The sequence below is a fragment of the Cupressus sempervirens genome, chromosome 3 (genome assembly GCF_028749045.1).
Source record: "Cupressus sempervirens isolate cs-2001-9-10 chromosome 3, ASM2874904v1, whole genome shotgun sequence".
NCBI classification, from domain to species: Eukaryota; Viridiplantae; Streptophyta; class Pinopsida; order Cupressales; family Cupressaceae; genus Cupressus; species Cupressus sempervirens.
The window spans coordinates 616,574,405-616,645,230 of record NC_143120.1 but is presented as its reverse complement, the minus strand read 5'-3'; the positions used below and the strand labels follow the sequence as shown (position 1 = coordinate 616,645,230).

The 70,826-nt window shown below is 35.1% G+C and overlaps 1 protein-coding gene across 1 annotated transcript; it reads left to right on the top strand.

Moving 5' to 3' along the window:
- Positions 1-22,161: 22,161 nt before the first annotated feature.
- LOC149568175 (uncharacterized) lies at positions 22,162-67,526 on the top strand. Its single transcript, XM_089817529.1, has 3 exons — positions 22,162-22,400; positions 66,958-67,065; positions 67,146-67,526. Exons 1-3 carry the CDS (start codon positions 22,296-22,298, stop codon positions 67,323-67,325), a joined length of 393 nt encoding a protein of 130 aa, XP_089673655.1. The 5' UTR covers positions 22,162-22,295; the 3' UTR covers positions 67,326-67,526.
- Positions 67,527-70,826: the final 3,300 nt, after the last annotated feature.

The following is a 70,826-nucleotide window of genomic DNA, read 5'->3' as shown; positions in this document are numbered from 1 at the left end:
GTTGTCCATGCTATGCAGCCTCAGTTGCCTATTCTATGTGGCCTCAGTAGCCAGTGCTACACAACCATAATCGGTTTTGTGCAGCCTCAGGTGCTCGTGCTACACAACCTTAGTCGCCCATACTATGTGGCCACAACCTAAGCTACACAACCTCAGTTGCCTATGCTGTATGGCCTCAATTGTCTGTGTTGTGCAGCCATAGTTGCCCATATTGTGTGGTAGTCAAGGGGAAGTCATACAATAGATGTAGGACAAGTCATACATGGAATGAAGGCAGAGTCATTTGTATGACAAGAAGGAAGAAATCGACCAATGGTGTATAGATAGAGGGAAGAATGCCCAATCATGCAACCATAAACTTATAGATCTAAAAAATTTAGATAAAGCCAAACAAGAATGGAGATTGAACATGAATAATCCTTCAATTAATGTTTGCCAAAAGATGGTGCTCCAATTTTTCAGATCTGAGCAATGTATCATATACAACAGAATAGGGTGAGGGTTGAATCCCACCAAAACCGAACAAGCCAAGTAGGGAAGATCTTTCACTTCCAAAATGGCAAACAATAGAGAATCCCAACTAGAATTCACAATGTAAAAGAAATAATCCAAATCGCATACCTACGACTACCTACAAGCTGTGCTTAAATACCCGTCGGGAAAACATTTCCAAGGGTGTACAAAGATAGCTGACGACAACACTTACTAATGGACACTAATATAAAAATGGGTCTGAGATATACTAAATCAATCAGAACCACACATACAAATATTATCTTGGGCCATCTATTAATTAAGTAAAGTAACTATATAAAGGTCCTTATATTATTTGAATTTTAGGACCAATTAATTAATTAATCTAATTTTAAAAATTACATTGAAATTTTGAGACATGAAAAATCCTCGCTGCCCAAAGATTTCTTTCCCTCAAGCAATCCATCATCTAACAAAACACCAACAACTCCAGGGTCCCAAATCAAGCGTGTAGGAAAGATGAGTGAAATAACATCAATCCTCCATAGCACCACATTGCTATCAAACTTTCACTATGCCACTTTGATATAAATATTATCGTATCTCGAGTCACCAAGATCCCAAACCAAAGACGCAGGCAAAATGAGTGAATTTTCATCAAACCCCATTTGCACCCCACTATCATCAAGAATCTGCTATGCCACTTTGATATAAACATTGTCATAGCCTTCACCAGGATCCTAAAAACACAAATTGATGAAATCTTTCATGTCATTATGTTCAAAAATCTCTTTGAGTATGGTCATGCACACAAACAGACATGGCTGTAGTGATGATAATTGACACAACAAAGATTACATACATGACGACAATGATGGTGTCAGACATGGCAATGGACAGGGTGGTAGTGATGACAACAAACACAATGACAATAAAAAATATGATGATGGTGACAATAATGAACACAACGATGATGACAAATATGAACTTGACAAAGGACATAGACTCAGTGTTGGTGATGGACACGATGATGATAGATACACACTTGACAAGGTATACAAACTTAGCATTGGTGATGGACACAATAGTAACAAACACAAACTTGATGATAGACATGAACTCGATGTCAGTGACAAACACGATAGTGATAGACATGACAACGGTGACTGACATGAACTTGATGATGGACTTCACATCGGTGACAGACATAAACTTGAAGACAGACATGAACTTGACATTGGTAATGGACATTATGGTGATGGACGTGATGGTGATAGACACAGACTTGGCATCGGTGATGGACACGATAGTGATAAACATGAACTCAATGATGAACATGAACTCGACATCGGTAATAGACACGATGGTGACAAATACAACGATGATGATGAACACAAACTTGATGACGAACATGGAGTTGACGTCGGTGACAATGATGCAGGAGCATCCTGAGTTTCTTTGCAATCCTAAACTTTTGTTCTTTCTGCCTGTTGGTGTCGAGTGATCCTTTGGGTGTTGAGTCCCTGTTGGTGTCAAGTAATCCTTTGGGTGTCGAGTGATCCTTTGGGTATCGAGTTCCTGTTGGTGCCAAGTGATCCTTTTGGTGCCGAGTAATTTCCTTTTGGTGTTGAGTTCCTGTTAGTACCTAGTGATCCTTCGGGTGTCGAGTGATCCTTTGGGTGCCAAGTTCCTATTGGTGCCAAGTGATTTTCTTTAGGTGTTGAGTTTGTAGTTACTACCAAATGAATCCTTTGGATGTCAAACTCATGTGGGTGTCAAGTGCTAGTTTTTATTTGTAGAACTTGTCTGTGTCTGGTTCCAGTTTGGGCCAACTCTGCTTGCATTTAATTTTTGTTAGGTAGTTAATATTTGTAAAGAGCCGACTTGTGGCCTTTTCTATGTTCTAAAATATTTTGTAAGCCATTTTGGCAAGTATAAATAAGGTGTTTAGGCTTAGAGTTAGGGTAGATTATTGGGATTTGAGAAAGGGAAGGTAGAAGTGTCTAGAAATGTGAATTTAAAGCTAGATCATGGATCTAGAAGTTATATTTTGTATCTGGCCATAACCCAAAAGGCCTTACAGCTGGGTACGTATGTTGATTATTAGATGAATAAATAAAAGTGTTTTTCTCTTCTTCCTCCTTTGGTGGTTGTTCCTTGTGTTTTCTTTCATTGTGTTAACTCCTATAGGTGGTTTGGATAGCTGGGTGAGCCATTGGCCCTAGTTATTCATCCTTTGCCCGCCTCAATTGGTATCAGAGCACGTTGTTCCTGAGTGTGCAAGCAGATCATCGAAGTGTGAGGTAGCTTGTACCAGGACCTTAGTTGTGAAAAAATTATCAGAGCTTGAGGTTCATCATTGTGGAGATTAAGTCATGTAGAACCCTAATTTGGATTTAGTTGTAGGGTTGCATATTTGCAAATTTGACCTATAACTTGCAGAGGGTTATGATCTTGCAGGAACCTAATTTGTAAAGATGCTTCATGGTAGAAGAAATGTCGATGATGCTATGTTGGATTAGTTGAGAGAAATTGCAACCAAATTAGATGTTGTGGAGATATCCCAGAGGAGAGGAGCACATCTTGATGATGTAAGTGATGATGAAGTAGCAGCACCAAACCATAACCCAAAACCTGAAGAAGATCAAGATGAGGAAAGATTGTTGTGAGTGTTGTCTAGGGAAAATTCAAAGCTTGTTGTATAAGTTGTTCCTTATGATGGAAAATTGGATACCAATATTGGGTTGGATTGGATCTTTGATATGGAGAAGTTCTTTGAGTATGAAAACACTCCTGATAATAGAAAAGTGAAGATTGTAGTCACTAGGTTGAAAGGTTATGCATCACTATGGTGAGAGCACTAGAAAACTGATAGACAAAGGAGAGGAAAGGAGAAGATTAGAACTTGGCCAAAGCTGGTGAACAAGGTAAAGAACAAATTCCTCCCTACTAATTACCAAGTTAGCTTGTTGAGAAAGATGCAAAATTTGAAACAAATAGACATGATTGTGAAAGAATATATCGAGGAATTCTATAGATTAGACATCAAATCTAGATATGTGGATGATGATGTTGAGAAAATTGCAAGGTACATTAATGGATTGAGATCTGGAATACAAGATAAAATAAGTTTTGTGAAGTTGGAAAGTGTAGAAGAAGCATATCAATATGCCTTGAAAGCTGAGGAGATCTTGACAAAGAAGCATGAAAAAAGACAAAGAGGTAGAGGTGGTGGATTCCAAAGATGCAGAGGTAGATCTTATGGAGAAAGTGACAGATCTGATAGTTCTATGTAGGATAGAGACAAATTTGAATGGAAGAATGATGAAAAAGGAAAGACTGAATGGAAAAGTGGTGATTCTTATCGAGGAGGCACCAATTCTTATTGAGGGAGAGGTAATTCTTATTCTAGAGGTGGATTTCATGGTAATTGTTTTGGATGTGGTAAAGAGGGACATAGATCTTTTGAGTGTAGATCCTCTAAAAGTAGGCAAGATAATAGAAATGTTGTGATTCAAGAAGATGATGAGGGTTCACCAAGTGGACCTAAGGCTGGAGAAAATTTGATGGTGAGAAGAACCTTATGTAATGAGGGAAGTGATGAGGAACCTATTTTAAGGAGAAGTCTTTTCAAGACAAGATGTAAGATGACTGGAAAATGCTACAAACTGATCATTGACAGTGGAAGTTCTAAAAATTTGGCATCAGAAGAACTAGTTACCAAATTGCAATTGCAAAGGTTGAAACATCCCAAACCTTATCATGTTTCATGGATCAAAGATGAGCATAAGATATTGGTAAGTGAAAAATGCTTTGTGAAGTTCAAAATTGGACATTACTTTGATGAAATTTTGTGTAATATTATGCCCATGGATTGCTGTCATATTTTGTTGGGTAGAACTTGGCAATATGATAGATATGCTATACATGATGGAAGATTGAATCAATATACTCTTTGGGTAAATGCGAACAAACAAACATTTTTGCCTTTGATTGAAAATCCAGATGAGGTTAATTGTACTGCTATAAAAATTTGCATGGTTAATGGGAAACAATTTGAAAAGGAAATGAAAATGAATCAAGTCTATTTTGCCATAGTTCCTAGAGGACCGAGTGTTGGTAGTAATGACTAAGCAACAAAAGCTAGTAATGATCGAGTGACAATAGATAGTGACAACCGAGTACCAGTAGAAATTATAGAATTGTTGAATGAGTATAAAGAAATTATTGCTGATGATATTCCTAATGGTTTGCCTCTAGTAAGAAGCATAAGTCATTGTATGGATCTGATTCCTAGAGCTAGTTTGCCAAACAGAGCACCATATAGATTGACACCTACAGAGAATGAAGAACTTAACAGACAAGTGCATGAGTTGTTGTAGAAAGGTTTGATCAAAGAAAGCTTGAGTCCATGCCCTGTACCTGCTATATTAACACCTAAAAAGAATGGAGAATGGAGAATGTGTACTGATTCCAAAGCCATTAACAAGATAATAGTGAAATATAGGTTTCTTATGCCAAGGATGTGTTGGCATTATATTGTATTTGTCATTAGTGACAACACTTAATCGACTCTAAATAATTACCGAGTTCATCACTCAATCTATAGTGTATACTGAGCATTCAATGGTTACCTTGTAGGTTCATTACTTAAGTAGTTCATACCGAGCATTCATGAAGCTACCAAGTGGGTGTGTAGCCCAACAGTATTTATCGAGCATATAGTGTTCATCGAGCTTCATAGTGTTTACCGAGTGATGGAAGTCCAGTGTTTACCGAATAATGAAATTGTAGTGTTTACTGAGTGAAAGCAAGGTAAATGAAGGATTCAATTTTTACCGAGTGATACTATATCTACTAAGTCTCCAATGGTTACCGAGTTCCAAGATACATTGTGTGATTAGTATGGACCGAGCCTTCACTTTTACCGAGTGCATGATGATGCTGAGTAATGCAGTGGATGTCGAGTATCAGAAGGTTACCAAGTCAGCTTGAAGAACTCGAGTTTTCTACTGTTTGGCTGACTCAGTAATATTTTGTTCAGTTGTGTTTTGGCTGACCTTGCAATTGTAATTATTGGAATGGTATATATGTAATATATTATATCATTTACAATGTATGTATGATGTATCAAGATAGACATGTTATGCTTTGAGAAGAAGGAAAGCGAATCAATAGAAAAGCAAAGTATTCAGCAGGATCTACAAGGAGCAGTAAAGATTCATCAGTCACAAGAGGTGATCTGTACTTCAAGGATCTAATTAGAAATCAAGTTGTAAGTAGATCCACTATTTCATCCTAATAGGTGAATCAGTTTTGTAAATCCTTTAACATGGTAGACTTAATAGTCTTTGTATAAATCTCCTAACATAGTGCATACTTCATTGTATGTTTGTAAATCCTCTAACAAGGTGGACCTAACAGTCCTTTGTGCTCCTAACAAGGCAGATCACCAGAAGTGGTCAATGTAAGCCTTAACAGGCCAACTTCATACTGCAGTAATGAAGTTTTGTGGATATCATCCCCACCCCAATTTTACTTTCTATTTGGAAGGTTTTTGGGTTACCAAATCATTGTGTACATGTCTTATGAATGTTTGATCTCTCATACATGCAGTAGATTAGATGAATGAATGGTGAATAGTATATATGATTAAAGTGCTTAATTGTTTAAAGTTTTTGAAGTTATCAATTCACCCCTCCCCTCTTAGTAACCTATCATATCTTGAATATTTCCAACAATTGGTATCAGAGCTTTTGTGGTTCTCAGGATAAAGTTTGATAGCTTGAGCAAAGATCAAGGACAATGGAGATATTTAGACTTGATAAAGCTATTGAAAATGAAAAACTAGATCTAGAAATGGCCATGGCTCAACTCAAAGAAGCAAAGGAGCATCTTTCTCAATCCTTGAAGAGAAGGAAGGAACTTGCAAGACAAATGAATGACCATTAGTATGTTGAAGAAAAGATTGAAGACCCTTCCATCAAGTAGTTTAGATGAAGCTAATGAGGCAATCAAGGAACTCCTAGCAAAGAATGGTTCTCTACAGGAAGAAGTAAGAAAGCTTAAAACAGAACAAGAAATCTAATCAATCAGGCTATGTGAAGTTTTGGAACAGAGAAACAAGGCAACTGAAGACTTAGAGACAAGAAATAATCAATCCAATTAGCATCAACATCTTGTGGATCAACTATCTAATGCAAATGAAGAAAATATGAATCTGAGATCTGAAAATGGAAGCCTGAGGAATGATTTAATCACTGAAAGACAAATCAATGAAAGCTTTCAAAGTTACTTAAGATCTAAAAGATAAATCAATGAAAGTTTGGAAAATGACCTAAATGCTGAAAACAAAATCAATGAGAGAATGATGAAATCTCAAGCAAACATGACTCAATTAAATCAACAAAGTGAGCAAAATCTTCATAGACAAAAAGGTAAATCTAGTCTTGGTTATAAGGAAGAAGGTGAAACCTCCAAACAAGGTGCCCAAAGGAATCAAAGACCTACTTGCAATCACTGTGGTAAGTTAGGTCACACATCAAACAAGTGTTGGAGCAATGGAAAAGCTAAATTTAATGGTAAATGCTATAATTGCAGTCAGCATGGTCATAAAGCTAATGAATGCAAGGAGAAACCAAAATTTGAAGGAAATTGTCACAAATGCAAGAAGCATGGTCACAAGGCATTCCAATGCAAATCCAAATCATTCGATTTAGTTGAACAACTTGTTAAAGCAATATTTGGATGAGACTGCAATACCTAGTGCAGATGTCATTATTGTGAAGAATATGGACATATTGGTATAAACTGTGCAAGACATCACCTAAGAAAGAAGGACACTACTGTACGGTACTATACATGTACAAAACTTGGTCATATAGCTAAAAACTACATAAACATAGGAAGAGTTGAAGATGAAAAGAAAGCTAAAGCTGAAAACATTCGAAAGTAGATGAGGCAATAGTGGATTCCTAAATCTACCAAGCAGAACAGTTCAAATGATGGCAATGTCACTCAAAAAGTGGGTGACTCCACCATTTCCAATTAGATTCATAAAGGAGGATATGGAACTGCATCTTCAAGTGATATCTCAAGCAGTTCCAAAATGAAAGAAAGTAAAAAATCCAATCAGTATCTTAGATACAAATGGTCACAAGAAATTAGGTCATACCAAGCAAGGTTAGTCACAGACTCAACTGAGCTAGGTCGGGAGCAATAAAAGTTTTATTCGATCACTGAGTTGTAAGCTTCTACCGAGCAAGTGAATGATAGTCTGTCAAGCACTATGTCATCTCAACTACCTTCATACCAAGAATTTATGGCAAAAAATTTTGTCAAAAGGGTAGAATTTGATTTCATTCTTCACCGCGATTATAGAGCTAAGAAATTTCAAGCAAATTCCAAGCAATTTCAAGCAATTTTCAAGCGAAGAATTTATTCAAAATTTTCTTACACCTACTGAGTAGCGATGGCATCTGGGAGTAGAAGTAGCACCAAGGTAAAAAGAGGTTCAAAAATGGTAGTTAAAGGTGTGGAGTGGAAGGTGTCGAATTTCGAGCTAGTTCCAGCAATTACAAAATCACTCGACCCCAATGGAGCTCAATCGTAAACTCCACCAAAGGTACTTCTCATAAATGACATTCGTACACATTTCAAATGTTCTGTTCAAGAGATTGGAAACCTAGAGATGGATAATGCACTAGGAGAAATGAGTGTTGATGGCTCTTTGAAACCCGAGCATAGGCATCTAGAGACCAAAGGGTTAACCCATATCTCGCATATGCCAAGAAGTTTCCAAATTAAGTGGATCAGGTACATACTTAGTCGTGTTCACAATGAGCAACTATGGTTAGAGCAGCCAGTGTTAATCACCAAGAAGATGATTCATAAGATTACCGGTCTCCCCATGCTAAGTAAAGCGAAAACTACCAAAACCCTAGGTCGGGAGGAGTTACAAAAGAAAACCCTAGCTGAATGGGATGGTAGAGGTTTGAAGGTCAACACTGTATCTGATGTTGAATTAAGGTTTGGCATTCACGTCATTGCCCACAAAATTTATAGTTCTAGTCGTTTAAACAGTGTGCCATGTGAGGCTGTTGATTTGACAATCAAAATTGTGAAGAAAAATCTTGAATTTGACCTATCAAAATTGTTGTTGAAACAATTGAACAAGAACATGGACAACATAAGGACTTCAAAGAATAATCCCTGCAAATTTGGTTCCCTGTTAATTTGTTTATTTTTCTATATTCAAAAATTCTTTCCATCAAAGGGCTTAGTTGTATGGAGAAAATAAATTCCAATTTAATATCAGATTAATGAGTTTATTGCTGACATGGGTGAAAACTTTGAAAAAGTTATGGATAATTATTTTGAAGATTTCAAGGAAAGAATGAACAATAGGTTCTGAATTCCACCCAAACTGGTTGAAGATTACAAAGATGATGTATGCTTCATGGTTGACTATGATAAGGTATACATTCAGGCAGTCAAACCTCGAGTTGCATGGGTGAAACCTCTTCCTTATGAGGTTAATATTGATGAAGCCAGGGACATTATTGAAGCATTGGTAAATGAACCTGTAGATCCTAAGCTTCCTGCCTTTTGCACTTATGATGATGCAAAGACTAGAATTGAACTTGAAATAAAGCTACCCTAGGCTATAAGCAAAGGCAAGAGAAAGATAGCAAAGTTGCAAACTGCAACCGGCCCTTTTATGCTTACTGAAAGAAAAGGTGAGGATGAAGAAGAAGAAGAAGAAGAAGGCAAAGAACTTGAATTTGAAAAAGAAGAGGAACTACCAAAGAAGAGAGGGAAGGTGATTATCACCAAACCTAAGAAGAAGCCTACTGTAGTATTCTCTAGAAGAACCAGACAAGGCAAGCATGAAACTGTACTTGTCAAGCCTCCACTCACATTTGAGGAAAGGATAAAACAATTTGAAGAGGGAGCTAGCATCACAAATTTCAAAGCATTGAGATTTGAAACAAGGACTAATGCAGAGAAAATGCAGATTGAGGAACTAGTACTCAATAAGATGGGAAAATGGAAATACTCCCCAGACTAGCTTGCCCCTCAAATCTCCAAAGAGTTATTGGAGAGATTGCAACCAAGATTGGAGTCAACCATCCAAATGGTCAAGGACATATATGAGCAATCCCTGAAGAATCTTCTACTGAGTCTTACTAAAGTAGAAATAAAGGCAGCAATAAAGAACAATGAAGGTAAAATGATGATTAGATTTCACACATGTTTGATTTTAATTAAGGACATTAAACATGTTGTAAGAGATGCAACAAACATGTGGAAGAACATCTATCATCTGCAAAAGCCCAGTGATGATCCTGTTGAAATCAAGGAGGATGATAACAGTGACAACGATGATTTTGATAACACTCCATCCATCACAGTTACTCCAGGAGAGCTGCATGCACTAATGGAAGAAAAAGAGGAAGAATACAAGGAGGAAGAAGCACTTGAGGAAGAAAAAGATGAAGAAGATCCAATAAAAATTGCAGTAGAAGTTATTGCATCCCTTCCTCACTCTCTACCAAAGACTGTTACATCTACTTTGGAGGTAGCTTCTGCAAGTGAGATTGCGAGCACAATAGTCGCATCAATTGCTCAATCCTGACCAGCCACCTCCCAGCTCTGGGTATCTGAAACAGATGTGCCAAGCACTTCATCTACCGAGCTGTCTGTCACCTCTTCAGCCATCGAGTTAGCCTCCTTAGCTCCTTCATCAACAATGAGTGTACCAGTAAGTTCTACAATTTTGTTTTCATCAATTCCAGTAAGTTCTATAGTTTTGTTCTCATCAGCATTATCTATATCCACTTCAACTCCAATCAGTTTAGATATTGCTATGGGTACTCTACCAAGTGTGATACCATTTTTGGGAAGTGTTTCAGTTTTTGATCTGGTTAGCACTTCTATTGGCATTCAATCCTCGAGTCCTATCCCAATTTTCACTGCTAGCCCTTCTATCTCCACTATTGTGTCTATTCCTAAGGTCAAACTAGTAATCACAGAAGTCAAACAAAAGCATCTATTAAAACTTTTGATCACTGGAAAGGAAATTGGAGAAGACATTGACTTAGACACAAAAATAGTGATTCCAAAGATTGACTATGACAATGCTACCATTGAAGAGATGAGGTTAGCCAGTTAACTCATAGAGATGAAAGCTACACAGAAACAGTTAAGATCATAAAGGGATAAGGAATACAGAATAATTGAGAATGCCAAGGATATAATTACAGATGCTATAGGTGTTGAAGTAGATTCTACTCAACACATTTTGATTCAGTTAGAAGGGGCAATACAGAAATTTAATGAAGATTCTTCCGGACAAGAGAAACTAATTGAAAAAGCTGAAAGGAAATTTGATAATAAGATGCTATAGCATATTGCTCAAAAGATAGCAATCAAGCAAGTTGAATTGTCAACATTTTGGGTAATTTTGAATTTTTTTTTAATAATGCAGCATCACTTTTTGCCAAATTGTGTGATGTTTCTGATTTTACTAAAGAAATAAAGGATAAGTTAAATAAGATTGACATTGATATGCAATCAAGTGCATCCAAGTTAAAGGTGGACTGCTCCTCCACAACCTCCCATTACACCAAAATCAAATATTTGGCAGATGTACAAGCAGAACTATTAAGAGAGGAAGCAAGGATCCGATCTACACTCATAGACATCCAGAACATGATCCTTCCTATCATTGACACAATGCAGAAACATATTGCTCATTGCAAAATATTGGTCCAAGATCAGAACTTCTCAGTGGCTGATCACATGATCCAATTATCAACAGAAGTTCAAATTGCTCTCTCCACCTGTCAAATTTTGCAACAGACTTGGGATAATACTTTTGCCACCATCCTTAAGGTACATCAAGAATTTATATCTCACTTTGGTGTAATCATATAAACTATATATATGTAGTCCTTTGGCATTATTGTCAAAAAGGGGGAGAGATTCAGAATAATAAATGAGGAGAGTTATCACTATAAGTGAAAGGGAGAGTTCACACTCATTAGAGTTAGCATGTGTACATAAGTATCTTTGTATATACATTATAAGTCATCAAGAAGGTACATAGAAATGTATATGCAACAGTTCTACAAAGATCAATTTTGAAAAACCAAATTCATTGAGTCAGGTTATGTACATATGTTTTGGCTTATAAGTGTTTTGTCACTAATGCCAAAGGGGGAGATTGTTGGCATTATATTGTATTTGTCATTAGTAACAACACTTACTTGACTCTGAATAATTACCGAGTTCATCACTTAGTCTACAGTGTATACTGAGCATTCAGTGGTTACCTTGTAGGTTCATCACTTAAGCAGTTCATATCGAGCATTCATGAAGCTACCGAGTGGGTGTGTAGCCCAGCAGTATCTACCGAGCATACAGTGTTCACCAAGCTTCATAGTGTTTACCAAGTGATGGAAGTCCAGTGTTTACTGAGTAATGAAAGTGTAGTGTTTACCGAGTGAAAGTAAGGTAAACGAAGGATTCAATTTTTACCGAGTGATACTATATCTACTGAGTCTCCAATGGTTATTAAGTTCCAAGCTATGTTGTGTGATTAGTATGGACTGAGCCTTCACTTCTACTGAGTGCATGACGATGCCAAGTAATGTTGTGGACGTCGAGTATCAGAAGGTTACCAAGTCAGCTTGAAGAACCTGAGTTTTCTACTATTTGGCCAACTCAGTAATATTTTGTTCACTTGTGTTTCGCCCGACCTTGCAATTGTAATTATTGGAATGGTATATATGTAATATATTATATCATTTACAATGTATGTATGATGTATCAAGATAGACATGTAATTCTTTAAGAAGAGGAAAGCGAATCAGCAGAAAAGCAGAGTATTCAACAAGGTCTACAAGGAGCAGTAAAGATTCATCAGTCACAAGAGGTGATATGTACTTCAAGGATCTAATTAGCAATCAAGTTGTAAGTAGATCCACTATTTCATCCTAACAGGTGAATCAATTTTGTAAATCCTTTAACAGGGTAGACTTAACGATCTTCGTATAAATCTCCTAACATAGTGCATACTTCATTGTATGTTTGTAAATCCTCTAACAAGGTGGACCTAGCAGTCCTTTGTGCTCCTAATAGGGAAGATCACTAGAAGTGGTCAATGTAAGCCTTTAATAGGCCAACTTCATATTGCAGTAATGAAGTTTTGTGGGTATCATCCCCACCCCAGTTTTACTTTCTATTTGGAAGGTTTCTGGGTTACCAAATCACTGTGTACATGTGTTATGAATGTTTGATCTCTCATACATGTAGTAGATTAGATGAATGAATGGTGAATAGTATATATGATTAGAGTGCTGAATTGTTTAAAGTTTTTGAAGTTACTGATTCACCCCTCCCCTCTCAGTAACCTATCATATCTTGAATATTTCCAACAAGATGGATGACATAATGGATTGTTTGAGTGGAGCAAAGTATTTTACCAAGATTTATTTGAAGACTGACTATCATCAGATCATAATCAGAGAAGGTGATGAATGGAAGACTACTTTCAAGACAAAAGATGGTTTGTATGAATGGTTGGTTATGCCTTTTGGTTTGACTAATGCACCTAGTACTTTCATGAGGTTGATGAATGAAGTTTTAAAAAGATTTTTGGGTAAGTTTGTGATTGTTTGTTTGGATAATATTTTGATGTTCAGTAAGACTAAGGAAGAACATTTTGAGCATATTAGACAAGTATTGCAGAGGTTGAAAGAGGAAAAGTTGACGATTAATCTAAAAAAGTGTTATTTTATGCGAGAGGAGATAATGTATTTGGGATTTGCGATTTCAGCTAATGGATTGAAGATGGATCCTGAGAAGGTTAAAGCAATTTTGGAATGGCCTACACCTGAGAATGTGGGTGAGGTAAGATCATTTCATGGTTTGGCTAGTTTTTAAAGAAAGTTTATAAAGAATTTTAGTGTTGTTTGTAATGCTATGACTGAGACAATGAGGGGAGATAAAAAGGAATTCAAGTGGACACACAAAGCTTATAAGAGTTTTGAGACTTTGAAACAAAAGGTTGTTGAATTACCTATATTAGCTTTACCTGATTTTAACAAAGTATTTCAAGTTGAATGTGATGTAAGTGGTAATGCAATAGGAGCTATATTAAGTCAAGAAGGTAAGCCTATTGCTTTCTTTAGTAAAAAGTTGAATGATGCTAAAAGGAAGTATTCTGTGTATGATCAAGAATTTTATGCCATTGTTCAAGCATTGAAGAAGTGGAGTCATTATTTGATTCCTAAGGAGTTTGTGTTGTATACTGATCATAAAGTTTTACAATACTGGGAAAGTCAACATAAATTGAATCAGAGACATATGAAGTGGGTTGAGTATTTGCAAAGTTTTCCATTTGTCATTAAGCATAAGAGTGGAGTTACTAACAGAGTGGTTGATGCATTGAGTAGGAGATGTTCCTTGCTAATAGAAATGAAGGTTGAAGTTATTGGTTTTGATGAAATGAAAGAGTTGTATGATGTTGATCCTAATTTTTTTGAGGCATGGAGGGAGTGCAAAGCACCAAATCTAATAGATCACATAAGTAAGTATGATGAGTATTCCATTCAAGAAGGTATACTATTCAAAGGTATTCAATTGTGTATTCCTAGAAGTTCTATGAGGTTGAATCTGATTAAGGAAAAACATAGTGGTGGATTGGCTGGACATTTTGGAATTGATAAGACATTGAGTTTGCTAAAAGAGAAGTATTATTGGCCACAAATGTATAAAGATGTTCAGAAATTTGTAAAGAGTTGTGTAGTTTGTTAAGTTGCAAAGGGAGTGAGTCAAAATATTGGTTTATATACACCTATTTCTATTCCTGAGAAACCTTGGATTGACATTAGTATGGATTTTGTTCTTGGATCGCCTAAAACAGTGAAAGGGTATGATTCCATATTTGTTGTAGTGGACAGATTTTCTAAAATGGCTCATTTCATACCATGTAAGAAGACATCAGATGCTGAGCATGTTGTTGAACTTTTCTTTAAAGAGATTATGAGATTGCATGGATTACCAAGAAGTGTTATTTTTGATAGAGACAGTAAATTTGTTGGCTACTTTTGGAAGACTTTGTGGAAGAAGATGGGTATTGAATTGAAATTTAGTTCTACATTCCATTCACAGACAAATGGACAGACATAGGTTGTGAATAGAAGCTTGGGCAATTTGCTGAGATGTTTAGTTGGGAACAAGCCAAGTAATTGGGAGTTAGTATTGGCACAAGCTGAATTTTCATATAATAATTCTGTGAATAGAAGTACAGGGAAGAAACCTTTTAAGATTGTTACAAGAATGCATCCTAAAGGTATATCAGATTTGAGAGATGTTGCTGGAGAAGAAAATAGAAGCACTACAGGAGAAGAATTTGCTAATTTTATGGAGTCTTTGCATAAGGAAGTGAAGTTGAGGTTGGAACAAAGTAATCAAAAGTATAAAGAGAATGCTGATAAATTTAGAAGACATCACATTTTTGAAGTTGGTGATGAGGTGATGGTTCATTTGAAGAAAGGAAGATTCCCAGTTGGAGCATACAGTAAGCTGAAATGAAGAAATTTGGACCTTGTAAGATCTTGAAGAAGTTTGACAATGGTAATGCTTATAAAGTTGAGTTACTTGATGACATGGATATATCTCCTATATTTAATATTATTGATCTGTATAAGTATCATGAGTTAGATGATGAAGTTGTTGTACTTGATGACTATCCTAAGAACCAAATTGAAGAAGTTGAACAGATTTTGGATCAAAGAATTGGTAAGAGTACAAGAGGGAAATATTACTATGAGTATTTGGGAAAATGGAAGAATAGACCAATTGAAGATGCTACATGGATTTCACAATCTAAGTTGGATTCAACTCAGGTTGTGACACTTGCATGATTCAGGAGAATCATTTTCTCCAACCCCGGTTGTTTGATGTAGGAGCATCCTAGGTTTCTTTGCAATCTTGCACTTTTGTTCTTTCTTCCTGTTGGTGCCGAGTGATCCTTTGGGTGCTGAGTCCCTATTGGTGCCGAGTGATCCTTTGGGTGTTGAGTTCCTGTTGGTGCCGAGTTCCTATCGATGCCAAGTAATTTCCTTTAGGTGTCGAGTGATCCTTTGGGTGTTGAGTTCCTATTGGTGTCGAGTGATCCTTTGGGTGCCAAGTTCCTATTGTGGCAAGTGTTTTTCTTTAGGTGTCAAGTTCGTAGTTGCTGCTAAATGAATCCTTTGGATGTCAAGCTCATGTGGGTGTTGAGTGCCAATTTTTATTTGCAGAAGTTGTCTATGTCTGGTTCTAGTTTGGGCCAACTCTACTTGCATTTAATTTCTATTAGGTAGTTAATATTTGTAAAGAGACGACTTGTGGCCTTTTCTATGTTGTAGAGTCTTCTATAGGTCATTTTGGCAAGTATAAATAGGGTGTTTAGGCCTAGAATTAGGGCATATTATTGAGAGTTAAGAAAGAGAAGGCAAAAGTGTCTGGAAATGTGAATTTAAAGCTGGATCGTGGATCTAGAAGTTATATTTTGTATCTAGCCGTAACCTAGAAGGCCTTACAATTGGGCATGTATGTTGATTATTAGATGAATCAATAAAAGTGTTTTGCTCTTCTTCCTCCTTTGGTGGTTGTTCCTTGTGTTTGCTTCCATTGTGTTAACTCTTGTAGGTGGTTTGGATAGCTGGGTGAGCCATTGGCCCTAGTTATTCATCCTTTGCCTGTGTCAAACAGACATGATAGTGACAGACACGAACTTGACAACATATACAAACTCGATGTTGATGACATACATGATGGTGATAAATACAACGACGATGACGAACACAAACTCAATAATAGACACAAACTTAGCATTGGTGATGGACATGATGATGATAGACACAGTGACAGACAAGACCATGATGATGGACATAGCTTTGGTGACAGCCACAGAGCCTCGATAATAAATATAGCTTCTATGATGGACACAACTTCGGCAATTGATGAAACTTCCTCAATGGATAGTGCCTTGGTGATAGGTACAACCTTCGGCACAACTTGATCCGTCCATGTCTTCAAAGATCTATGCAAGCAACCTCTTTATTTTTTTATTCTCCCCATGTTGGTGTAGTAGGAAGATTTAGCAAATCCTCTTGGAGCAGCCCTATAATCATGCCTTCATTCTCCTCACGTATAGTATCACCCTTATCATTGTCAGTCATTCTCTCCCACTTGTGCAAATGAGATATTAGTTTTGCTTCACAATGCTTGAAAACATTACTAACCAATCTATATGTTGCTATAGAGGGAATACATTCTAGATTATGAACAACCCTAACATAGATGTAATGGGTTGAGATATTTCATCCATCTCTTCAATGCATGAAATCATAAGACTCTCCATAGCAACTGAAATCTTAGTATCATGGTCTTCCTTGATGGTGACCAAGAAGTGATGAAACATATCATGGACCAAATTTTGCAATTCAAGATCTAAGAGAAGGTTACTTACTTTGACATTTGCACAGTTCTCTAATATTATAGATCTCCTACCAAAGGGACTCTCAAAGCTATCAACTATCAATTGCAATATCTTTATCATGGTTTTATCATCATATGATGCTTTAGGAGCCAGAATTCTCAAGACCTCACTGAGACATGTTGCAACTACTAATCTTTTATCCTTGCCATGGTGTCTCAAAACCCTGGGTTGACTTAAGGCCTCCTTAATCGATGAGAGGATTATCTATATAAATCTTGAAGGTAATTGGTCCACCTGACACAAACATACTTCCAATATATCTAATGAAAGATCAACACCCTCACTGAGCTATTCGTCAATCCTTTATAGTGCCTTCAACCACCACTCTCCATCGCTATTCGGGGCCGTAGTGTGATCCGAGTACCAAAATCTTTCAATCATCCCAGCAGGCTGGCAAGATCACCAACTTTGATACCACTGTAATGTTCCCGAACAATTTTGATAATGTTCTTGAAAGTTTTGGAGATGTTCTCAAATGGTTTCTTCTCTTATACCACTGTAATGTTCCGTTCCTAGCAGTATTGGGTTGTTTGTGCTACATGGCCTTAGCTACCCATGCTACATGACCTTAGTTGCCCATGCTGCACAACCTTAGTTACCTGTATTGTATGGCCTCAGTTGCCCGTGTTGTGTGGCCTTAGTTGCCCGTGCTACGTGAACATAGCTTGTGTTGCATGACCTCGATTGCCCATGGTGTGCAACCATAGCCCATGTTGTGTGACCTCTTCCCATTTTGCGCAACCTCAGTTGCCCATGTTGCATGGCCTCAGTTGTCCATGCTACACTGCCTCATTTGCCCATGTTGCGCAGCCATAGCTCGTGTTGCAAGACCTCAGTTACCCATGCTGTGTGACCTTAGTTACCCATGTTGCCCGACCTCTGCCCATGTTGTGCAGCCTCAGTTGCCCATGCTGTGTGGCCTCAGTTACCTATGTTGCATGACCATAGTTGCTTGTATTATGTAGTAGTCAAGGGGAGGTCATATGATAGTCCAAAGGAGGTTGTACAGTAGAGGTAGGACAAGCTGTACGCAAAATGAAGGCAAAGTCATTTGTATAATAAGAGGGAGGAAACTGACCGATGGTGTACAGATAGAGGAAAGAATGCCCAATCATGCAACCATAAACTTATAGATATGAATTCGTTAGATAAAGCCAAATAAGAATGGAGATTGAACATGAATTATCCTTCAATTAATATCTGCCAAAAGATGGTGCTCCGATTTCTTAAATTCAAGCAAGGTATTATATACAACAGAATAGAGTGAGGGTTGAATCCCACCGAAACCAGACAAGCCAAGTAAGGAAGATCTTTCACTTCTGAAATGGCAAATAGAGAATCTCAACTGGAATTCACAGTACAAAAGAAATAATCCAAATCACACACTTACGACTACCTATAAGCCATGCTTAAATACCCGTCAAGAAAAATGTTTCCGAGGGTGTACAAAGATAACCGATGGTAACACTTACCAACAGACACTAATATAAAAATACATCTGAGATAAACTAAATCAATTGAAACCACACATACAAATATTATCTTGGGCCACATATTAATTAATTAAAGTAACTAATTAAAGGTCCTTATATTATTTAAATTTTGGGACTAGTTAATTAATTAATTAAAATAACTAATTAAAGGTCCTTATATTATTTAAATTTTGGGACTTTTTAATTAATTAATTAAAATTTAAAAATTACATTAAAATTTTGGGACATGACAATACACACACACACACACACACACACACATACATACATAAAGTAGAAAATATGTTTACAAAAATAATTTTGAAAAATAAAATAAAATTAGAGGTTTCCAAGCTACAACAACAAACAATAGTCAAAACTGAGTTATAGACCTAGACATGTTGATAGGGGGAGTTTTGATTTGTATTTTGAGTATTCAGATTTTTTTGGTATGATAAGTGTTTTTGTCACTAATGCCAAAGGGGGAGATTATTGACCTTCTGATCAAATCATTTGTCAATTAGTAACTTAACACTTAGTCAGTTGTTCATAGTTGCTACCGAGCATCACAGGCATTGTACAGTGTAGAACGAGTGTAGTAGAGTCTACCGAACTCTAGTAGGAGATATCAGTTGCTACCGAGTTCGGTAGACTCTGCTATGCTTGGTCTACACTATACAATGCCTGTGATGATCAATAGCAACTATGAATGACTGATTAAGTGTTAAGTCACTAATTGATAAATGATTTGACCATAAGGTCAATAGGATCCTAACAAAGCTCACTTCAAAAGAGTGAAAAAGTGGTGACATGTTGCTGGTGGTTTTTCCCAAATTGGATTTCCATGTACAATCCTAGTGTCAAACTTGTGTTGAATGTTTTATGATGTTTTACATTTAACAAGTTTGTTATAATAGGACAATAATTCACTAGTAATTTTGTTTGTTAATATATAGTAGAGACTGAACTACAACAAGATAATCAAAACGATGAATGCTGAATGTTTTATTGTTCAAATGATACTTATGGACCTTGAGTAACTGATTTACCCACCCCCCTCTCAGTTATTTTAAACATTTCTGACAAAAGGAAGTAGAACAAAAACATAATGGAGGAAAAACACGTAAGAGGTATGAAGAAGAGTCTTTTTGGGCCAACAGCATGGAGATTTTAATGAATCAGTATTATTATGTCACAAGCATCCAAGAAGATGACACAAAGACACACACAAAACCAATTACATATATACAACACAACATGCAATGACATATAAAATAAGAGACATATAAATAGAGGAATGCACAAAAAATGTTTGAATACTTTATCACCTTACACCAATAGAGAATTACTAAACATTTAAAGTAATCTAAACAAAATCTATAGCAAGAAACACATTGTAAGGGAAACACAATAAGAAACACATAAAGACTACCATGTTAGAGAAGTCATTGAATCATGTCTACTACCTACCTATCCTGGTCTATATCATTAGAGAAAGATAGGAAACTTGCTAGAGGAACAACATCCAACACAATAGGAACAACAACTAGATCCAAACAAGGACTTTGTTGGGACTCATTGCATTACTTACTAGGAGTAATTATTGGCTTTTTTGAAAGCATCTTAGGAAATCATGATCAACATCAATAGTCTCATATTTATCATCACTAACATATGTATCATTATTAGCTTTAATAACCTCATCATCATGAGTATCTTCTTGATCAAGGTTAATCATAGTAAAGTATAATATATAAACAAAATCATCATGTTTATCCATTTGCATGCTATTATTATGTTTTCCTTCCTCCAAAGACTCAAGCAATGTTTGGTCAAAGGAAGGTAGAAGTTACAAAGATGACACAATTTGAGAAGTGTGAGCATGTGCCTTAGCTCTTGCTTGACAATTCTTATGATATTTATGAGCATGTTAATTGTGAATGATTTTATGTGATAAAGTAGAAGGAACAAGATCAATAGACATAGGTTCTAAAGGAGAAATAATTATAGGTTGAAAGATATTATAGGTAAAGGAGGAATATGTGGAGTAGGTAAAATAGATTTATATGGATCAATCGTAGGTTGCCAAATGTAATGCCTCATTCGGGAACCCAAGAGAAATAAACATAACATGTTATAATGTTTACTAAACTATTTTTTGTCTAAAGTTTGTACAACAGAAGATAACAATGCGGAAGCAATACACACATACACATCAATTACACATATGCAAATACAATTTTGATTACATTCCTCAAGGGTTCCTTCACATTGCGTTACATTTAAGAAGTTTTATTAATAGTTTAAGTACAATATCCCTTTGTAAAAGATACATAATCTTATAAGCAAGTGCATAAGTACAACTAATATGATAAAGAACATCTAGATAACAACATCCACTACACATGTTGTAGGTATGTAACAATAAGTACAATTACATCAAATACAATACATCAACCCATAGGATCTCAAAGTACAGGATACACAATATGTATAGATACGGCATATGAATAGAGGTCTCCAAGATAAGAACAAGAATGATAAAGAGTACAATTGCATCAAGAAGCATCCAACATTTACCCTAGACTGGTCTCTTATTAGACCCCAAAACCCTTAAGTGTTGAGTTATCCTAGACAAAGTCACTCTGGACCTCAAACTCTCAACATGGCACATGCAGAACCAAAATACCTTCTCATGAAGATGAGGAAAACTAGTCATACCTCTCACTAGGTATCATCTCATTCCCATCTTTAGCCTATACAAGCACTCAAGACATGTGTGAGGCAATATCTCTAACTTATCTTTTTAATGTGTGTCTAAATATTATAAATTACCATGTTATCATTTAATACACAATTTACAATGACTTACCCTAGTAGCCACTTTGGGCCCCGACCCCCATTGCAAGCCACTCCCATAGAAATGCACCTAGAGAACCTTCCCAAAGCTCACAAACCATAATTGTGTCCCATACCACAAAAAAAATATAGTGATCAAATTTGGTTTCACAATAGGCAAACCGGAAATAATATAAGTTTGTTCTCAAAACCCAAGTCATAATAAATGATCATCAAACAAGTCTCATAAACATATGTTTCAATTTTTAATCAAGTATAACATGACATCCAGTCAAATAATCATAAAAGAAATCTCAAAAGCTTTTGGTACACATCCTAGTTTAGCCAACTATACAAGTCATATAAAATCATCACAAAAATAAACATCACAAGATCATAAATAAAAAATTGTTTGACAGATCAAGATTTTAATATTATTATTAATATAATAAAAAATATTACTACAACTTACAAAATTCTATTTTTTAATATAAAATATTTTATTAGAAGAATCAATAACCTCTTTGACTATGAGCCAACAACTGGCTCCACCAAAACCCACCCTCATGCTCAACTAGATTTGATTTAAGGTGAGTTTATTTAGAACCAATCAACTTCACCATTACACCAAAAACTTTTTAAAATTATCAAAATTCTCCAGTTAAAAAAAATCACAATTCTACAATTAACAATAATCTAACTTTTAAAATATCAAAATATTTTCATTCTTATAAATATGTTTTTTTCATTAATACAATAATACAATAGGTCCACATAGGTAACATGTTAAATCTGTTTTAATAAAAAGCACAATGCACAACATCTAAATTTTAAGATTTTAACAAGATTCATAAATCTTGTGTTTAAGCATTTATGGACGACGTTGAAGTACAGGGCAACTTTCAGAGATCACTTAATAATAGACGCAATGGATTACGCTTCGCTCCTAAGGAATCATGGCATTTCAGGGAGCGCCCAAAATACATTCCTCTAAAAGACCGGCCTCTTCTCTTTGTGGGGGCAGATATCATCGCTTCTTCGATCAGCACCGTCACAACCAGGTTCAGCTTTAATATTTTTTCATTTGTTCCCGTTACAACGATATATGAACAACATATAAAGCTTCTAGCAGGCAAAATGTACTCTGGTTTTTAGAATTTTGAATGCAATGGTTAAGCGCGGGGCAATTTGTACCGCAATTGCAAATGGTAAATTTTGTATAGTGGATTAAAATGCGCAAAGCCATATTAGACCCCAATATAATGTTCGATCGTACCAAACAGTTCAGAGGAATTAGTCTTCACAGGCGGAATATCCTTCGATTCTTATATTTAAATCTGGCTTTGTTACATTGCACTTGCAAGGTTAGATACTTTTGCACTTTCAAGGGGTCTTTGTTTGTAGTTAACGGTTCTCCAATGAAGCGCAGTACTTCGGAGTCTTTGACAGTAAAATAACCTTCAAATTGAGCAAAGAAAGCTACCTTTTTTTCCTACTACCTGTAAATTGAATTGAACAAACATTGCTTTTGTCCTTACTAGGAAATCTGGATTGGGGATAAATTCTGATCTAATCTATCTTGAAACCTTAATTAATCCTGGTGACAAATCCTAATTAAAGTGTGTTCTTCATGTTTTAGAATATTTTCTATTCTGGCTGTGCATATTAAAATTTGTTTGGGACGACCCAATTTCTTCTCTTTAGACTATGGTGATCGTAATGAAAATTTTCATTAAGAAAGTTCTACATGCTTCGAAATAATTGAGTTTGATGCTTTCTCTCTCTTCTATTTTCATAAGTTTTTTTAAGCTAAACAAATTCAGCAATTATTTTGAACCTTCTCATCTCGTTCTTTTACGAAAATGTATATTAGAGTCAAATACCATGGAGTACACATTCTGTACAATCTAAAAGGCAAAGCAATTTAGAAATCCCTTTTGCTTAATTTATTAAGTAAGTTAAATTCAAAATCCCCCTATTTCCAGAAGCGGGGATTTGTAATCTAAATTGGCATGCTAGCTAGGCCATGCCATCAAAAGTCACCTTCACTTTTATTTTAACTTAATAAATATTCCATAGAGTTGTTCGACATTTGGTATTTTCAGCATGATTTTGATTTTGAGTTGATGAAACTGACTTTAATAGTATTATGCTCCATTAGCCTGGTAATTAGACAAAAGCACTGGGAGTTGATTAAACAGTTCATGCCCTATAGGGTCATTTCCTTTTGCCTTGTCTTTATTTGCGTTGGTTTATTTGTTTGTGTAGGAATGCATTGTAGAAGTAGGTAGTTTTGACCTTATTTCTGTGGCTTAGTTTGAATATGTCTTCTAAGTTTAAGTTGTGGTTCTAGCGGTCCCTCTTCCAGCCTTTAAGTTTAGTGTCTAGACTGTATGAGTTAGTTATACCATGCCGATTGTCACATTGGTTTCCCTTTTAGTTTTCTTGTTCGGTAAGACTTTACAGTGAAGATAGTCTTTTATTTTAAAACACAACTTTGTTGATTACATTCTACTGTTGCGTTTTCTTTTAGTGCAGACAAGCATCTGCTTGTACAAATTTAACTTCGAAAGATACCCTGTTCCTGCAAGAATAGATTCAAGACTTTGAACAACATCAAAACAGCACAAGCTAGTGAGGAAGAGTCATGTTTCACTTTTGTCATAAGAAGATGCAGCAATGTTTTAAATCATGATTAGACAGATGAATCGAACAAATGAGATATCTAGAAGATTTAAAACAGTAGAAAATAAATATATGGTTCAATTAGGCTGCAGTCCTAAGGAGGGGGCCTTCCTAAAATATCTCAGCAGCTGCTGCTGAAACTGTGATCCCTCAAATTTTGTAGTGGTATAGGTAATTTTAAAACTTTAAGGTTTAAGTTTAAAACTATAGCCAAGTCTAAATAACTTGACATAGATATTTTAAGAATCTGGCAGTTCCATGATAAACATTCAACGATTAATCTCAGCTTATAAATATATTTATTTAAAAAAAACAATTACATTATACATCATATCTTTTACAGTGACGTGATTATGGAGAAGTTTATCATAAAGGATGAGAGAAATCAGGGATGAAATGAATTATTTATAAAGTATTGTATTTGATTAAGGAACAATCAGGTTTTGAAGGGACATGAAACCCATTTTGCAAAATGCTGCTTACAAGGAAAAGCATCATAAAACCAGCAGCCCTGAGACAACAAATAGCTAGCAAAAAACCAGTAACAGGACAACAGATACAATACTTAGATAAGATTGTTGAGATCCTCCACTGTCTCTACATCCAACTGAGTCATAGTGAGAGCTATCTTTTTCAGTGCCTGAATATCTTGATTGTTAGCTTTCTTCTTCAACTTGGCTCTAGTCCTTCTAGAAGAACTGGTGTTCTCATCCTGCATCTTCTCAAACATTTCAACAACAACCATTGCACCGTCCTACTTAAGGCCTTCAGGTTTGCCTACCATAGTATTGGGATTATCCATGAAATTCTTAACTACTCTATGGCTGTGAGTGATAAGGGAAATGAGATTGTCATTAATTTTTTGAAACTTGTCTTCCAAGTGTTAGGTCTCCATCATAATCTTTTTTTGATTTTATCTTCCAGATTCAGAACCCTGTTGTCAAATTTCTTCTTGAGATCATTTATAGTGTTAACACTTAGCAGTCTTTTGCATAGAGCCAACAATAGATTTCCTTTCTTCAAAACTCCACTGCTTAGCATTGTAGTTATCCTGTTCGGTATTGACCACACAAAGCTTAAGATTGATATCTTTAATTTTATTATGTTGGTAAAGAGATGTGTCATTCGGAATTCACCTTTAAAGTGACCTTGTTTGCCACAAGAGCAGCGACAACTGTGCCAACAGTTGCAGAGACTGCAATCAGATCACAGATTACAATCTTTCTCTACATTTGAGTGGGGCAACTCCCTCATATGATTGCGATATTTGCATTTTTGTGTACTTTTCACCTGAAAGTACAAAAAGGATACAAGACAAAACTAAAGGTACTGGATAAAAAACCCTACAGTAGACATATGAATAGCATTTGAGATTTCTAACTGATAATGATTACAAATGGGTTTTAGCACAAAACATGTTTCGATATGCAAAAATGAAACAAGAATCCAGGATAACAAATCTTAAGATATATGAGAAAACAAGTTATCACATTCAAACTGAGGTACTAGGGTATGACCATGTTTCAAGATTACATATATTATTTGGGTCAAGAACAAATGGATTTCATAAATACAGAGTAATACATCTAGACATAGGAACTAAATGCATTCTCTGTTGTCCTTCTATAAATATACAAGTACAAAAGCTTTGGGTACAAGGTTTCAAGCCAAAAGTTCTCATATGATCTCTCTAAATGTTCTCTATAATTTCTCCTAAGCAAAAAGACATTACAAATGACCATGTATTTATAGGCATCTCTTTGACAACGGATTTCTTTTGTGGGTTAATAACCAACTCTTTTTCACACAAATTGAATGAAGTTATTAACCTTAAATTTTTTTTGCAGAAGGAGTCAACTGATTAAGTATACCAAAAGTGACAAAAGTCACTATTTACAAACAAAGCAAGGGAAAAATGATTTTCCCATCTACTTCCAACTAAGGAAAAATATGCAATGAAAACATCTGAATCATGTTGCAATGTTTCCCTTTGCATTTCTTGAAGAAACATCTAGACCTTCAACTCTGTTAGATTAAAATTTTTATCTTGGAAACTATGTATGATTTGAAAATTTCTATCAGAGATTCATAATCGAGAATACCTACATCATCCATTTTTAGCTTTAAGGTGACTTGATTATCCTGCACCTGCTTCTATTCCTAATATCAGGATGGTATGTCACAAGCATCGAAAGTCACTAAAATGACACTTAGCCTCTTTTTCATCTCCCCAAGTTATGTCCATCACTCTTCCTGCAAGATTCATTTATCATGAAAAGTTACACACCAAGCCTTTTGAGGTCACAACATAATTTTTTCCATTTGAAAGCACAGGAAAACTTGAAGATTCCCCATAAAGATGAAAAGGATCAAGGACTGCAAGATGCCCATACGTGGGTATTCAATCATTATCATTAGGGACACCCATTCAATATCAGAGTTCCATTCAAGGATTTTTTCTATGACTGCGTATGCTAGGCATTCTTCTTGGAGGATATTCCTTCACCTAATTCAAATACTTTTGTGAATTGGTGTTTTCCATCCTTGGAAGTTGTAGGTCATGATGTCAATGATTCATTCGTGTGTTTAGAACATTGGACTGAAGTATCATGCTTGGAACAGGCTTGATATCTTTTGTAATATGGAAAGTAGTGTTCCCTTGACTAATACCCCTTCAAAGCATTCCACTTTGTTATTGTACTATGTAAATTGATTCTTTCAACATCTCCAATGGTTGTTGTTCAAATTTTATTTTTCACTTAGTGTGAAATATAACTCTTCCATCAGCATCTTCATTTATAAATATCCATGATAACAACATATGCTTTGAGTATGCAACAAAGAATTTTCTCACATCCTTATGTGAGATATCAGCTTTTGGATCTTGATTTTGTTCTTTTGAGACCTTACTTATATTGCATGATAATGCAATATCTATCTTTTCTCCTACCATTTGCACTCTTTCGAAAGTTTTTGAAGGTCTTCCAATGAATTCCTTTCATACATTTGCTGCAATCATTACATTTCATGTGATGACTTCCAATTGAGGACTTATGACAAACAACACACGTGCTTTGTTTATGATTGTACATTTTGCATTGATGTTAGCTAGAGCAATTATTGCTATAGCATTTGACAAGATTTCTTTATCCTTTGTGCTTATATGGAATATACTCTATTTTAAAGCTTTCTCATTGGTGCGAGTAGGAGTTGGTTGGAAAAAGTTGTGGAATTTGGTTTCACATTTGTCAGTTGAATTTGTTTAAAAGTTTCTAAGATTTTCAACAAATCCATTTTGTGCACGCCATGCAATTCGTTGGGAAATTTTGTGAAACATTTCATGTGCCAAGTTTGTGCTTTCACATTTTGCATGAGTAATTATTGTTGAGTAACATGGATCGTTTTTTGCAAATGTACTAACATGGCCATTGTAATTGGTGTGTTCCAAATGCAGATTTGGATCTCATATAAATATGAGAGGGGGAGACATGTCTCGTGAAGAGACATGTCTCTAAGGTTTAATCATCATTTAATTAATATATTAAAAATAATAATTTGTATAATATAGATATATATGTGTATATATGTGTGTGTGTGTGTGTGTGTGTGTATGAATATATCTATATGTATAATATAATATATATACTATAATAAGATATATTTATATAACATGAATAAGTATATATAGAAAATGATGATTTACCAATAACAACAATGTATCTCTAATCGAATTAATCCGACTAGAAGCTACAACTCTAACACTCCCTCTTAGGTAGGGAGGATTTATAGAACACATTATGCTCTCAAGCATATGGAGAGATATCATCTCAATAAGATATTTTTGGAGTGGCATATCAACATATATCCATCAACTTAGATGTTATCTTTCAGTATAATCTGAAGTATGATTCAACAAGAAATGTCAATCATATGATGTTTGTCATACTTATATTCTTTTGGGATGTGCACTAGCACCAAATCCATGATGCCTATCAAAAGAATATGTAATACCCTAGTAGGATATGAGTTAACTGATTTTCGGCACTCCGGGACAACAACTTAAGGAAGTCAATCAGATAACTAGAAACCACAATGTCGTGAACTCTATCATGACATGTATCACGATATCCAGCATTTCGAGACAAAAACTTAATGAAGTCTGATAATGATATGTTCGTTATCATGACTTCCAACACTTTGGGGCAACAACTTAATGAAGTTTGATCATGATACGTTCATTATTATGACTTCCAACACTCCGAGACAACAACTGAATGAAGTTTGTCATGATAACAAGTTTACCATTTATAAGATTGTCACCTTACAATGGTTACCTTCTGTTTATATATGTCAATAAGAGAATGCCAACTTTCATTGCATATCATATGTGAAATAGTAACTACCATGAACCAAGTTAGAGGGTGGTACAAGGGCTTTCACCTCAATTCTCTCTCACAGAGAAGAATATATTATAATGAACTTCACTTAGAATTTCTCCCTCATGGAGAAGATATCATTCACAAAGGATTGCACCTCAAAAATTCTCCCATTAAACAATGATTCTGGGAAGTTAGGTCCTGTAGTTACTCCCTTTTAGACTCTCTTCACCCAAGGATGCCTGTCGGACTCCCTTTGAATCTGATATTAATCATTCAACCTTTAGGTGATTATTTATTACTTCCTCATGATGTACACATGAGTAGGCCCATCACAGTCATGTAGTCATACACATGTATGTTAGACTTCGTCTAAGTACCAATCTTTTGAGCTCCATGTATAAGGTTGTCTCTGATGAAGTATTGAACTCCCCTTCGATATAAAAGGATACTCATAATCTCAATCATCAAAGATATTTGCTTCAAGAGCCTTACTTTATCCAACCTGAATATTAGATGACTAATGAATTCTAGATCACAATTTCTTTGGAGCTACTGTCAAAAGATTGAGTCTGCATAATATTTGGTAGCATGTGTGAAGTACCAACCTTCTTTTCTTGCAAGAACATCCTTAGACATAAAGGAAAAGATCAAGGCGAATAACTCCTATAGTATGTACAATTAAGAGAAAGAATAGAGTGAGAAGATAAATGTAATACTCAAAGCTAATGAATACTTATCTGTGCATCCTGATACAAGTTTCTTTAATGAAGGTCCATATCAATCAAGTCATAAAATGCCTCCATATAAGCATTTGTTAAATAATGGGAATGGAACATTGGTTATTATTCCTCCCCACAATGTAAAATTCCCATTCTTATATCGTTGAATAGTTTTGCATCACATCAAGTATGGAAAAACTTCTTTCTGTATGTCAATTCCTCCTCTTCTGAAGAAACTAATCACAATCTGTATAAATTCTTTGTCTTTGACAAGTGTCTCAACTTAGTTCTCAAAGACAACATAGGTAGGTCCCTCTCTCTTCAGTTTGAAGACAACCATCCTTATATCAAGTTTGTGTACTTTCGGAGCAAGCTTGATGTGCTGGAGAATGAGTCCTTGGCATTACAGATTTCTTCAAGAAATTAAATTAATTGCATGTGGTAATAATCTTTTCTCTTGCTTCTTCTACAACATAATTCAAAGCTGTCATTCTGTTGTTGGCACCACTTAGCAAGAGTTTTAGTGAACTATCTATCAGGCTCATGCTTGTCTTATTTGTGTTTGAGCCGTAGGGTCTACCATTTGGTTAATGGACTTTCTCATGTTTGAGAGTTGTTGTTTTGAGCTGTGTCTTTATGGTGTTCCAGCTGTTTCATAATGAGTTCGAGTTGTAGCAACAGATTGTAATCTGTCATGCTCTGAAGATATAGTGAACAGAAATGTTAATATCTTTCTATTCCGATCTTAGACAAAAGTCCATATTAAACTCCCTACACACTATAACCTCCATATTTTATAAGCTCATTCCTCAAGATGGTCATATAATTTCATCCACATATATGAAGTGAGATCTTCCTTGTTTGATGAGTATCAAATTTTATTATATAAACTACTCTTTTCCATGATATATATTCTATTCCTCATTTCTGTGTAGAGACCATATTGTTTTTACCCATCCTATGGATAATGCCAAATGATGATAGTATGACACCGTTTAATTATTAATAATAGCCGCAGCATTATTTTGTTGACTGAGAAACTATATATATATATATATATATATATATGCGTCCACTGATTAATAATTTTGGAGATTTGGTTTCCACAAACAAGGTATTAATTATTCATTTTTGACATTGTTAATAAATATTATTCTGGGAGTTTAGATCCTCTTTGGTGGCAGTGGGAGGTGATGGACACACGAATCTTTTCGAGAGCTATCTAATATGTAATTCTCTATGCGGGAGGGCCATGATTATCTAGTCACGATAATTCCTTCCATTTAGGTTCTCTTCCTTAACTCGTATATACTCAATGATTTTCCGTAGTCCTTGCCTTGGTCATGTAATTGATGTCTCAATTTTGATTTGCCTATGAATTGCCCCATCAATTTCTCCTCCTCTTTATAATTTGATGATTGTATTCTATGCTGACTAGTCTCCCTCTACAAACACCGAATATGAGTATCACTACCCTAACTCATGGCTGCCAAATACCAAGATAATCATGTCTTTTCAATTACACCATCATCGCTTCCTTATCCATATGAAAAATGCTTCCTTATGCAGATTACAAGAATACCAAGGATGACTGTGCTGCTCATGCTGCAACTTGTTCAGATAGAAGCTTAACACGCTACATATGAATACACGATCCACATTCTTGCAAAACCACACAAGTTAACATGACAGTGTTGGAGTCCCTCTGCAATAGTTTTGACAACATCGAATATTTCAATTAAACATTCATGAAAGCTCCAAGAGGATGAATATAACTATGCAAATATCATTCATGGAAATGATTAACAGACTCCTCAAATATTTTTGATAATGAGGTGATGCCAATAATGTTTGTATCTGGACCTACCGAAAAATTTAAAAAATTCACTATAGAGAAGAACTGCTAAGGCTTTGGTATTCATGATAACACATATTTGATTAAATAAAAACATTTGCCCATAATTTCTTCAAGGCTACAATATTTCTTTGATCAGTACCCATTAATATCTCAGTGTATTTCACAGATTTCATACAAGAACTATGTGAGGACATCTTTGCAAACAGGAAGCTTAATACGCACAAATGATCTGTCAGTAGTTGAAGAAAGCAAATTCTGCATCCTAGGGGTCTAGAAATTTTTGTCAAGAGTAATTTTTGAAGATGCCCTTGCAAAATGTCTTGGATTGTGAGGAAGTGGAATCCAAAGATACAGTTTAACCGCCATGAAGCTCCTCTCTACCTAGAAGAAGTCGATGATGAATTCCTAGTCAACAATGGGTGTTAGCATCGAAATACCTCTGATCTAGATGTATATAATTGATTCCTTAACAGTCTCATCTATGGCAGTATGTTACCCATTGAATCCAAAACAAAAGAAATATCAATTTAAATTTCCTTCAAACTGCAATAATCTTTCACACTATTGTCGATGGACTTTTATTCCAATGCATTGTGTCATGTTCTTTCTCATGGGATCATGATCTTCAAAGACAATCTCCTGTCCAAGCACTCAATCGTGATTGTGCTTTATGCCAACTGATCATGAAAGCTTCAAGAACCTTTTTTTCATTATGAACCGTCATGGGCAGGATTGAAACCCGCTTCAACATTTTTTGCATCCCCCATTATTAATGTTGTAACAACTTTGGTATTGGCTGCAGTTGTCATGTGGAGATAGATTCACGCTTTCGGCATTGAAGTATAGTCAGACTTTAAGCGATGTGGATTAAAACATAAAACTGTTATTTATCTTTCATTGTTTCTTCAAATAATTATATAAATATTAGCATGTTTCCCTGCTTTTGTATGCAGGGATCCCGTGCCTTCCTAAAGTATCCATGAGTGTCATCTGTGATGTATGAGATGATGGGTGTATAACTTTTGAGCTTGGCTGGAACTTCATTTCCTACATCTACTCTGTAATATTATTTTATGTATATCTTCATAATCTGATCTATTTTCTTTTCTTCCTTGTATTAATTCTTACATTTGCAGTTTGGCTCAGATACCATGTTGAGTAACATGGATCGTTTTCTGCAGATGTGTGAACATGGCCATTGTAATTGGTGTGTTCCAAATGCAGATTTGGATCTCATATAGATATGAGAGGAGGAGACATGTCTCATGAGGAGATGTGTCTCTAAGGTTTAATCACCAGTTAATTAATATATTAAAAATAATAATAATAATAATAATAATAATATATATATATATATATATATATATATGTAATATACTATAATATATATAATAATATATTTTCAAATTTTATATAACATGAATAAGTATATATAGAAAATGATGATTTACCAATAACAAGAATGTATCTCAGATCGAATTAATCCAACCGAAGCTACAATTTTAACAATTACCAGCTATAATATCTGACAAAGAATCCTTCAGCTTCATGCATTGATGGATGTTCATAAGATGTGCCTAAGCTTCCTTGATATGTGCAAGCGATGTGCTTTGAGGCATGCCTATAACTCATTAATTGCATGTGTTCGATAGTTTCTAAAGTTCTTGCAGCAAATCACACAGTCATAGCATTCCATAAGAGAATATTTTGTTGAGACCTGCTGTCTAGTTGTTAGCATGATTAGAATGCGGGCTTCCATATTTTAAATGCGTATCAATCAGAGCATACCATCAACACATTTTACAAAATCTGCCCTTTATTATGTTTTGGTGAATGACTATACCAGTCTCAAATCTCTCATTTTAACGTGAACACCATAGATATTGGAAAGGGCTTAGGAGCCTGTCTTCCGCACTTGCAAAATGCCTTTGTTTGAAAGTTTATAAAGCTGATTGACAAATCTGTTTGGTTTACATCCTGGCGACAATTGTGCCCTGCAAAATGATGCGTCTTCATAAAATTCTATCAAATAGTTTGCTTGTCTTGACCAATGCAGTTACAGCATCTGACTGAATTTGTCATCAATCTCATGCTGTTTGAACATCACTGTGTGTGTACGATCCATTTTGTGCAGATGCTGGAATCATTGCATATAATTTCTTGGAATGACATATCTTAGAGGCATTGTAATGTCCCCTGATTGGGTTTAGTTTTAGTTATTACCAAATTAGCACAGATTTAATACTTACATCCCAAGCTAAGAGATATAATCATATAAGACATTTGAAGTTAAAATAACTATTAATTTATTTAATTAAATTATCTTTATATTCATTACCACTCATATCTAACCTTATTTCTATTTCATCTCCATGAAGGAAAGAGTAGACATTATCCAAGGTTCCTAGAGACCAACTACAGTGGGCTCACTCTAAGTGTACAGGTCCAAGCTTGTATCCTATCTTGGGACTTGCTCTCAAGGTTTGTGGGATGCTGACCCCTACCCTATCTTGGGACAGGTAGCCATTGCTTGGATTTACACAAGCTGTATATATAAGAATAATTTCAGAATTATATATCAGTTATATTACATACACACACACACATATATATAGATATACTCAAGACGTATTACTATGTTAATCTGAGAAGGGAGGACAGAAGTTTCCAAGGAGGGGCTTGTGTAAATCCAAGCAATGGCTACCTGTCCCAAGATATATGTATGTATGACCCTCTAAGGATTCCTGACCATTACTAGGTTTCAGATATATCTTTCTGTAAATCAATAATAAATTCGTAGATGTGTTACAGTATTCTTTGCTGTCACACACAATGCTTACTAGCATTTGGAAATATTTTCTTTCTTTCCTTATCTCTTCCTTATGAGGAGTAACGAATATATTTTATCAGTTTCCAAATCGATAGTCTGAAATTTGAATATATCAGATCATCTTCCTTTTATATTCCTTTCTTACTGCTAATATGTTTCCTATTCCATATTCCCTTTCTATTCCGATGATGTCCAATGAAGTGAGATTAAGTGCCTCTTTATATTCTTCAAATGGATGATAAGATATATTCAAAAGACATGTCTAATACCTTTTCATTTATGTCTTTCTTCCTTAATTGCATCATTCTTTGACAATTGGTGATTGCTGACTTAGCTAATATTAACGCTGCACATATATTACTTGCTGCCTTTGGTGACCGCCGCTTTTCATAACCATCTCTAATCAGTTTATTAATGATTGTCATTGCACCTTTCCAGAACACATATAATCTCCTATTCTTATGTTCATTTCCTGTTCAATGTTACATTGTTATGCTATAGAAACAATGGTACACAGATATACTTACAGCAGTAGACACCACATCAAGAATAACTTGCTTTCTTTATTCATAGGTGAATGGAAAGTACATAATACTGGCTGCAATGTAGCAAAGGATGCTAAGCTTTTTCTTTTCTTTTGTAATCCATACCAAATTCTTGTTACCTATTGTATCATATGTCTGTGTTACTTATTTCCCTGTCAATGGCGACTTTTCTATTTTCCAAATCATATTCTTAAGTTATTAGAGCCGCGGGTTGCGACCTTCCTTTCTGCCGACACTTCATGTGGTCTTTAGTTAGTATTATTAAAGTCAACTATTTGACTAATTGTTTATGGATGCACTATACTAAAGGAAGTTGATCTATTTGTTCTTGTAACTGCCTATGCAGGGTCATGTCTCATGTGACCTTACTCTCTACCATCATTCATGGTCGACGAGAGTTTAATTCATCTTGAAGCCAATTTGTTATATCGACTCACTATTTTAGAATGCTTGACCCATTATTGTAGTTGATTCAATATGTATTTGTTCATTAGATTATTATTGTCATTATAGATTAATATTATTGGTTATTATTGTCAAATTTGATTGATATTCTTTTTGTTCATTAAATAGGGAGTTTAAAAATAATTAATTAAGAATATATATTTAAATCAATTATATATGCATTTTATATATTTATATTGATTGCATATCGGGTCATTACAGGCATCCTCTCAAACAGTTTTGGTGCATTGGCTTTGATTCCTTAATTGTGTGAGCCGTTTAGTCAAACTGTGCATTAGCTTGTTTGTCACTCCACATTTTATATACTGGTAGACTTTTTCAACAAATGAATCCTCTACAAATCTCAAAATTATTTTGCTCCTACCCACTACAAAATCTCTCTATCATTATGCTTTGAGGGCTGTCCATGATCTGTTCCAAGACTTCTGTTTGGGCAGCCAGCAAGGATGTTGGCAAAGGGGATGAATTGACTATGCCTCTGCCATTGAATTTTTTCAGGAATTTCTGAAGGTGGTTACACAATGAGGAGGGTGATAAATCTTTGAAAAATGTGCAAAATATAACGAAGGCTTAACCAGAAAAGGTTAATTAACCTTTTTTTTGTGTGCGCTTTAGAGGGGTTAATGATTTTACAAATTTTTCACAAAAATGAAAGGGTGATTTGTAACATCCACTTTTCCTTGGTCTAAATTAACAATTAACATACTCAAAGGAATACAACTATTACTTCAATTTCATAGGAAGACAATTATATTAGTCATTTTCATGTGATTGAGATTTACCGTTAAAATTAGTTAGACAAAATTTTCTTAACTAGAACTTAAAACACCATCAAGGAATTTACTATAGAAATTTAAATCCACATACTAGGGAATTTGAACCGATAAATCATTGTAAGAAGGCTTTGTGCAATCACCCAGATTAATCCACAAATACCATTATAACAAAATCATATAACGACTACCATCCAATGCCGCTATATCAAAATCAAATGAGGATTACTATTAAAAACCACTATATAAAATTAGGGCATCACAAACCACTGTATCAATTAGGGCATCGATTACCATTGGATCATTTAGGGCTTCTGATACCATTGTATCACTCAGGGCTTCTGATACCACTGATTCAATTAGGGCTTCCGATACCACTGTATCATTTAGGGTTCTAGTTACCACTGAAACAATTAGGGCTTTAGATTCCTTTCCTTCCGATTACTTAACTGTGGCAATAACTCAAGATTAGAAAATATGCTCATATTCGATACTCATATAAGTGAAAAACAATCCATAAATCTATCTCTCTCAATTAGGTGTAAAGTAACTGTAATAATGATAAATCTCAATTAATCTTACTTTAATCTTGCATATACATCATAAAAGTGATAATACCTGTTTTCCGACAACAAATGAATGTATAGCTTATCCTTGTCTATTGTACGTCCGACAACTTGAGGATAGGTGAAACATTGTTAGGGGCTTTACCAGCCAACCTCGGACCTTAACTTATTCCCCACACAATCTCTAACAAGAGGCCCTTTCTACCCGGAATTGGACTTGGAACATCTGTCACCTACTGAGCAATCCTGGTATCTACATCACTTGTCTTGACAGTAGGAGATTACAATAACATGACCTTGCATGAGCTATTAAATGATATTATTCTAGACTAAATGTATCATATCTGATTTTCATTTTCTAAGTCATTATAGACTCCATCTCACCTCTTCACTCTTTTCCATGGCTATATAGCCGGCGAATCCTAGGTGTTCGGAGCTTAGAGCATTCGGCTTTGTCTATTGATCCTCAACAAATTCATGAATAACATATATATTTTAACTTATCACAATCGGTGATTACATGATTATGTTCTTTAAAGATTTCAGAATTGATTGTTGATTCTAATATCCATTGGCACAATACATTTATGGTTCCATACTATGGTCATTTGCCATGAATGAAGCTAATTTAAAAGAAGTTCAATCTAAGATATCAAACAAGGTATCATTGTGACAAATGCTAAATTTGCTGTTTTGAAATTCAATGTTATTATACCTTTTATACAAGAAAAATCAAATTGGAAATATTGTTTTCAGGTATTTCACAAAACTTGGACAAATTGATGATATTGTCATGTTGAACCCTTGGCTACTTCGTTGCACCTTACTTGCAAGGATCAAGTCTCAACTCCTACCAAAATATCACTCTCGATTCTTGGTTGCATATCAGGTGTAATCACATTTTACATTTGAGACCAACATCTCCAGCAAGAACATTATATAGCCGACTTGCAACAAGGAGGATACTGTCAAAAATTTGTAGAGATTTTGAATGAAGTTGTAAGGATTTGACTAGTGAATGAAATTGGAAAAGTAAGAGCAAAAGGAATAAGGACGAATTTAATGGAGGAATCCGATTTGATAAAGGAAGCTGACTGAGAAGGTAATCGGTGCTTTTGAAAAGGATCCTTGCCTCGTTCTCACAGCTTCAACAATGATAACAATGTACGACAGACTTGAAGCAGAGTATTGATTGAACTGGAGCTTCCATTAACAAGGAAAGATATCGATTTAAAAAGAAACGGGAATGAAAATATATACCCTCTCCGACTCCACTCGTGGCTCCCATCGGTTTTCAAGATTATAAGCCATTCGATTTCCACATGTTTTAATTCGATTAAAACAAGAAAGAGGGAAAAGAAAATTTAAATGGTTGGAAGATAAAGTTGGAAAGATTATAAGACAATTCAAATTTGCCAAATATTAAATTGATTTTCATGCCTAGTGTTAATCGGTTAAAAGCAAGAATATTAAAATGGAAAGAATAGAGTTGGAAGATTATAATTCAAATATTATAATTCAAATGTTGTTATGATTTTGAATATTATTACAATCTTATATTTACATATGTACATGTAAACATCACTTTATTAAAATTATTAAAATATGATGGTGCCAAATCATTTTTATATTTATATGCACGTATATAAATATATCTATAATAAGGTGAAAGATCATATTAAATCCTTAGAGGTATGTTATATATTTTAACTCAATTATTTTATGTTTCTCGAATTATTTATTTAAATAGCTCATGCGGGTTCCACAGCTATTTCAAGTCGCTAGGTCTTCAACCCATCTGCCTAGTGATGGTGATGCTCCTTGCCTAATTCTTTTTTGACAATGCTTCCACCCCTTTGATGTGTTTCTTACAAGGAAATTCTCCGTAATTAAATTATCATAATAAATTATTTAATCATAAATAATCATAACGGCTAACCATCTTCTCAATTCTATGAATTCGTTATAAATGATCAACTAGCTTGTTATATTAAATTATAACGACTAACCATCTTACAGGATTATAACCAATTTAACTGTCAACTAACTTCATGTAACTTTAACGGCTGTATTTTAAATTAGGTGAAAAATTGGGATGTAACATGATTAACCTATGAAAAACTTGAAAAAATAAAGCATTTTTGAAAATTCATATTGCAAACTTTTGGAAGGGATACATATTAAATTACTTAATTTAAAATATTAGAATTGTTTTATTAAATAATTCAATATTTTCGCTTTCAAAAACTTAGTATTCTACTTTAAAAAGCTCCCATAACTCTTTACTTAGAGTGAGTTAAACCTTGAAATTTGAATTGCAGGTTGAGAATGTTCAAGTGAGCAAAAATTCGAGTATCATTTTCATGACAAACCTTGGGACTGCGATGGCACATTCTTCTATTTATAAATGAAAATATCCTTCGGATTTCAGAAGACGCTTCTCTGAAGCACACAAGCTTAAATTTTGGGCATGACAAAATTAGGGCAATACATTAAAAACTCCTTTTGCTTTTTGAAATTGTTGATAATAGCAAGATGAGCTATGGAAATAACATCATCAGGGATTTCCCTGTCAAGATTAAGATAAGGAGAGTTCACATTGAGATCCCTTGGAAAAGGGATGACCTCAACTCTTAACCATATTCATGCTGGGCACAAACTTATCTGGAATCCCAGAAAAGGACGATTCAGAACCGAACTTGGTCATAGAAATAGGAGAGTTTCTAGCCTTCTTCCTTTTCTTCTGTAGAGCCGAATCTGACACATCCTCCTCAGAATCCTAGTCCTAATCAAAGTAGTGGCTCCAGAGCCATCCTCAGAATCTGACTCATAGGAAGAGTTAGAGACCACTAAGGAAGGAGAGGGTTGAGATTCAATATCAACAACAACAAACCTCATGAAGGACTGAGCTTTTCTTATTTTTCCTATGATCCTTACTACAAGAATTGATGGAAGCAAGCAGGTAAAAAGGAAAGGAAATCTTCAATTTGTTCCTAAAGTTGTTCAACAGAAAGAATGGTGCCTAAAGTCCCTAGTATAGACCATCTAGGGTTATGTCTGTCATAATAACTAGAAGCATTGCACCCCAAACAGATTTAATCTTATCAGTGTCATAGCTGCTCTCGGTAGTTTTACCCAGCTTCTTTTTCTCTTTATCATCTTTAGCAAGCTTCTCCACCACCACATCCAAGAGTCTTATGTCCTTGTAGAACTTAGCCCCTTCCATGGACAATCTAGTGACCTCCACAATACGTTTTTCATTGATTTCAAAGTTCTTTCCAAAGAGAGAAATGTTCTCATCCTTCCAGCCCTTGGCAAATTTCATAGTAACATTGGGGTTGAACCCATGAAGTTTCTCAATGAATGGGGCTAGGTCACCTTGCCTCAAAATTCTCCATATGGTGGCATCATTCTTGATCTCCTCACAATCGAAAGGTTTGATTATTCACCTATCTCCACTCATCCTAACAAGATCCACCAAAAAACCAGTTTGCAGAATTGAGGCATGCAGTATGATCTTGGAGAGAATCCAAAAAATGTGAGTGATGCTATGGCAACTATGCATAGAAGCTAGCTAAAACTACCAATAGCAGCTATAGCACTGGTAAGATTAGGTGGCTGGAGGAGATTGAGTTCCAATGGATGGATGGGCTGTTTGGATTAAAGAGACGAAATAACAATTACATGCAAAATATAACCAATATCAGAAATAAAAATACACACAGAAGAGAACACAAGACACAAAGATTTAAAGTGGTTCACCCAATCCCTAGGCTACGCCCACCAACAACAAGTCCAATACTATTATTGTCCAGCGATTTCAACCTGATTACAATCCACAATTCCTTACAGCTCAATACTGCCGTAAGACCAATCTGGGGGAAGATCATGCCGAATGAAGTAGGGAAAAATTAACCTCTTGAGTCTGATTAGGTTCCATAAAACATGGGCGAGATTGAGAAATAGAAGGGAGGATGGGTGAGATCAAGAAATAGAAGGAGGCGTTCAGTGAAGGTTAGTCTCGGGCCCCCCTGTAGGAAGGAAAGGCTGGCTGTTTAGAGAAAGGAAGCAGCATTCGTTCAACCAACTAGTCTAAATCTATTTGATGTGCAATGCTCTTGGTCATTATTGAATATATAACCCTGGATGGCTGGTATACATGGGCTTTTGGGCACTATTTCCACATTATTGTTATAATAGAAAGAAATGATAAATTTATCTAGGAAAAAGGTCACAAGAGGCTATAGGGAAGGGGATGAATTTTAAGTTGCCATGGAGGACTATTACCCAAAATACTTAATTTTAGCTTAAAAACAAAAGCTCCATGCGTACTATTAATTTTCTATAAGTCTGGCCCATTTATGATGAATCTTATCATGTAGTTTGATTGATTGATTGTCAGGTTCCCTTTTCCAATAAGCTGGTAAAGAAATATTGAAAAATCCTTAGTGTCATATGCAGTCAAACAACAAAAAATAAAAAAAGATATCTGCTGATATATATGACATAATGCTGAGTAATTAAGCTAAAAATGGCTGCCTCATTTGGTATAAGGTTTTTGTTTTACTGAAATGAAAAATTAGTAGCAGAAATAAAGTATGGAGATGGTCACTCTAGAGGCCACTGCCAAAGGGATAAAGAAAAAAACTATTTAAAGTTTAAACAAGTGGAAGGTGACAGATTTAGCATTTAGTCATTTTGTCATTTCTTTTTTCAAGCCCTCATTTTGAACACTTATTCATTCAGTCCAAATGATGAAAACCTGAAGGATTATGTAAGTTTCAATCATGAGAAACATTGAACATGTCAAGTGATCGGGGACTGAATCCCTCAGATTTCAATAGGTGATTCTAGCTTCAAAGTTGCAAATCTGCAGGAATTTCTGCAAGCAGTTTAGCGATTAGAAATTATGATAATTCCAGTTGCAGTTCAGCAGTATCACAAAATTTGCAGCTTGCAGGTGTGCAACTAAAGTAGTAAACTGGCCAGTTCATTCCACTACTCTGAGGTAGCATCGTCTGGTAAGAGATTTTCAGTTCATTAATAAACTTCTGGTATATATTCACCTCTGCTCATGTTTTGATAAATCTAAGAACCAGATGTTGTGGTTGTACTGTGCAGCAAACTGCAGTCATTTGTGTTCCTAAACTGGTTAACCCTATATGTCATCCTTTGTGGACTGTATTTCCCTTAATATCTATATTTTATTTTTGTCAAATCTGAGTTCATATTGGCTGTGACAGTTTGTATAATTTCTAGTTGGGTTGTGAATTAGTGGCAATTGGCTGCTTAATATTGATTTGTTTCTGGATTCGATTGTGTAAAGATTTTTACCATCAACTTTCAAATCACACTACGTGATCCATCATCGGGATGAAGAGAGCAAGAGATGCAAAACAAAGCCCTGATGATCGATCACGTAGTGTGATTCGAAATGTTGATGGTAAAAATCTTTACACAATCGAATCCAGAAACAAATCAATATTATGCAATGGATTGTGGAAATTTGATCTGTTTTATTGGCTGCTTGCTAAATGCTTATCAGTGTGGTATATCATATCATATATATAGTTTTTATTGTCTTGTTTCCTTACCTAATATGGGCACTACCTTCAAGGAGGTCGGCCAAGATAATTTAATTTATTTTTAACTTTCTTTGCACTGGTTGATCAAGGAAGTATTTTGCTTAATTTAGATCACCTTCACCAAGGCGGGTGCCCAAACTAAGGAAGGTTGGGCACACCAAACAAGAATTAAAATATTGCTAAAGATGAGTGCCACATTGAAGGATGGGTTGGCCCTTATAATATAATATGGATGGCGATGATGATATTTTGACAACCCACATGATATTTGATTAATTATCAATGATGGTTGATTGATGATTGTTGACACTTGAGATTATTATTTTTAACATTAAAACCTAATGTATATCATGACATTCGAGTTTGACTAATATTTTACCATTAATAAGGCAGTGTATTTTGAACTAAATTACTGCTTCATATATGTGTTTTTCCGATATTCATGCATTTCTGTATGGATGGACCAAAAATTTAAAAAGAACCCAAGCCTCCCAAACAATGGTGTCCAAACCTGCAAACTGAATCCTTGACTTGAACCCAAACCTGAACTGCAACTGGCAACTCTTCAAATTAAAAGCTGATTTTTCTTTTCACAAGTTACGGAGCTTTATGATCAAACTTAAAGCTTATACCTCTGCTCCAGAATTGCCTTATAAAAATTGTTCCAAATATGCTGATATGAAGTGCTTTAGGCATGCAATAATGTGTTCTCTGGAATTGTCTTCATTGCTGCTTTCATCAATGACATAATTGCTTTGACATCAATGTCAGTAAACCACCAAATTAGAGTGATGTAGCAACATTTTTTCAAGTTTATTTTGGCAAGGCTTGTTTTATTTAGTGGGTATTGCACTCACTTCAAGCATGACCTAACACCAAAAACAGACGGTGAAATGATTATAATTAATAAATGGGTGGGATGATATTTAAGAATTATGGAATGGGCCACATTTCTTTACTCACAGGAATGCTGCTGCAATACAATGCACATGTCTATTGATATGTCTCCTTTCAAGTTCTTGCATACAAATGATACTCCAACATATCACGATTTGGTCATTTCAGAATCCAGATAGTGGTGTGCTAGGAGTCATACATTTGATTCAAACAAGTCAAGACTTATTGAAGATTCTCAAGGAACACTTGCATTACACACAAAATTAACACAAACTATAAGCCAATTAGCATAAAATTCAATTTTTTTTTTGATGTAGGGAACATGGTCTTCCTAAGAGCACAACCGTACAAGTAATCATCTTTCTAATTGAGAGGAAAAATAAATCTCAAATTGTATTTTAATAGACCATACAAGATTGTAAAAAGAGCTGGAGCTATGGTATATGACCTAGAACTATTAGAAGTCTGTAAAATCCACAATGTCTTCCATGTATCTTAAGTGGGTTATTGGTTAGCACTTTGTACATTTTATTGTTTCACCATGTTGGAAAAATGTTCAATGCGCCCCTTAGGATTCGTGACAAGGGCTTAATCGCCTCTTGTGCATTAGAAGTTGAGTGGTTGTATTAGGCACTAACAGATTGGTCTTTTGGTGCAACGGCGACCCCACTTTAACAAGTTGTATCAAAGCTTGGTCACAAGTTTGAATCCTCAGACCCTCGAGTAATGCTGAGGGGGAGATTGTTAGAAAAATGTTCAGTGCTCCTCTCAAGATTTGTGACAAGGGCTTAACCGCATCCTATACACTTGAAGTTGAGTGGTTGTATCAGATACTAATAGATCAGTCTTTTATTGCAACAACAACCCCACTCTAACACATCATGGAATGAAAGTTAAGAAACATAAACATTACAAAATACTTGTTGAGGTGGAAGAATCTTCTTGAAGATGCTACTTAGGAAAGTCCAAAAAAAATTGAGCAACCAATATTTGAGCAAGCAATTTGGAGAAGGGAATTTTGTTAAGTGGAAAAATCCTTGTGGAGTTTTCGTACATACGAAGTTGACATTGTAGTCTCTTACTCATTATATCAAAGATGAAATTTAGGATTAGTTTGAAGAATAGAACAAAGAAAAGTATAAGAAAAATATAGAGAGCTTTTAATATGAGCATGATAATATTTTGAAGACAATAAATAAAAATGAAGAGGTAAAGAAGGCACAAAAGAGGCAAAGAAGGATGGGAGCTGAGCATAATGAAGATAACAATGTATAATTTAAAGAAAAGTACAAGGAAGAAATTGACAGTCGATAAACTCGATACCTAGTAGCAAAAAACTCAATTAACCAATGTTCAAATTCTCTCCAGTTCAAAATCTCCAATCTAGTGTTGTTAATATCCTCCATCTATTATTCCAATTAAACATTCCATTGGTGGGTTTAACATCCACAACCCTTAGGAACTTAATATTGTTTTTCAAGAGCTTCCTTGAAGGATCAAGCTTGTGATATCCTCCTCTCTTCTCCTCCAAGCACGAGATAGCATTAAAATCTCTTGCTAAAATTGAGGGAAAAGAGGAGCAAGACAACACAAAAATCTTATATGCAAGTAGCAATTTTCCCGTGAGATCATTTGAAGCATAAATATCAATTAAAAAGGTTCTCACTAGATTCACAACTTGTAGCCTTTAGAGAGGGAGAAGCTTGCATGGGTCCTACAAGAAAGCCATATCACTTGAAGTGCCTTGAGCCTCAATAGAACAGCAATGACCGTGAGCCCAAATTTTTAATGTCTTGTTGAGCATACCATTAATTGGTAGCTTGGCTTTTTGTGCTAGAGTAAAGTATTAATTTAATTGTATTAATAAAATTAACTATACTCCCTTAAGATTTCACTTTCCTGCACTTGGATTAGTCATTTTATAATTAAATGCCTCTTTTCCTATTAGTTTTTCTGATCTCCTTCTATAAGGAATGATCTCTTGTACTTTTTCATTTATTCTTTTGGCTGATGATAAACTTTTCTTATTGCCAGAGCAAAAAACCCTATTCTTTTATTTTGAGTACTTCCATGTGACGTGTTTTTTGCATGCATTTTTCTTGGGCTTAGAAGATTTGTTTTTCATCAAATCTTACATAGTATTAGAGCTCCATATCTCCATGCCCCTTTTTTGTTTGTGAGAGGTTTGGGTTGTTTTTCAGATCCGTGTTTTTTCTTTCAGAGGGTTTTAGTTTTCAAAAGTGTTTTGTATTGGATTTGGAAGGACCTATTTTTTGAAGCACTTTGAGCCCAAAAGAACATCACCATTGAGTTTAGAGCGCTTGAAAACCCCCATTTCTATATAAAATATGTCCAGTTTGGATGTTGAAATCTGAGGAAATTTTTTTTAGCCCAAAGGTTGTATGGCCTTGGGCTTGAAAACCGAGGCGACATTTTTTTGTTGATATTTTAGCAAAATAAAAAAGCAATCTTTTTGCAAAAGCGCATGATTTATTTGGGGTCTTTGATTTATTCAATAAAAATCGAAAGCAAGCATTGTTTGTTGATGGGACAATTTTAGAACAGTGGGTCCTCGTCCTTACACCTATGCATGCAGGTCCCCACAACAAGGTACCGGTCACTCAGCCCTATTGGACCACTCACATTCACACACCTATCGCCATTGGGCCCTATACCCAAGCGCTATACAAGGAAGGCACATTTTTTTTTACAAAAATGGGCTCCCTTCAGAAAGTCGTGCATCGTCTTTCGACCACTCCTTGCATGTGATTTTGTGCTTAGCAGATTATTTTTTGGAAAAGGCACATTTTTTGTCCAAAGCCAGCATTGACTTTGGATCCCCATGCAACTTTTTCGGCGCTTTGATGTCCATGCGTGGTGGCATGATTATTTGGTGCTGATTTCGCACCGGTTTTTGTGGTGGTGCCTTGGTCTTGGTGAGTGGAGTCCAACTTTGGACTCCTTGTGCAAATTTTTGGAGGCCGCGCTCTGCCCTCCCACGTGACCATTTTCTTTCCCATTGGTGGCAATTCTTCTTGGACACTGTGTGAATTAGGGAGCACAGATTTTTATTGGTCTTGTGGAAACGCACAGTCTTTTCATGTGGACCCTGTGCATGAGCCATTGTGTGGCCCTCGTCTATTTTTCTTCTAAAGTGGGCCTCTTTTTCCGGCCCTTTCACCGTGGACCGCACACATTTTTGTAAAAGCCAATGGTGTTATTTGCTTGGGATCCGACCACGTGGCATTATTTGGGTCACTTTTCGCGAGCCTCGTGCCTCCTATGCCCAAAGATTTGTGAGGTGATTTTTATTTTTGCCTTTGTTGGATGTTTTTCCTTAAGGATAGTGGCTTCCAATTGAGATTTGTTTTCCCATATGTATAATTTAGCCACTAATTTTTTTGCCAGCACCAGCTTACTTTTTTTGGCATACTGGTTTTTCCGGTAAGAGGATTTTTTTTCTATCATGTGGGGGATTTTTTTGGCATTTTTTTGCCACAATGGTCAAATAACCATCAAATTTATGCCCACCATTCGCTGACGTCAACGCCACATCATCGCTTGTATCAACAACCCCTGTTGCCCCTTCTAGCTCAGTTTGGACCTACTAATCAGACCATGTTGCCAGGACCCAAGTTTGCATTCAGCATTGTAGTTCCTTTGCTTTATTATTTCATTTTTTTTTAGCTGCATTGTTGCTCATCTTAAGGGGGGGTGTTAGAGTAAAGTATTAATTTAATTGTATTAATTAAATTAACTTTACTCCCTTCTTAAGATTTCACTTTCATGCACTTGCATTAGTCATTCAATAATTAAATTAATTATTAAATGGTTCTTTTACTAATAGGGTTTCCTATTATGTTTTTTGATCTCCTTCTATAAGGATTGATCTACTGTACTTTTTCATTCATTCTTTTGGCTGATAATAAACTTTCATATTGTTAGAGCAAAAAACCCTAGTCTTTTCTTTTGAGTACTTCCATGTGACAGGTTTCTTGGGCTTAGAAGATTTGTTTTTCATCAAATCTTATATCTTGAATAAAGACCACACTTGGAAAATGAGTAATAATCAACTCTCGAATATCCTTTTGTCTAGGACATTATTCAACCCCCTTACATTCTGTGAGAGGACAATCATTTTTGAGATGGAGAGAAGTGGGAGTCATTGGTCTTCACAAATTTGGACTCCACTAATGTTTCACCCTTTTAGCTTAACTTTTTCTTATTTTTCCTACCCAAATTTAGAACCTTCCTAGGAGCACTAAGAGCTTCATGATGAATTCCCATCACTGGTGGGTACCTTGCTTTTATTACCCTCTTGCAAATCTTTTTCCACATTAGACATATAGCAGATGAGACCTAAACCATCTTTCATTTCATTGCCTCTACTTTATCCCAACTCCCCTAAGATCCCCACATATATATTCTTATCCATTTGCCATCCTAAACCTTTCTCTTGTGTGCCAACTTAAATTTTATTTCCCTTCTCACTATCTAAACCCATTATATCCAAAAGTTCTTGACCACTAGGCATTTTAAAAATTGCCCCTTCAAATTGATCAAGATTCTCTAGGGCATCAAACTTGCCAAACACCTCATTAGATTGCCTATCATTTAGGGTCCTCTTTTGATCTCACCCCTTGTTATGTTTTTTGACTGAAATGAAACCCTCCTTGTCTTCCATCACAAGAGCCTTCCTTTTATCCTGTTTAGGAAGTAAACTTAACGACCTATCTTTAGAATTCTTTGCAAGAGTAGCTTTAGGAAACACTAGTTGCAAATGCCCGTATTCATGACAAATCGGACAATGGAATGACAAAGTCTCATAATCAAGTTGTTGAATCCAAGAGTTTGAACCCAACTGAATTTCCACCGAATCAGGTAAAGGCTTATTCTAAACAATTTTAACACAAACACAAGCATAAGTGATTACCTTTTTTCTGTAGTTTGCTGTGAAGAGAACACGGGCTTACCAAGTTGTGTTGCAACTAAATTGAACATATCATCTCTCCAAAATTTCAGGGGACACCGTGAGAGTCATACTCAGATTGGAATCCATGATGGGTGCTCTTTTGTTGGGTTGAAATCAACATGCCATGGCTTGATGGAAAGACCAACTTGATTATAAAAGTAGGGCCCCCTTCTAACACAATATTCCTATTAGACATGCACAATAAAACCACCCAGATTCCATGTGCTATGAGCCTATGACTCCAAGAAGGGCAACGATACCTAGATGTCCATGAGCTTGCAAACCAAAGCATGATTAGATAAATAATCAATATCTTCCTCAACAGGATCAAGAGAAATCACTAGGACCACGGTGTTATCACTACTAGCCAAGCACCCATTTACCTTTGTAGCCATAAAAGCCCCAAATTGAGAAGAATTCTCTCCCATGCTTGTACCAAGCACACTAAATATAGGCTTCTCATGCATGGCAATGAACCATTCTTGATCACTGCATCCTTAAACAACATGCCTACTCCTCTAAAACGACCTCTTCTCACAACCATGCAAGGTCCCCTTGAATGCAAGATGATAACCATAGGATCAAGAGAAAAAGGACACCATCCGCAAAGGCACCCACAACAAGCACCTGGCTTCTAAAACTTCCTTTTTGCAGATGGAAAACACCCAACCCCGAATACCATGCAAATAACCCCCCACACCATAAAAATGTTGCCTCTGAATTAGTAGGAAGAACAACCAAAACGTTGCCAACAGTCACCCCTGATGACCATAGAAGCAACCCCTCATGAAGCCCATTGAAAAAATCTCTACAAAACACTATTAATGTGGCTAGGGTTTCCCTCAACCTACATGTGTCAACACCATTGAGAGTGTCATCACAGTATCCTGATATACCACCAAAGACTATTAATATTAAGTGGACAGAGAAACTATTCTACTATGATTAGTGCCTTGGTTCATGTGAAATACTTAATGAATACTGGAGATTATTTCATGGTGTTGAGTAGAGTCTTATGATTAAGTACAATTGGATTCTTCTTGGTAATCCTCCTAAAAGATCACTTGATAAAGAAGAATGAGTTGATGAGGTGAAAGAAGTTGCCTCACAGGATGTTATGATACATGAAGACTGCATCATTTGGAAAACATTTCCTTTTGTTGATTTTTGGTATGAAATCAAGCTATGCAATATTTTGGTACTAGCCAAGGCATATTTTTCATGATGGGATTTATTTTGTATTATATCAACCTTGCATGATGTTTAAATTTACAAATTTGAGTTCATTAAGAAGTGGGAAACATCAGTTATTGTGAGTTGCAGATTTGTGTTGAGATTTTAACTGTATTTGAAGGAGTCTTCATGATTAACGGCCCGAGGAAGTAAAATCATGATTGTGTTTCCTTAATATCGAGTTTTCATGCAAGAGAACTATTGGTGTGAGTTTGTTTTCACTACAACATGCATAATCGAATACATAGTATTCTAAGATGAAATGCTAAACCTCCAATCCTCTTGAATAAGGATGCTTATATGCTAAACAATGTATATGGATTGTGTGATTAAATGAGATAACCTCAAGGCTCCTTATTGTGGACTTTCACTTAGTTATAATGATGTGATATGCTAGTTATCAAAAAGGGACTTATACTTTTTATTCTCAGATACCGATTCATGCCAGTAGGGCTTGGCTTCTGCATCCGATGTGGACGGATGCAGGAAGCCTCCGGATGCGTTGCGGGTGCTGCTCGGAAGCCACCCGCAGGCATCCGGATGCGGGTGGAAGCTGAGATGCGGGTGGAAGCTGATACTTAGCTTCCAACCGCATCCGAATGTCTGCAGGTGGCTTCCAGGCAGCACTCGCAGGGAATCCGGGAGCATCTGGACGCATCCGCAGGAGTTAGGCGGGAAAACAATAAAATATAGTATATTTTAACTTAAACTTTCATAACATGTGACTAAAAGCATTTTTTAAAGTGTTTTTTCACAATAAAACCCTAAAACGACCCTAGAAGACAACATAGAAGCATTCACAAGAGTCATTTTAGAATTTTGTTTGCACCTACAGCCACTCCATTGTGAAGCTAAGTTCAGCATTTTCGAAGAGGATCAATCGAAGAGGGAGAGATAGCTTTCTCAAAGAAGTTTAAACCATTCAAGGTAAGTGATCAATTCTTTTCTTGAGTATTTAGATGAATTTTTTTGAGTTTTTGATGATTTTTTTCAAGTTCTTGAAGATTTTTTTAAAGTTTTTTTTCAAATTCTTTTTTTTGAAAGATATGTAGAAGCAACTTTGGGTATCTATTTTAGTAGTTTTTCTCACTTCTTTCCACTTGTATGCATGATCATTGATGTTCATAGTTGTTAGGAACTAATTAAAATTTATTTATTTTCTTATAAAAGAGGCCCATTGGACACCGCATTTAAAATGGGGGCAAGAGACCGCGCTGAAGAAGCTATTGCACGTTGCCTCTATGCGAATGGGCTTTCTTTCAACTTGGTGAGATCACCATATTGGAAGGAAATGGTGGTAGCAATCAAAGAATCACCAGCTGACTACACAAGCCCGGGCTATGTTAGTGTGGCACGTGGTGCATCTAGCATAAGTGGAACCATGCTTGGTTCAAATGATCTTTCAGCAGTTGGAGATGACAATGAGAATGTGGATTTTCTTGCGAATCCCTATGATTCAAAGTCAGATTCTGATTGATCGAATCTTCAGACTTCAATCATTTACCATGTTTTTAAATTTTATTTTGTTGGAATCTTGAACATGACCTATTTGAACTTATTGTTTAAGAGTCAAGACTAAACGCTAATGTTGGACAAGCACATATTGATATTGATATATGAATATCATATGAATTTTGAAATATCTTGAATTTTGTTTAAGGGTTCCAGTTAACTGTTAAGTATCATAGATTCATAGTCATATTATGATTTATCAAATGATTTGTTTTTGTGTATTTCTTGCATTTCTTTGCATATGTTTATATATATATATATATATATATACACGTTTCCTCTCGCATCCGCATCCTTAAAAAAAAAAATCCCCGCATCCCATATGCTTCGGAATCCACATTCGAATCGGTAACTTAGTTTTTATTCAATGGATATGAACTTGACTTTAACTTCAATCACTTCCAACCAAATTGCGAGGGAAAGGGTTTAGAAAACTAATCTACTCCTACAATGCAAGAAGCTGTGGATGTCTTTGTAACTCTACTAGACTTACTTTAGCCATCGACATCAACTAAGCTAGTGCAATCTCCTAAGGTAAATGTAAGATGTTCAAACTAGCACGATTCCATTAAAACCATTAATGTAGATCAATGTGCAACCAATACTTGAAGCTAAGTTCATACATATGCCATTCATTTATGCAAAGACGTACTTACTATCAATAAGAAACTAGTGGATTGTTCTAAGAGAGCTCAGAAAAATGCATGAGGACTCCCAAAGAGTAGGGCTCAAAACAAGACATTGTGGCTGTTCAAATTGAAATCACGTGAAATTTAAGTTCAAGATCAAGAAAAGGATTCAACCACATGAAGATCAAGTTGGAATTCAAGATTGAGATTAGAGTGACAAGTCTAATCGCTTGAAGGCATTTTCAAATACAATCAAGTTGAGATCAGGTGCAAGTTCAAGAATGCCAATCCAAATCATGTGATGAATAAAATTTTCAAAGAATGGATATAACTTGATGGATGGAGCAAGCTGAAAACATGGGCCATCATAGTCATTCTCCAAAGGCCAAATATTTTCTCTTCACCGGGATGATTGATCAAATAACAATATAAGATGAGGTGGCAATTGGTTGTCTTCTCCTATCGTAAAATTCCGATTAGGCTTGAGATTGCTATGTGATTGTGACATGTTTTGCTTGGCATGTTGACGTTGTAGCAGTTTCCAAAGACATTTTGATCCTTTTTCCCTTTTATTTCTTTAAGCAAAAACTTATCTTCTGCTTACACTTTTGTGTTTGTTTCTTGTTAAAGTTGTTCTATTACATAGATGAAATACACACTAAGTAGTGAAACACTCATGAGTTTTTATGCTTCGCCATTAACTTGCCATGACATAATAAATGACCTAGTATGCAAAAAAGTGAATTCTAATTCGTTTTTTTGTGTTTCTTTGAGGCCTGAGATGCAATTGGAGCTTGTTCAAGGTTCTCTACATGAAGAAGAGGAACAAGTTAAATTGAGAATTGCCTCAATGACCTTGTCTTTGTGAAATATAATCTTTGGTTGTGTAACATACCATTTTTACTAAGCTGAAAGTAGAGAACATATTCTAAGATTATAATCAAATATCATAACAAAATGACAAAGTAATTGAAAAACCATTACATCATACAGAAATGAAACTATGAACTGAATTTATTAGACAAGATATAAAATCAGAATTTAAGCAACGACTATATCCATTTCATATGAAAGACAACTAATTTAACTTCCATAAGAAACTAATCAATTTAACTATATTTACAATTATACATTTCAAAGTAACATAAATGTATGTACAAGTAAAAGATTTAGAATTCATACATGTACTGAAATAACTGTTGATGTGTTGTGCAAGCCTCGACATCTGGTGAAGAGGGGAAACATTGACCTAGGCTTAACCTCCCAACCACGGACCTTAACATATCCTCACTCAATCTCTTACGAGAAAGGCCCTCCCTGCCTCGAGTTAGGCTTGGGGCACCATAGTTGTGCCATCCGAGCATTCCGGTGTTACAGTGTCAGCTAAGCAACAGACAAGGCTGAGGAATTCCTCCATCAACCTTCCCTCTGTCAGCTAGCACTTCCGACCTCTAGTGATCAATTGTGGCAAGCATGCCTCAAATCTACCTTGGCCAAGGATTCAGATGTGCAAATGAATAGCCCGATTACCACTGCTCGACTTGACAACTGAATAAACTTTGGACATTCATGAGCTGACTTGGACTAAACAATTTTCCTTTTTTTTTAATGTTCATGCACTTTAGACATTGATTAATAGTTTATTCTTCTCTGTAGGAATACCTCTCCTCTTCACCCATTTACACTTGACTCAGCTGGTCTTGGGTGCATCCTAGGAGATCGTTGGTAATTATGAGACTTATCAGTCAGATTTTGTGTATACCATTCTGATTCCTATCAAAATTGACATATAGCAAATACTAGTGTATAAAAAAGATAAATACTTAATGCCAATTGATGGAACAATCCTTATACAAACATACAATATCATGTATTGGACAATCATTGAGCATTCAATCTTAAGGGAACTATATCGGATCAGTCTCTATGGGTATGCACTTGATATGCATAGATAAGAAACTAGTCGTAAATAAAGGATGAGCAGGGCTGGCGCTTATCAAAAATTTGTATTACTTTTGACCCTTGGTTACGGCCTAGATATGTAACCAAGCTCGTGATCATGATATTCCTTCATTCGACAGTGATTTTAAAAAAAAGTTTGCATTGAAAAAGGCATAACATGAAATAAAAGACTTGTGTAAATGGTTTCATGACCTGAGAAAACAATTCAATCTGTTGATATGGTCCTAAGGCAACAACTCCATGTGATAATACTTTCACCAACGTGGCCCAACACCACAAATTTAGTATGGTAATATGTTCCAGAACAGGACGAAAAGTAGAGGAAGATACTTTGGTTTAGAGTAATCACATGACAAGAATAAAGTGAATGAATGAATGATCCTTCAACTACAGGGAGAGAAGATAAAGCCTCTCATGCTTCCGGGTACAAGAAAGAGCTCAATATCGGTTACAAGAACTTCATAATTTCAAATTTAAAAGATTGATGCCCATAACATGGCAAACACTTATCGATATGGAGTCATAAAAACATAAAGATTATACTTTCTCCTGGTTTAAAACATATATATATATATATATATATATATATATATATATATATATATATATATATATATATATGTTATGTCATCATGCTATTGAATTCTACCTATAGTTGTGTGTACACACACACATATATGCGTGTGTAATATTAAGAGCACATATAATTCTAATATTGCTCGTGCACCCACACATATACATATATATACATGTAGGTGCAACTTATAGATGTTAGCAAATAACATGTTGTCATTATATATATATATACATATAAATTCATAGTTGTTGACCATACCACAGTCTCACAAGTAAATAGAAAGGTAATAGTTTTTCTCATGATATTAAATGTTTAATGTTTCCTCTTGTTTTATGAATTAACCAAGTAGTTCATGGACTGTCCAAGGTGTACTCTGTTGCCTAGCTATTAAATCCTTCACCAAGGTAATTAGAACCCATATCTGATGGTCTGATGATGGAGTAAATTGGTGCCCCATTCCTTGAATTCTGTTTAGCAATGCTTCCCCCTTTGTCCTACAAAAAATGCATATTTCCACAATAATAACATGTTCCTCCATTTAAATTGAAATATCAAGAAAACACAATAACTGATAACTGTCACAATGGCTAACCACAACTAACATTTATTTTAAAATATAAGCATTCATTTTTAGTCGAAATAACAATAATCAACTAACAAGTCATTTACACATGAATCAATTCATTTAATCATAACTTCCACTTCACAAGATCATGATATTCAAGAGTTTTTAACTAACCATTACAATGGCTATAATTATATTTTAAAAGATCAAAAATTTGGGATGTAATAGGTTGCGCATGAGGAGGGTAGAGGAAGCACTAGCTGGTCTAATAGGTTTGGATGATTTATATCTTTATAGTGATTGGGCATTACATGAGCAATGCCCATTGTTTACAGAGGATGATCTCTATGATTTAGAGAGAGGCTATGGAGAAGAGGGGTGGATTTGGATTCACACTAGATGATGTGAGGAGGGTGAGGAAGTTGAAGATGATGAGGAGTCATTGTAAATGCCAACAACATCTACATCTAGGATGGAGGTTGAGCCATGACCAGTCATGCTGAGCGAGGAGGTGTAGCCACAGTAGATTCTTAGGCCTAGACCCTCTATCTTTTCCCCTAGTTTTTACTATAATTTGGAAGAGAGATGTAAATTACTTCAATTTTGTAATTACTTATAGGTTTACAAAAATAATTTTCTAGTTTTAATATTGCTTTAGACTATCAAGTTATCAACCATAAAACATTCCATACGGGGTTGTCATTTTGTACCCAATTTGCATTTTAATCAATCAAATATATCTAGACTCAACTTTCTTTTATGTACTCATTGGATGCATCTCCTCACTGAATTGTGCGATATAATGCATTTCTAATTGTATTTAAGCAAATTTTTAAGTGCTAAGTTTTCGCCATTTGTTTTCAACCCCTGGAAAGTTTTTTCTTTCCATAGTTTTCTCAGCTATGGTTTAGTGATCATTTATAATCTTTAGTTTTCATAGTCAAGTATCAAGCATTGATATAGATTCTTTTGAACAAGGTCGTATATTTTTTCTCATCATCCTTTAATGGGGGACAATTTTATCTATTTTTGAAGTGATTATTTTGTACATGGATACCTAACATGGTAACAAATTTTCCAAGATCCATATATCCACCTTTCCTACTTATAGGGTATAGGGAGAGAGTTAGAAGGGTGTCGTTGCATTATTTTATTTTTGCAATAGTTTATCTACTTTATTGCTTTGTAGGCATTTGGACAGGATAAGTAGGGGGGTATCGATTGGTATTGTATGATTCATAGAAGCAATGATCTACAAAAAATTGTGACTATACCCTATTAATTTTGAATTCTAGAGCTAGTTGATTGTTTCCCTAAACGATTCACATTTCATGAGAAAATGCATTAAAATCATGTCAAAATCCCCAAAACATGGCAAAAAAAGCCATTGCAAAAACTTGCAAAATTGCCAAATCATTGAAAAATAGGGTTAAAACTAGGACAAAATGAAAGTTAGTGCAGAATTGGTGTGGAAACAATTTGTTATTTTGTCCCTTAGTCTTTTTGACCTTTGGAAAACCCTAAACAAAGGAGTGGAAGGAGCAATGGTGGTCATCAATTGAATTTGAAAGGGCTTCAATCATCCTAAATTGCTGTGGGCATATAAGATAGCATTGAAGCAACTAATGAATTTGTTCTAAATCACATCTTTGATATGACTCAAGCTCTCTACATGATGCAATGATATCTAGGCGAGTTGGAGGACATGGCATTAGCACAACATTGCCAAGCTATCCCACTAATTTGATAAGGTCACGCCATCCATGGTGGCTATAGAGGCATAGAGGATCCTAGCATTTATGCAAGGAAAGTGTGAAGGACGGTTCTCTTGGTGTTTCACATCTCAAGGATGGTTGAGTGTAGAGACGCTTGCCATGTTGGGATCATGTCTCATACCTACCACAGGTGGACGACACAACAAACTACATTCAATTGCATGGAGGGCCCGTTTATAGGGAGATATTCTACAGGTTATGATGAGGTGAGGTGAAGGAGGTTAGGGACATGACACTTAATTTGATGAAAAGTGTCCATATAGAGTTGGTAGGTCATATGAGACACTATTAGGAGCACCCAACAAACTCATCTCATCACTGCTGAACATGGGTGGTGATTAGTGGAGGTCACTATGGAGGGTCAACAAAAACAGCTAGTTGAGTGTAATGCACATTTGATTGAGATGAGTAGACAACTAGCAAAGAGGAGTAGAAGTATTAGGCCAAGGTAGCCAAACTGAACCAGACAAAGGCATGGCTCATGAGTGTGATCCTCATGGTGAAGGGGTCAAGGGAACAAGAGTTAATGTCCAAACAAGATTTGATGGTCCGTATAAAGGAGGTGTAGTGTCTTCACTAACAACTCTCTGCTACTTCCATCTTTACATCAACATCTTTTGCTTGTTGAGGTATGTCTTCTCACCCTCATTAGTAGTTTTCTTGTAGCCAACCCCTCTTTGGTCTTGTTATTTCGAATATGATTTTTTTTTTTTTTTTTGGGGGGTGTGTGGGCGGTTTAGTGCAATTGTAGTAATAAATATTATTTATTCAAGAGCAGCTGTGTTCAAATTCAATTGCCTACTTGGCAAGTAAACTAAGTTTTGTAATTGTTTTCGTACTCCCTAATAAGGGGATTGTCAATTAGACATCTTAACCAACCGAGAACTTCTATACATGCGCTCATTTTGTATGTGTCGGGGACTGACTATCATCTTGTCATGTACACATTGCATATTAGTTTAGTGAAATAAATGCTCTATTTTTTTGGAAATTCTATTCATACTTGATGTTCTATGTTGTGTATTTGATGTCCTAGATTTTGTAAATAACATTCTTGTTTATTTTGTACAAGTAACACAACTATACCCGAGTAAACACTTACCTTGTGATGCAAGTAAGGATGAACTAGGACAAGGCAAAGTCCAAATTAGTCTAGGCAAGTCTCCCAAGGCAATAGCCAATCTCCAATATGAGTTAGGCCTCAAGATAAATAGGCAATGGACTCTCTCTCCAATCTACCCAACTCCTTAAACCCCTTGTTCCTACTCCCACATTCACAACTCCAACTTGACTCCTTACCTTCCTATCAATCCTCACAAGTAAGACCAAGATCTTTTAAACACCAACATCACCAAGACATCCCATCAGCATATCAGAGGCTTTAAGCTATTCAAGTAACGTATATCAAACCATCTTTGAAGTTCCAAGTTTCATTTTAAACACCTAGAAGAAGAAAACACAAAACAAATTAAACTTCTAGCTCTCCTCATTAACCTGTACGTAGTCATCCATAACTTTTGTTCCAGATATCTATTTTGAAATCGCTTTGCTCAGAATCTATAAAATTAGGTTTTTTCAAACATATCCAAAAATTAAGGAAATCCAACTGTGGAATTGAGATATAGACCCCTCTTACTAAAACCAATTTTCACCAAAATTATCATAACTTTAACAAAGCTTAACAAAAATCTACCAAATCAATAGCATTAGGAAGTTAATTCATCCCTCGTTTCCATAAATAAAAGTTTTATCTCTCGAAACATTCATTACATAACCGTACACATTGCTGCAACATGACTGTATTCTGAAAATCTGAAAATTGCCATCCATAAAATCTTCATAAATCATTCAATTCTTCACCAAAATGATCCAAACCAGTACCAAATAAAAGATTATTGATTAATCTAACGTATCAAACTAATAATAGACCATTTCTAGGCTGTACATGGTCATACAAGATCTGGAAATAGAAGAAATGACTATTTAGGAACTACAAAACAAGAAATTTGACTCACCAAACTTAAACAAAATGTATTCCTTCTTTTCATTATGATTTGTGTTGAGTGGATATTTTGCAATTGACAGTTTGGGTAAAACTCAGTCACAAAATAGGTAGACTAGCCATAACGTATAAGATAGAGCCTTTCCTACCTTAAAGGGAAGGTTCCCCTTCTCACCGTTCTTTGGATCAACTCAAGGTAAGCAAGAAGTTGAGAGATTTTGAAAGGGTATTACCAATATTCTTTCCTCTTAACTTTCAGAAAAGAATCCACTTACCCGCGGGGCAAGTAATGGGCAAGATGAAACCTCTAACTACACTTCTATCTAAAATTGTAAATGGTGATACCAATAAACCAAACACTAACTCAAAGGCTAGCTGAAAGTGTATCAGTTTGGCTCTAAGTTCGGTCTTTATCTATACTATAAGAATTAAGGAGATACAAAGACTTCCAGAAGTAAATAATTCTTACTATTTTTGTGAATTAAGGAGATACAAGCTATAGTCAAAGCTTCTAGTCTATGTATCACCATAACCTCTCCTAGTCAAAGCTTTGTCTCCAATTGCTTCTTAACTATTTATACTTGCACTAATCACAATTAATCACTCAATCAAAGTTCAGCTCCAATTGTCTCTTTGTATTCACTTTTCTTTCAAAATAGTACTACACAATTAAAGTTATGCTTGCACAATTTCTCTAGAGCACTTTTGCATACAATAAAAGATCATTTTTATAATGAGAGGGCACTCCTTTATATAGGCAAAGGATTTGAGAAAAAAGTGGAGGAAAAAGTGGGAGAAACTCAACCAACTTTGACTCGGTCACACTAGGTGAGAGAAATTATTGGATTACATGTCATAAGGACATGCAATCGAATTACATGTAATTACATATTTTCATGCAATTCATTCTCTCCAACTACAATCATGAAAACTAAAGAAGGAAGAAGATGGAGGAGAGTTGAAACAATCCTAGGGATTGTTCTGAAGGGCTTTGTACTTGGCAATGCTTGTAGGATCGGGGATTCTTGTATTTTGCACTACTGCATCCTCTTGATGAGTTGCTATTTGTCATTTGAAAACTTGATGTGATCAAGCATTTTTTTGTTTGTGTTGTCGTTAATTCTCGTTTGTAGATTGACACATTCCAGAGTCTTTAACACTTTGAAAGCCTTCTCAATGGTGACCGAATGTAAACTTAGAACAACCTTTCAGTAGCATCTTTAATTCTCTTTTTGTTTTTTGAAACAAAGTGCTTGGAACATTCCCACACGAACTCAAGTTCTCGAACAACCATTGGGAAAATGGAAACCAAATGAATTATTGCTTCGTGAGATTCGAAGCACACCTCCTTTATTGGATGTCTTCATTCTTTGAAGAAGTTCTAACATTTCTTGAAAAGTGCATTATAACATGAAGATGAAAACATCCATGAAAACTTTGGAATTTGAGTTACAATGACAAATCCATGAGGGATGAGTGTTCTAAGTATGAATTAGATACGTATGAAATACATATGATGGCTGGAAATGATCTGAAAGGCATATATATTTGAGCAGAAAGGGTCAAAATCAGACTCTCAAGGGTGAATTGCATGTGGGAAAAGATGGGCTTTTGTGGGTATAGCCAAGAATGCAAGTTGGGATGCACATGGATGTTGGCAAATGGTGACTTTGGTGTTTAAAGAGTGACCTACCAATGTCGGATTCTTCGGATGCAATTACATGTAAACGACTTCGGTGTTTAAAGAGTGACCTACCAAAGTCGGATTCTCCGGATTCAATTACATGTAAAATGATTTACATGTAATCATGACTTGATGTAAACATGTAATTAGGTTCAGAGGATGGAATTACATGTAAGTGGCTATAGAGTTAGTTCATGTAAATGTGGATGAAGGATGGAATTACATGTAAATGCTCTTTGAATGTAATTGTATATATTAGGAAATGGTTGCAATATGTTTTGACATGTGTTGGTGAAAAGATGTGATGCACTAGCATGAAAAGGTGGAAAATGAAAAGGTGTGATATGCTCTTGCATTCTTGGGAAAGAATCCTTAACCTTTCCGAAAAAAGGAAATCAAAACAACAAGAAAACAACATGCACAAACTAAAGACAAAACAAAAACATACGTTTGATCTTCGACTCAAACATGACAAGAACAAAAATGCTTTCTTATGCAAATTCGAATTTAGAACTTGGAAAATTTCTCAACACTCAAAAATGGAATTTCTCCTCTTATTTAAAGAAAAATTGCACTTTTTATGCCACATCTTGGGACAAATGTACAAAGATGAATGGAAAGATGCAATGAAATGGCAAGGAGTTGAAAACTTCAATTTGGTGATCAAAGACCCAAATGTGGAGGATTGATAGGTTTGATGAAAAGCTCTCCAAATTCAAATCCACAACCAACTGTATTGACTCCTTCAACTTTGCAAGTGATGGACATTAATGAGCAATGAAATAAGCGTTTTTGCATGGATATGCCAAAAACGTGCTCTAAAACCCGCAATACACAAGTTGTTTTTGCTAAATATCAAGAAGAGGGACTTTTTTTGCCAAAAACGTGTTCTCAATATACCTTGACATGAAATGTCTTTATCATTGGATGATAAAAACATGATTCCCAAAGGCAACAATATGCATCCAAACTCAAAAACGACCCTTCATTGATGGAAAACGTGAGCTTGAAAAGGGAAAATCTGGGCGTTTTTGATCAAAACGTGGCCTTTCAAGGCAATAAAATGTGACGGTTTTGCAAGGAATAGAAACGCCCTAAGCATGGGAAGGCATGGAAATGCCAAAACATCCCTTTTGGAATGGATTTCATGCCATGAAACAAGCAAATCTGGACGTTCTTGGCAAAAATGTGCCCTTGGTTTGCATGAACATGGACCTTTTTTCCCTTATTTGCAAAAAGGTGGTCTCAGGAAGCAATAATATGTGATGGAGTGCAAAATCACAATGTATAAGGGAGTTTGCATGTTTTAAAATGCAAATGAATTGATTCTTATGCAAATCACACTCTTGTAATGCATTTGCATGCTTTAAAATACATGAATAAGGAGTCTAGATGCAAATCACATTCTAGGAGGGGTATTACATGTTTTAAATATTGTCAAAAACAAGCATGTAGTGCAAAATCACATTCTTGGAGGGTCATTGCATGTTTTAAATAGGGCCTTTAGATGCAAGTCGCATTCTAGGAGATCCATTGCATGTTTTTTTAAAATACATGCATTTACATGTTTAAGTAATTCAAAATGCCTTTCTAGTGCAAAATCGTGGTCTCTAGAGGCATTTACATGTAAACATGTAAAAGGTTGAAAAACATGTATATGCACAACTTAAATGATCAATTAAGCACATGTCTAAGTAATTTTTGAGGAAATATCACTTAATTGGGTCAAAAATAACATTTACACTATATAGTTTAATTACTATGTGCAAATATCATTTCACAAAGTAATATTTAACTTAGATATTTTAAATAAAACATAAATCATTCAAAAAAAAAAATCAAATTATATAGTTAATAAAGTCACTTAGTGAAAAATTTAAAACACAACTCAACATGGAAATATAACATAAAGTGCACTATAGTCATTGAAGTGACAAATTTAAGTGATAAAGTAACTTAAAAACATAATATAAAGTGAATTTATGTTATATTTTTCAAAAAGTGAATGTCAACATTAAAATATAATATGATTTTTAAATTCATGCAATTGCATCTGGAAAGTCCACTTTTTGGGCACTTATTTGTCATATCTTTTGATTGTCAAGATAGTCCTAAGATAAGCTGAATCGAAGGGAAAACCGAAAGCAATGATTTGAGCAAAACCAAAAGACCAAAAGCAAACAAACACACATTAAAAACGTGAAAAAGGATGTTGAAAGCTTCAAAAATCAAACATAAGCTCAGCAAAGAAAAAAAACTAAAAGGACTTGATGAAAGCCTTCAGTAAAAAGAATCATAATATCAATTGGGGTCAATTAGTTGATCAATGTCGGACAATTAAATAATGAATCAACACAGAGAAAAACTAAACAAAGTTGAAAAAGTTTCATACTGTTATCTACAATTTGTGGTGACAAAATGCAGGACAACAATTTGGAATGACCATACATTGATACTTATAACATTTTTTTTTGATATTTTTTCAACTACCCACGACCTTTCAACTTCCTATTCCAACCTTGGTGCAATTTGGCAATATTATAATTTTGTTCTCAATATTAACCAGACAATCTGCTCCCTTCTCATTTGGTTCTTACTTTTTTGCAGGAACCTGCAAACTATAAGTCCATTGAGATTAGTTCATTTTTAATCATCTATGTCTTAAACTTTTAAAGCTTCTACTCAATCAACCCTTTTGAGAACTCATGAGTCATAGGTGAGATATTATGCTTCTTTCTCCAAATGGCCAACAAGTTTGATTGTAACCACTTGCATATATCATCATTTCATCTAAGATTAAAGACATAATAGTTTGCATACAAGCCCTCACATTGTTTGGAGGATGTTTCTTGATTTCTGCCTAAGAAGCATTGAAACATTTGAAGAATCAAATCATTATATATAAGATCAATCATAATAGAAAATGATCTCTCTTGATATGATTTCTAGAATCTTATAGCCCTCTTAACAAAGATTGAGCCTTTGACATAGTGTAACCCGTAAAAGCCCTTCACAATAAGTTGTAGAATCTTCCTCAGTACATCATCATTATAGGGTGTTACAGGAGTGTAAATTCACAGAGACATGAAGCAATTGCAAGTCTAACATCTTTATGTGGATGTTTCATAAACTTTTGCTGGACCAAAGTGAGCATTGAGGGAATCAAAGTCCAATTTAGAAACCTCCAATCTGATTGGTCTACTTTGGATGAATATGTGTTTAATTCCTTTAACTTAGAGAGAATGTGATTGAGAAATTTCATTGACTCGAATTGTAGTCCAATTACACAGAGCCAATATTCTACTTTTTCTTTCTGCAAGTTCCTTTGCTGATCACCATTAAATGTATCATTGAGTTCTTTCGAAAAAAAATACTTTTCTGATTTTCATTTGGCTTCATTCTATCTGATGCACACTCCCATAGGCTGTAAGATGATACCACTGCCAACAGCCCCTCAAATCTGTCCCAATTTTTATGCCTTAGTTTGTAATCAGACCTTGTTTGCATTATTTGCTAATTGTTGCATAGATATTGTTTGTTTGAGAAGACACACAAACATAAAAAGGCATACATAGAAGGAAAACAATGCTTTTTCCAATTTAAATTTCTGCTGCAAATTTAACAAGATAGTAGACTGGGTTCGCACCTTCTTAGTAGCACATGAAATTTGAAGAATATATCCTTTTGCAAAGGGCTCCAACTGTTTAGAATGTTCAATTTGCATATAGATCGTGTTCCCAAATTTTCAAGAATTTGTACGAGTCTTCCACTTAGATAAATTCTATGACATTCCTATGTTCGACTGATAATGAAATTGCAATATTTCTGATTTTCTGCAATCAACACGCTTAGCTTGAATGGACTGCTTTCTTGAAGGGTGCAGTTCTGAGATGTTTTCTTAATCTGTAAAGTCAGTCGTGTTAAGTTTGATTAACCAGACAATCTGAAAGCAACCTGCCAAATGTACAATATTCTCCTATGTGAATGATCCGCAGATATGATTAGCAAATAAGGATTCCCCTTTTCAAAATATACTTTTCCCCTTTTCAAAATATACTTTTCTCCTCCTCACAACATGTATCTCAGTGCTAACAAATGAAGTTAAGTTTCTGAGGAGATAAAACAGCTACAACATTCCCACTTGCAACTATGCCCCGAATGCTGTGCTCAATTCTCAAGACTTAAATTCATGACTCGGATGACAGATAGTGCCCATGCCGAGTAAGATAAATTCTTGCCAAACATCATTGAGTTTTCATTCAATTTATTGATTCTTATTTCCTTCATATAAATAAGAACACCACGACTTTATAATTTCGCTATTTAAGGACTGATTGACTTAATAAAATAATATTTTATATATATAATAAACTTCCACTTAGTTAATCATCACTTGTTCACATACTGCCGTCCGGACTGTTAGATAATATGTCCGGGTCTCGGAAAAGTCTCAGCAAATACTTTGCAGCATCATAGAGCGGCCATGATATTATTTTCTTCCTCAGTTGATGTTTTTGTCCCAAACACAACAAATATTAATCGCAAAACATTTGATAGTTTATGCCTTCAATAATTTAATCCCCTTACTCTCTAATACAAGTCCAACGGAAACACTATCCATTTACATAATAAAATTCGTGCCCACAGACTACTTTACCATATAGCAATCAAGAAAGGAAGCCGATGCAAATAAAAATAATAAATATTCTTGCAAATATTTTAATGCAAACTATTGCCACACCCGGGTTCAATACCACTGAATATTAAAAGCTCATCTTATGTCTGTCTTCAGAATTAAAATAATTTAAAATATTGGCTTTTCTCGGAGTTGTGAGTAAAATATTCCAATGTAGCTATACCCAAAAATCCTTCCTAGCAACCAAGTTGCACTTCTATGTCACTCATAAAAACTTCTTAGGCTGAAAGGAGATGCCCTATTTATCCATTAGATTATACTGGAAATCCTATAATTAGACTGAAATAAAGATTGAAAATTAAATATGAGGATAAGTTATTACAACCCTATATTCCAAACAGATATGAACCATGTCCATTATTGCAAGTTTTTCTTCAGATGAAGACTTCACAAATTTATCCATAGAAAACTTCGTTACAACCATCCAATCCACCTAGGAGTCTTGAGGTTTCCCTCCTCAGGTTTCATAATAGAAAGCTAGAAGCTCCCAAATTTTCTACCAGAAAACATAAACCAAGCATGCTAAGAATGAGCTCTGTTAGATTGTGGTCACTGATCAGGAAAGTACGTACATACTTCATAAATTTTTTGGGCCCTATTTTATCGGAATTTTGGGCCGACATGTAATTATTAATTATAACACTAGAGCGGTAAAAATACTTGTATAAAAGAACTTAGGGTTAGGGATTGTTATATAGTTGTGATGCGAAATTGGTTCTTGCGACGGTATTGAGCTGTAAGGGATTACGGATTGTAATCAAGTTGTAATCACTGGATCATAAAAATATTGGACTTGGTGGTTGGTGGAAGTAGCCCAGGGATTGGATGAACCACGTTAAATCTTGGTGCCTTGTGTTCTTTTCTGTGTGATCTATTATTTTCTGTTAGTGGTTATATTTGCATGTAATTGTTATTTTTGTCCATGGTTTAATCCTAACAGCTTCTTCATGTTCTTTACTAGCACATCCCCTTGACTCTTCATTTTCCTTCTACCTATCTCTTGTTTATTTTTTCCCTCTGTCTCTTTATTATCCTCTCTTTAACTTGAAATTAGGAAAAGTATATTAAAATGACTATTAATTTTTTCACTAAAATCACCATCAAAATTATTTTAACATGTTATTAAATGATTAAACTCAGTTGTTAAATCTGACAACTTAACTATTTAATTGACTTCTAATGTCCCAAAAAGGGGACATTACACACACATGTGCTTGTATAAAATAAAATATAAATTAAAATATGTCAAATTTATAATATATATATTTATTTTTTAATATTCTTAACCTAATCTTATTATTAACATTTGTCTCCACCTAAAAATAGTAGTTGCAAGCTGGGTATTGCCCAATTACATAGGTATTTATTTTTAGCATCAACGTTTGGAATCATAATGATGGATTATGGAGTGTGATCTAAAATGTTGATGCTAAAAGTACCTACACAATCGAATCTAGAAAAACCTACTTAATTACGATAGATTGTAGAAATCTGATATCTTTGATGGTCTATTATAGTTCATCTTTGTTCTACTGGTTACGGTTGTTACTTTGGGAGCCAGAAATCTTTGGATGGTAATTTTACTTGGTTATCCTCAGTTTTCTCTTTCCTTTCTTGAGACCATAAATGCTTATTTTTCCTGCTTTGGCCTCTCTCGTGCCTTAAATTTTCTAGCCTGATTAGAATGTAGATTGTTAGGTAGCAGGCTTATTTGATCATCAGATTATATATGCTTTAGTTTCTTTATTTACAAGGCTTCTGACCTTTTCAATAAAGCAGCTCAACTGAGTTGTGCCTTGCTTGTTCTACTTCTTGAAAGTCCCAATTAGCTGACACAAAAGTATCAGAAGAAAAGGTTGTTGACTGCATAAAGTTTGCATGGAAGTGAATATGCGTCAATCAGTGGAACTGCAAGATGTAAGCAAATCATACATTCATTGAGAAAGGTGAAGGACCATAATACTATGAAACCGTTTGTTGCATCTTTTAGTGGTCAAGGACCTGTTGGACTCCTCATTCTTCTCTGGTTGGTTTGTTTGAAGTAGCAAGCTTCGTTCTTCTCACCTGATTATCAGATGCTACAAATTGATCTCTGAACATATATTTCAAATTGTAATAATTTCATGTCTGTCTATTATATAATGCAAGCACAGAAATTTTAACATTAAATAGGTGATGATTTTCGGCACAACCCGTGTCTTCAATGTAGATTTTCAAGCTCTCTGCGACTGACTGGCAATCGTTGGAGTGTGATGGAGTTTCTGTAACTTCTTGAGTAGAGGTTATTGACTGGAAACCCCGTCGTTGGCTGAAACTCAATCAGCATGGGTGTCATTTCCAGTCTTACCTTAGTTATTGAAGCAGTGAGATAATGAAGAGAGGATATTAGATATGCTTTATCACTTGTCAAAGAGAGCAAGCTGCCGAAATTATGCACAGAGACCTCATTACTAGAGTAGGTTTAGAAGTTAGGTTAAGCAAACAAGCTGTGCATTCCAATTTTTAATTACTATCAATTCTCTTCTATTATTGTTTTGTTTTTGCAATGTTGATAAAAGATCTTAATCAGTAAAAACAGGGTTTAAAAATGGACAGTAATGATCTTTTGATGCTGAAATTCTAGTAGCCTGTTTCCTTGTTTTTGTCTATGATGTTTTCTTTGTTTATGAAATAATTGTTGATATGTTGTTTTGTTTGGAAAATGTACAGGTCAATGTTGTACAAGTTTTCTGTAAAAGAAATCAAGATCATCACCCCTACAAAGTGATTGATGTAACACCACCTCCAAGAAACTTAGGGATCCGCTGCTTTCCTTTGGTAATATTTTGAGTATGTCTAATGTGGTGTCTTCTACTTTATTGCATGACATCTGCTGAATTAAGAAGTGATTTGTGCAGAATATGCAATGCGGTGAATGTGTGACTATAGAAGACAAACCTTACATTGTGTCTGCTGTAACCTATCGTTATCAGCTTCGCAAGGGGAAATATGAACCCAGTGAGAAGAGATTAGATGTACAGTCAAGTGGCCGATATTTGCTAAACAATTATCTCGAGATGTTATTGGAAGAGTCCTGATTAATTGATCAATTAATTTATTCGATTGCTTACTTGCATATAATATATAACTTAAAACCTAAAAGTAAATGGTGTCTCTTTGTAATTCTTATAGTTCATATAAGTAACTACAATTAGTGAAATAATTTTGATTTGACATTATTTGTAGACTGATTGATGAACGTTCTCTCAATATAGGAAAGCCAAAGGTTTTTTTTTTAAGATTACAATTTGGTTGAAAATTAAAGATATTTATAGGATAATAAGGAACTCTCCTTTCTGGATAAAGGTAATCCTTATATTCTAATTGTGTTGGAGTCCAATTAAATTAGACAAATGCACACACAAATTGGTGGGGGACTTCAACTAGATGTCCCTTTTAGTAAATTGGGCGAGATGGGAAATTTCTAATCTTGTCTATGTAATCATACAACTCAGTAGAACTAATAGAACTAGAGTGTCAACTATAACTATAAATAGACAAGTATGAAACCATATGACAAAACCTAATATGTTGTATGTGGAAAAGATAGATGATATCATATGTCTTTCGAGCTTAGAGTAATTTCTTTCTAAGTTTCAATGGCTCATATGATACTTTGTCAATCCTTATGAGGATGATATACCTCAATAATCCTTAATGAAAATAGAGGGTCGTTGATTGTTTTCACCATTTGCCTACTTGAATCTCATGACAACATGTCCAAATTGTCTAAGTTTTTAATAATCACATAAGTGATCCAATTATTTTCATTTTGCTAATCAAGAGTCTAAAATTAGCTTGAACCATCCTTATGCAAGTTCTCTTAGTCATTCTTATAGTAATCAATGGACATCTTCATTTGACATTATTAAACGTACACCTTATTTGTTTATCAATCAACCCACTTGTTTTTTGTGTAACTATGCTTGAATTTGTTCTTTTTAAAAAATTACCTTGTTAAGTTGATAGCTTGCTCAATGATTGTGCTGATCCTTGAATCATTACATGCTCTTATGGCTAAATTTTATCGCCACTTATATGATTATACTAATTTCTTACTTGATCCATTTTGAAGATCAATTTCTTGTTAAGGCACCCATATTTAATGAAGTTGGAAGGTACACAAATTGAATATCACGCATTTCACATTTCTATTGATAACTCTCTCTTTAAAGAGTCTAGGGTTTCTCTTGGCCATCTCATCAAAGTTCAGGTTCATTGTATCAAGGTTTCATGCTTACCACTAGAGGTTGGATTTGGACATACAAAGATCAAAACAAATTTGAAAACAAGAAATGTTTGGAATAAATTCTATGATCTAGATGAAATCTTTGGTCGTTTCTTGTTTCTTAAAAATCTCTAATATAAATCAATCCTTAATTTATCTTTTATCCAAGAGCACCTTTTAGATCCTTAAATGATTCACTTAATTTGAAGCATGAAATAAACTTTACTCATGGTTTTGAAGCATAAGGGCCTTGGAGGAGGAGGTCCAAGTGGGTTTTTTGTGCATGATAGATCATGTTTGGCTTGCTTTTCTTAATTCAAACTTTTCCCCACACTTTATTGTCTCTTAGCTTCATTTTCCACGGAGTAACCAAGTTTTCAAGCATCTTTTCTTGAGAGATTGCAAATTGTGCAAGATTTCTTGCAATAACCAACCCTCATTTGACTTTTTTCCCCCATTGGTTCTTTTTAAGTTGACCAAGCAGCTATCATTAATTTGGAAGTTTTGAATTAAATAAAATTTTCAATCGTAGTAGTGGTGAAAGATCTAGACCATCATCGATAAGTTTACACTAGAAAGTGATAAGCTCCATTCTTAAACTTTGATTATATCTTTGAGGGACCATTTGTAATGTCGATGCTTATATATCCTATATGAAAATCAAAGGCTCTATACTTCATATACCAAAGATAGAGAATTCACCCTCTCCTCTTGTATGAGAAATCTATTCTTGCTTATCAAAAAACTTATAAAATATGATCTTGCTTATTAATCAAAATTTTTCATTAAGCATTTTCTTTTAATTTAATCTAATTACAATAAAATAATAGCAAACACAATGAAATCAAGTGTTGGTTCAATGCCAACATTAGTGCATGAACATACTAAACCCCTTATGAACAATATCCTTCCAACACATGTCAACCTGGTAATTAACTCAAGCATGCATCATTCATACATATTGTTGTTTTCTATGGTTTATGATGCACATGCATAAGTGATTAGATCATACAGCTCATAGGTTCACATGGGGTAAGCTTAGGCATACATTGCCTATACACATGATGACTTTCACCAATTATAGTACAAGTAGTGACTAGCTTGAACATAAGATACACATATATGTGAATGATTCAAATATACAAAATGTCATCATTGGTGCAAACATAGAGTGTCTATCTCAATACCCTACCCCCCCTACCCCCTTCAAGTTATTAGCTCTTATGCATATAAAAGGTAACACATGGGTTAGCTTGGGCATACATTGTATATACACACGACAACTATGAGCTCGAGCATACATTGCCTACACACATGATGACTATCTTACCCACATCACAAATATGTATAGTGACTAGCTAAACATATGACATAATTAAATTCTCCATGCAAACCATCTTTAGATTCTTGCACAATATCATCAATGCTTGACATAATCTTCAACTTTCAAAAAAGTGTATGAGATAGCTTTGACAAAATCCTCGAGGCATCGAAGCAATGTATTGGTAGCTCCACCTTGCTTAAAGATTGTATTTATCATCTTATATATGTATTGATTGATATTTATATTGCCCTCCTTGGGAAACCTTTACCCTCTCCTTCCAAAACAACCAACTTAAGCAACCTATGGATGATCAACAAAATTGAGAGATAGTTGTCCCACATCAAAACTCTTTCATCAATACATGTACTCGCTTCTTCTCTAGTTACCATGTTACACACAATTTTGAGTTGGTTGGTTATATATTGATACAGGCTTCAATTTGTTCTCGTCACTTCTTCCTCGAGTCTCTTATTCATGCCTCCATTTAATGTTGATGGTATAAAAGTATATATACCTTAAAATTGCGCACTTGACTTTAGTGCAGCTTGAAGACTTGAGGAGGGGTTTGAAGGATCTATTGGTCCTATCAAGTGACCAACATACTTCTCCAATTTGTTATTTGGGTTTGCAGTTTTTCCTTTGTACTTCTATTCTACATAAACTTGAAAATGATTGTGACAATCTCTTGTATAAGATTCTTTTCACCCTATAACCTTGTGGGGGCCCCAAGGTCCATTTCCTACTTTTGATAATCCTTTTCTTGTATTTTGTCTTCATATTATCATCTATAGTGATAACAATCTAGGTCTTCTGATGGCACTGATATTTGTTATCTCCTATGGTAAATATAGTGCCTTTTTTCTAGGCTTGGGAGTTCTAGATTTTATCTCCAAATTGCAATGATTTTCAGAACTCAACTTGTAGAAAGATCCTCTTTATTTTATACATAATTTGAGACAACTAGATGGGTGTCCAATTTTCCATGGG

Excerpts from the sequence above, each read along its gene's own strand:
- LOC149568175 (XM_089817529.1), top strand. The coding sequence starts at position 22,296 with ATGGCATTTCAGGGAGCGCCCAAAATACATTCCTCTAAAAGACCGGCC. Across the intron at positions 22,401-66,957 it reads ATCAGCACCGTCACAACCAG|GTCAATGTTGTACAAGTTTT; the intron begins GTTCAGCTTTAA and ends GAAAATGTACAG. Across the intron at positions 67,066-67,145 it reads GGATCCGCTGCTTTCCTTTG|AATATGCAATGCGGTGAATG; the intron begins GTAATATTTTGA and ends TGATTTGTGCAG.